The sequence below is a fragment of the Miscanthus floridulus genome, chromosome 7 (assembly GCF_019320115.1).
Source record: "Miscanthus floridulus cultivar M001 chromosome 7, ASM1932011v1, whole genome shotgun sequence".
NCBI classification, from domain to species: domain Eukaryota; kingdom Viridiplantae; phylum Streptophyta; class Magnoliopsida; order Poales; family Poaceae; genus Miscanthus; species Miscanthus floridulus.
Window position 1 is genome coordinate 27,865,382 of NC_089586.1, and position 72,089 is coordinate 27,937,470.

General features: G+C 46.9%; 3 protein-coding genes and 2 pseudogenes across 3 annotated transcripts; 1 reads left to right on the top strand and 4 right to left on the bottom strand.

Moving 5' to 3' along the window:
- Window positions 1-30,073: 30,073 nt before the first annotated feature.
- On the top strand, window positions 30,074-33,363 carry LOC136462926 (uncharacterized; annotated as a pseudogene).
- A 1,295-nt stretch (window positions 33,364-34,658) lies between these two features.
- On the bottom strand, window positions 34,659-35,436 carry LOC136462927 (basic leucine zipper 8-like). Its single transcript, XM_066461975.1, has one exon. It carries the CDS (start codon window positions 35,326-35,328, stop codon window positions 34,819-34,821), a length of 510 nt encoding a protein of 169 aa, XP_066318072.1. The 5' UTR covers window positions 35,329-35,436; the 3' UTR covers window positions 34,659-34,818.
- A 3,375-nt stretch (window positions 35,437-38,811) lies between these two features.
- LOC136462928 (serine/threonine protein phosphatase 2A regulatory subunit B''beta-like) lies at window positions 38,812-45,718 on the bottom strand. The gene is made up of 12 exons (XM_066461976.1): window positions 45,575-45,718; window positions 44,481-45,121; window positions 44,244-44,349; window positions 43,944-44,043; window positions 43,758-43,863; window positions 43,529-43,619; window positions 43,296-43,437; window positions 43,011-43,158; window positions 42,800-42,909; window positions 39,839-39,995; window positions 39,632-39,757; window positions 38,812-39,532 (listed from the first exon to the last, which is right to left on the bottom strand). Exons 2-12 carry the CDS (start codon window positions 44,880-44,882, stop codon window positions 39,392-39,394), a joined length of 1,629 nt encoding a protein of 542 aa, XP_066318073.1. The 5' UTR covers window positions 44,883-45,121; window positions 45,575-45,718; the 3' UTR covers window positions 38,812-39,391.
- Window positions 45,719-52,259: 6,541 nt separating this feature from the next.
- On the bottom strand, window positions 52,260-53,040 carry LOC136462929 (protein GLUTAMINE DUMPER 5-like). The gene has a single exon (XM_066461977.1). It carries the CDS (start codon window positions 52,968-52,970, stop codon window positions 52,497-52,499), a length of 474 nt encoding a protein of 157 aa, XP_066318074.1. The 5' UTR covers window positions 52,971-53,040; the 3' UTR covers window positions 52,260-52,496.
- Window positions 53,041-65,441: 12,401 nt separating this feature from the next.
- Window positions 65,442-72,089, bottom strand: part of LOC136465270 (uncharacterized) — an 8,148-nt pseudogene continuing 1,500 nt past the window's right edge.

Consider the following 72,089-nt stretch of genomic DNA (forward strand, 5'->3'; position numbering starts at 1 on the left):
GTATGGCTTGTTCTTCTTCTTTTCATCTTCATCACTTGAATCATCTTTCTTGCCCTTGTTCTTGAACTTGTCTTTCTTGGGCTTTGTGCATTGATGAGCTAGATGGCCAAGTTCGCCACAATTGTAGCAATCCATCTCGGAGATTGGCTTTCTTCTTGAGCTTGTGAAGAACTTCTTCTTCTTGCCATCAAACTTGATGCCACTCTTATTTAGCATTTTTAGCATCTTGGTGGTCTTCTTCACCATGAGGGCAAGACTTTCTTCATCATCTTCATCACTTGAGCTCTCATACTCAAGTTTTGCTTTGCCCTTGTCTTGGCTAGCTTTGAATGCTAAGTCCTTCTCTTTCTTCTTTGTAGAGGATGAGCCATCTTGTGGTGTGATGTGCATGTACATCTCATGAGCATTGATCTTTCCCAAGATTTGTGTCGGTGTAGCGGTGGAAAGATCACCTTGATGTAGCACGGTCACAATGTGCCCATATTTATCAATGGGGAGGACACTCAAGATTTTTCTCACAACATCGGATGGTGACATTTGAGTAAGTCCAAGCCCATTGACTTCCTCTACAAGAACATTTAATCGAGAATACATCTCATTAGCACTTTCTTTGGGAAACATCTCAAAAGAATTTAGCTTTTTAATCACAAGATGATAGCGTTCCTCACGCTCACTCTTGGTTCCCTCATGGAGCGCACAAACGTCCGACCATAGAGCATGGGCGTCTTTGTGGTTCCTTACACGATTGAACACCTCTTTGCAAAGGCCTCTAAAAATGGTGTTGCGAGCCTTTGCATTCCATTTCTCATAATTTACTTCATCGCCTTGAAGTTGTGCGGCATTCCTAGGTGTGGGGAACCCTTGAGAGGCGGCTCTAAGAATTCCAACATCTAGAGCTTCTAAGTATGCCTCCATGCGGATTTTCCAATATGGAAAATCATCTCCCTCAAAGATAGGAGGAGGTCCATCCCTGTGAGACATCTTGCTCTAAGCGATTAAGCTTAAAAACGTGAGCACGAGTCTCTGATACCAATTGAAAGGATCAAGATGCCCAAGAGGGGGGGTGAATTGGGCTAATTCGAAATTCTCTTGCAATAAACAAATCCTACGGATAGCCCAATTAACCCCTTGTGCCTAGAAAAGTGTTTCTATCAAACTAATGCACAACGAACTCACCACCTATGTTCCAACCTTACTCAAGCAAGCAATTCTATGGATGTAAAACAAGTATTGAATTGCTCAAAGTAAATACTCAAAGTAAGTGCTCAAAGTAAATAGGGAGAGAGAGGAACGCGGCGATGTTTTGCCGAGGTATCGAAGAGTCGCCACTCTCCACTAGTCCTCGTTGGAGCACCCGCGCAAGGGTGTAGCTCCCCCTTGATCCGCGCAAGGATCAAGTGCTCTTTACGGGTTGATTCTTCGACACTCCGTCGCGGCGAATCACCCAAAGCCGCTCACAACTTGAGTTGGGTCACCCACAAGCTCCGCCGGGTGAACACCAAACTCCCAATCACCACCAAGCCGTCTAGGTGATGGCGATCACCAAGAGTAACAAGCACGAACTCTCACTTGACCACGCGAAGCCTAATGAGAAGATGGATGCACACTTTGCTACTCTTGATTTGCTAGTGAGGCTACTCTCTTGGATTCTCAAATCACAAACACCTCACTAGGACCTTGCTCTTCTTGGCACTCACAAACGTGTTTCTCAGCTGTTGGAATGAGCAAAAGTTACTCCACTCACGAGTGGAGCTTCTATTTATAAGGCAGCCTGAAAAACTATCCGTTATGAGCTTCTGCGGGGTGACCGGACGCTCCGGTCGTGATGACCGGACGCTCCGGTCAGTTCAACCCGCGAACCAGTTTTCAAGTGATGACCGGATGCTGCCAGGGTCCGGTCAGTACCGACCGGACGCGTCCGGTCGCTCTTGGATGCTTACTGTAAACGACCGGACGCTGGATACACAGGGTCCGATCACACTGACCGGACACGTCCGGTCACTCTTTTCCAAGTCTGGACCCTTACTGGAGTCGACCGGACGCTAGCCCTCAGCGTCCGATCACACAACCTTCCAGCGTCCGGTCACAACAGACTTAACCACCTCAGTCAAACGAACTGACCGGACCCTGCGGCCAGCGTCCGGTCGCACCGGAGCCAGCGTCCGGTCAGTGTTTGACCCTCCATTCACTTTCAACTTTCGAACATATGTGAATGAAGTTTGCTCCAAAGGATCTTAGGCATTCATAGGAGCTACCTAGAGCTAGTTTTAACAAGTGTGCACCACACCTAACTCACTAGACTCAACTAGGTCAAGCTACTCGTTCATACCCCCCTTCATAGTACGGCCAAAGGAAAAACAAAGTCCTAAACTACTCTAAGTGTCTCTCCAACTCCAATCGACACTTAGAACTAGTTATCCTTAACCTTGTCGTCCATCCTTTGAAAACCGAAACGATTTCCATCGTAGGGGCATGACAACCTCGATTGCCCAATCGATCTCCATTACCATGACCTAACTTAATTGCCTCTGCAAAACACACGTTAGTCATAGTAATCTTGTATTGACATTAATCACCAAAATCCAACTAGGGGCCTAGATGCTTTCACACGCCAAGGAGCTACGACAACGGCGGTGGAACCAGCCACCGCCTACGCTAGTCCGCTCAGTGTAGCACATTAAGCCCCATGCGCATGGCCTGGTGAGCGGCGCACGGGGTCATGCCTGCTTGGTCTAGCATGACATCATGAACAAGGAGAACGACCCCCACAGTTTGCTCAGGCTAGCTAGAACATCGCCACTATGGCAATGCTTCTACATGGCGTTCTCAAGCCCATCGACCCCCAGCAGTGGGTGGTCTACCGAAACCTCCAGGCGCTAGTGGAAGCCACCACCGTTCAACAGGCAGAAAGCTCCGTGCTGCGACTCTAACTCGTGCCCTCTCTTCCCACTATGGGGAGTGGGGATGCACCAGATGGATCGCTCCATCTTCTCACCACTATAGCCGCCAAGCGTGGCTCAGGAGGCCGCGGCTGCGCCACGATGCTGACCTGGTGCCTGCTCCACACCAACCGCCGGTACGTGAATGGCTCGGTCCGCACCAAGATGCTCGTAGCATCATTAGCAACTAGCATCAGGCCTAGTATGATGATGATGTCCTTCAGGCGGCGGCGAGGGCAGGCGACATGGGCCCCGGTCGAACCATCGAGGGGAGCGGTGAAACACGCCCTAGGCACGGATGCTGGCTAGATGACCGGAGTCCTGGCCTAGATGGCTCGGGACCACAGGCCTTTGGCCAGTGTATCTAGAGAGCGCCATTCCCACAGTGCTTCCAATCGCCCACCAGCATCACCAAGTACACCAGGGAGATGAACCCCGGTATTTGGCTTGAAGATTTCTGGCTCACCTACCGAGCTGGAGGGGTGGATGATGACCATTTCATCATTCAATATCTCCCCATCTGTGTGGGGAACACGTTCAGGCGTGGCTTGAATTCCTCCCGCACGACAACATCTGTGACTAGGCGGACCTTAAGAGGGTCTTAGTAAAAAATTTCCAGGGGACGTATGTCCACCCTAGTAACTCCTAAGACCTCAAGAGCTGCCAGCAGGAGCCCAGTGAGTCCCTATGGGATTACATCCATAGGTTCTCCAAATGATGCAACTCTCTCCCTGATGTCGTCGATGCGGACATCATCAGCGCATTCCTTTCTAGGACGACCTGCGAGTCCCTAATCCACAAGCTTGGCTACCTAAAGCCCCATACCACACGCGACCTGCTCGGCGTCACCACTAACCATGCCTTCGGTGAGGAGGTGGTCGGAGCGGTCTTCAACGGAGGCCGGGACAAAGGCAAGGCTAAGCGCGCGGACCAAGATGAGGGTCCCTCCACACAAAGGGGCAAGAAGAATAAAAAGGATCGGCGCTGACCGGACAACACCATGTTGGTCGCCGCAGCTGATCATGTGGGCAAGCAGCCCTAGCATGGCCTGACTGACAACAAGCTCATGGATAGCCCATGCACCAACCATGCCTACCCCATCAAACACCTCTACAAATGACTACGAGCTCCTCAAACATTTCCTGCGATAGGCCGGTGGGCCAAAAGAAGGAGACGGCAAAGAGGCGGCAGCCAAGAAAGGTGGCACGATGGGCAAGGACGGAGATGGCTTCCCCGACCCCAAGGAATGCATCATGATCTTCGACAGATCTGATGCCATCTGCTCCAAGCACCAGCATAAGGTATGCTACAGGGAGGCATGCGCTGCCGAGACGGTCGTCCCCTCCTTCCTTAGCTGGTTGGAATCTCTGATCACCTTCGATCAGAGGGACCATCCCTCCCACATTGCTAGACTAGGATGCTACCCGCTCGTCGTTGATCCCATCATCTGCAAGAAGTGCCTTATCAAGGTACTGATGGACGGAGGCAGCGGCCTCAACATCCTCTACGTCGACACCCTCGATGCCATGCGCATCCCTCGATCAGAATTCTGCCCAGCGGGCTCTCCCTTCCATGGGGTGATCCCGGGAGCATAGGCATACCCGCTTGGGCAAATCGACCTACCCGTCATGTTTGGCAACCAAGCCAACTTCTGCTTGGAGATCCTCACCTTCGAAGTGGTGAACTTCCCAGGGTCCTACCACGCCATCTTGGGGTGGCCATGCTACGCCAAATTCATGGCAATCCCCGACTACACCTACCTCAAGCTGAAGATGCTAGGACCGAACGACATCTTCACATGGGCAGCGCTTCTCGCACGTCGTCACATGTGACCATGAGCATTTCGAGCTTGCCACCATGGTCATCAACTCGTCCGAGCTCCTACAGCTTGGGGAGTTGTTGACCCCAGCAGTCTTGGACTACAACAAACCAACCTCCTCGATGACCTTCCATCCACTCGAGGAAACCAAGGCGGTGGGGATTGTCCCCACTGACCCAACCAAGATGGTGTGGATCAAGACCCAGCTCCTGGCCAAATAGGAATGCGAGCTTGTTGACTTCCTACGTGCAAATCACGATGTCTTCGCATGGAAGCCATCTGACATGCCGAGCATACTGCGGGACATCGCCAAGCACGCACTGTGCCTCATCCTAGGCTTGAAGCCCGCTAAGCAATGCCTGCATCTCTTCGATGATGAGAGGCGTAGGGCCATAGGCGAAGAGATCACCAAACTCCTGGCAGTCGGATTTATCAGAGAGGTATTCCACTCTGACTGGCTTGCCAATCCCATTCTTGTTAGAAGGAAGATCGGGAAATGGAGAATGTACATTGATTATACTGGCCTCAACAAAGCGTGTCTAAGGATCACTTTCCTTTGCCATGCATATAGACCAGATAGTCGACTCCACCTCGGGTTACAAGATCCTCTCCTTTCTAGATGCCTACTCGGGCTATCACCAGATCACAATGAAAGAGTCCGATCAGCTCGCAACCTCGTTCATCACCCCATATGGTTTGTACTGCTACATAATCATGCCTTTTAGCCTGAAGAACACTGGTGCCACCTACCAAAGGTGCATGTAGTAATGCTTCACCGACCAAATTGACTCGCTCGATCAGCCTGATCAAGCCGAGTGGCCAAAACCAACAATTGCGGTCTATGTTGATGACATAGTGGTCAAAACAGCTCAAGCTTGTGACTTGATCGCAAACTTGGCCGCAACGTTCATGAACCTCCGAAGGTTCAACATCAGATTGAATCCCAAGAAATGTGTTTTTGGGGTTCCAAAGGGGAAGTTGCTAGGATACATTGTGTCCAAGCGTGGCATCGAGGCCAACCCTGAAAAGATCACGACCATCTCCAACATGGGCCCTATACTCAACGTCAAGGGCATATAAAGGCTCACCGGCTGTCTGGTTGCCCTAAGTCGATTCATCTCCCGACTCAGCGAACGGGGGATGCCACTCTACAAGCTCCTCAAAAAGATGGATGCCTTCGTCTAGACTGAGGAAGCTTAGTAGGCTCTAGAGAGCCTCAAAGCATCCCTGACGTCAGCCTCAATCCTCATTGCTCCTGAACAGGGAGAACTCCTCCTCCTCTACGTTGCGGCAAGCAACCATGTGGTGAGCGCCACCCTGGTCATCGAAAGGGAGGAGCTAGGACACCACCTTAAGGTCCAATGGCCCGTATACTTTGTCGAAGAGGTACTCACCGACCCTAAGGTCTGGTACCCCTAGGTGCAAAAACTCCTATACGCTGTGCTGATGGCAACCCAGAAGCTCCTGCACTACTTCACCGACCATAAAGTCACAGTCATCACTTCATACCCGCTTGGGGACATCATCTGCAACCGCGATGCCACGGGATGGATCTCCAAGTGGGCACTCGAACTCATGGGCCATGACATTAGGTATATCCCCCATACCGCTATTAAATCTCAGGCTCTCATGGATTTTGTCATCGAATGGACAGAGGTGCAGCTACCGACCCCGGATGTCACCTACGAGTACTGGACAATGTACTTTGATGGGTCTGTAATGGCACCCGGCTTGGGGGCTGGAGTGGTTCTGATCTCCCTAGATAGGAGTAGGCTCTGCTACGCCATCCGCCTCCATTTCTTGGCCTCAAACAATGCCACAAAATACGAGGCCCTCATCAACGGGCTACGCATCACCATCGAGCTTGGTGCTATGTGACTCTACGTCCGCGACGACTCGGAGTTGGTCGCTGAACAGGTTATGAAGGAGTCCTCCTACAAAAGCCCCCTCATGACAGCATACTACCAGGAGGTGCGCAAGCTTAAGGACCAATTCCTAGGGATTGAGTTGCATCATGTCCCCCGAAAGGACAACGATGCCGCCGATTTTCTCACAAAATTGGCCGCCAGGTGGGATCCGTCTCTGAGCGGGATCTTCATCAACGATCTCCATGAGCTGTCCGCCCGCATCTTGGAAGATTTGATCCAGACACACCCCAATGCCAAGCCGATGCTCGAGGGCTCCGACCCCGACACCAAGCCGGCACTCGGGGGCTCTGACCCCAGTGCCTCCATGATGACGTCACCCGCTGACGTCGCTGTGTTGGCACTCGATCAAACTAACTGGCGAGTGCCACTACTCGCCTACCTCCTCGAGGAGGTTCTCCCACCTAAAAGGAGTGAAGCCCGATGAATCACTCGATGCGCCAAGACCTTCGTCGTGCTCGATGATGAACTCTATAAACAGAGTCCATCGGGGGTGCTCATGAAGTGCATCCCTATCGACTAGGGAAAGCAGCTCCTCCTCGAGGTCCATGCAGAGATCAGCGAACATCATGCGGCCCCGAGGTCGCTAGTTGAAAAAGCCTTTTACCAAGGTTTTTACTAGCCCACCACACTATGAGATGCAAAGGAGGTTGTCTGCAGATGTGAGGGATGCCAATTCTATGCTTGGCAAACTCATTTGCCGACATAGGAGCTTCAAACCATCCCCATCACCTGGCCATTCGCGGTCTGGGGCCTCAACATGGTAGGACCACTCAAAAAGGGCCCGGGCGGCTTCACTCGCCTGCTCATAGCGGTCGACAAGTTCACCAAGAGGATAGAGGCCAAGCCCATCACCAACATCCGCTCGAAAGAGGCAGTCAAATTCTTCCTCAACATCATCTACCAGTTCGGCGTTCCTAACTACATCATCACTGACCATGGGACTAACTTCATTAGGAAGAAGTTCCTAGACTTCAGTGATGGATGTGGCATCAGGATCGACTGGGCCTCGGTCTAACATCCACGTACTAACGGTTAGGTCAGCATGCCAATGGCATGGTCCTCCAAGGACTTAAGCCATGCATCTTTGACCGACTCAACAAGTATGCCGAGTGATGGGTCATAGTGGTCCCATCAATCCTATGGAGCCTGAGAATGACCCCAAACCGATCCATAGGGTTCACACCTTTCTTCCTGGCCTACAGAGCTAAAGCAGTGCTGCCCTACAACCTAGACCATGGTGCCCCAAGAGTGAAGGCTTTCGACCGCGACTGAGCCATAGAGGCTCAGCAAGACACAGTCGACCTGCTCGAGGAGGCCCGTGAGACGACCATCATCTGCTCTGCTCGCTACCAGCAAACTCTCCGTAGGTACCACAAAAGGAAGATCAAGGGGAGGATCCTCAAAGTTGGTGATCTCGTACTCCAGAGGACCCAATCAATGAAGGAGAAACACAAACTCTCTCCACCATGGGAAGGACCCTATATGGTGACCGAAGTGATCTGACTGGGCTCCTACCGACTGAAGGATGATAGCGACAACGTTCTCACCAACACTTGGAATATTGAACAGCTACGTTGTTTTCCCCTAAATTCGGTCTTATCGCTTTTATTCAACACTTGCTCCTATAAAGCACCCTAGCCCAAACACTTTTAGCCCAGGTCGCTCGAGGGCTCCATGAGGGTACAATACTAAATACTACCTCTTTTTTTACTATCACATGGTAAAAACTCTTTTCCTGAATGAAAGCGCATTCCATTCCTTTGATTACCCTACATGACTTTGTTCTTACTCTCGACCGAGCGCACCCCGCCACAACATACGGTTATGAGCAGCCAAGCCTCACGGGCCATGCACAGGTTCTTAAAAGTTATAGCCTACAGAACAAATGGGCAAGTGTGAAAAAGAAAGGATAAAAACAAAGCTATGCTAGGATAAAAAAACAAGGAATGGATAGTGATTCTATCACAAAACTAAACTGATGTATTCATTGATACATAAACTGTTCACACAGGGGCTCCCCCATGAACTTAACGATTACATTTGCTGACTACTTCTACTCCAAATAGTGTTGTGGTCACTCTATGACATCATCTAATGCCAAAGGTGAGGCCACAACACATGCCACCGGACATAACCACTGCCACAAGGGCCCCACCTGGTTCCGCTCCCTCGACTTCGGCGAGCACAACGGGTACCTCAAGGACCCCGCCTGGTTCTGCTCCCTTGACTTCGATGAGCGGAACAGGTACCTCAAGGGCGTCGCACCCATAGATGCTCAGCAGAAGACTATGGAGCTCCTGACCTTCTCATGTAGTCGAGGTAGCTCCAAGGCAGGGACACTATCCACTGAGGTATGGTAGCCATGGCTAGAAGATATCTCATCAAACTTCATGAACTAGCCAACCTAAGCAGATGCAAGGGCGAAACCTCCCACCGACGTAGCCCTGAGCGTCTTCCTCTCTGACAAGGCTCGCCCGGAGAAGACTCACCAGAAGGAGTCCACGTGTGGCTCCATCCTGATGAAAGCCTCATAGATGGTGACGAAGCCAGCGATGTACGGTTCCCTCCAGTGCACCACCTCCTTCGGCGGAACCAGCCCCTTCTCGGTGAAGACGGTCAGCACCATCTTATCTACATTGGGGGACCTCCAACTCAACATCGCGCTCTAGAATCATGAATGGGTCTATGAGTTCTCCTTTCCTTCTCCCTTCCCCTATTTAAAGAAGAGGCAAAGCAGTTGAGGAAAGGCGAAAGGATTGGGGCGAGAAACCCTCTCCCTTCCTCCATTCAAGGTGGATGGGAAAAATGATGGGACACGCCTTGACCGATGGGACACACCCTGTCCGATGAAATGACGCCTGGTCAGATGGGACATGGCCTAGGTATGGCCCACCACTACCGCATGATGGGCGCGAGAACCAAAGTGCCACCACGCACAAGCGGCCCTCTGCCTTCCCAGGCGGGACTTGGAAAGGCCCAACCATGGGATCTCTGCCCAGGAGAGACCATCGGGCTTCCTAAGTCGATCGGATGGCTCAGACAAACACCGAGAGATAGGTAAGGAGCAGAGGGACGCCCCATGTGGGCCATGCCAACCCTATCATGAACGACGAGCATAGATCCCGGTCAGACATTTCCAATTAGAGCTCCTCAAACCCCATCACTCGAGTCATCAAGGTAACATTACCAACCCCCACTATTTCTTTATATAATCTTTCATACATCTATACACACATTCATTCATTTCATGCATCCAAAGCATTGCATATGCAGTCAAATGCATCACAATGCTCTATGTTGCATCATGAAGCGGCAGTTGCCTCATTCAACATGAGCAACGACTGACCAGGGTTGGAAGGCTAGCCCACGAAGGGCTCTAGGCTGCCTCGTGTCAAACCGAGCTAGGGGAGAAAACACAGATGAGCCCCGAGCAGCCCTCGCCCAGTCTGCCCCAAAGCAGACAGGGTCATCTCAACCTTCTCATTCAATCCTAAACCTCTACCAAACCCACAGAATCTCCATCGAGGGGAGGCCAGCGGGCCACCCGAGTCAGTCTCTAGAATGACCTAGGCATCTGCTTGGTTGTAGGTTAAGGAGCAGTGGAATGTCACTTGAGGGCTATGCCGACCCTGTCACGAACGATGGACCCGGATTTCAATCGATCATACCCGTTAGCGAGCTCACCAAGCATGTCACTCGAGCTCGAGCCATCGAGGCAAGCGATGTTAGCTCAGCCCCTCCGGTTGCGAGAAACCGCAGATAGGGTAACGCACAAAACTCAACCGACCCCTACCAAGCCTAATAGGGCTCAGGGGCTAAAGACACCTAAACTGCCTTGACTGCGCCCAATGCTAGGATTCATGACTTCATATCACCCGATCCCTAAAAACTGTCTTGACTATGCCCGACGCCAGGATCTATGAGCTCTGTCTCACCAGATCCCTAAACTACCATAGCTGCGCCCAACGCCAGGATCCCTAAAAACTATCTTAGCTGCGCTCGACACTAGGATCCATGAGCTCCATCTTGCCCGATCCCTAAACTACCCTGGTTGCGCCCAACGCCAGGATCCATGAGCTCCGTCTCGCCCAATCCCTAAAAACTGTCTCGGCTGCGCCTGATGCCTGGATTCGCGAGCTTCGCCTCGCCCGATCCCTAAACTGCCTCGGCTACACCTAATGCGTGCGCTCGAGGCTAGGATCCACGACTCTGTATCGCCCAATCCCTAAAAACTGTCTTAGCTACGCACGATGCCAGGATCTGTGAGCTCCATATCGCCCGATGCCTAAACTGCCTTGGTTGTACCCGATGCGTGCGCTCGACGCTAGGATCCACTAGCTCCATCTCGCCCGATCCCCAAAATGACCAACGCCAGGGTCCGTGAGCTTCATCTCGCCCGATCATTGAAAACTACCTTGATCCCTAAACTGCCCGCTGACACCCCCTAGGCGATTTGGCCTCAATCACCCGGGGGCTCGAGGGCTACACTCGTGGGTGCGCTCTTCCCCCACCGACAAACATGAAAAAACCCCCAGATGATTTTACCCGAATCACTCGGGGGCTACACCCGTGGGTGCGCTCGCGTGCACCCGTCGTCAAGACAAAAATCCCCTAGACGATTCTACCTGAATCGCCCGGGGGCTCGGGGGCTCCTGTCGGGTTCATAAACCCAGGGTCCCTCATGGACCGATTTCCCAACAAAGGCTCGACCCAGCAAATAATGTTGCGAATGATGCACAAACTCCTAGGCCAGCCCAAATACCTAATCAAAAGGCCAGAAGGGCGATCCAATCTCTGACCAAAAGGCCTCGCTAAAGAGGAACAACGCTCATTTCTGACTCTGGCCCGCCTCTCCGATCGGAAGGCCTGGCCAAAGAGGAACAACGCTCACTTCCGACTCCAGCCCGTCTCTCTGACTGGAAGGCCTGGCCAAACACCGCTTCTGACTCCGACCCGCTTCTTCGACCAGGAGTGCGCCGAACCCCTGCTTACCGCTCTTCTCCAATTGGCGTAATCAGAGCCGACTAGGACCAACTGACCGGGGACGCCCGCTCGGTATGGACTAGGAAATGGACGGAGAAAGTAGGGCAGGACACTCAAGTCAACCGCAATACCAAGGACCGTACCTTGTACACCTGCAGGACAGTACCTTGCCACCTTCCCAAGCAGTGTTCTAGGCGCCGACATTTTCCCTGTAGTGTTGTGGGCACCATCAACTCCCATACCAGACAAACACGGTAAGGCTACCCCCACATGCCTCTGGGCCTCAACAGTGTTATGGGCGCTGGCATTTACCGTACCAGGTGAACATGGTAAACCCCCCCGCATGCCTCTAGGCATCAACAGTATGGCGGGCACTGACGTCTGCCATATCAGAAGAAGACGACTCAACCTCCCACTTGCATCTAACATTAATAGTGTTATGGGCACCTACAATCATCTTATACCCGATGGTGTGGGCAACAAGACTTAGCATACGTACACTCTCTCCCTCTCGCTTGTAAGGCCATCCCCTTCGTCTATAAAAGGGGATGCGCTCTCTCCCAAACAGAGGGATCGATCAGTTCACTAGCACACAACAGTAGAACCACTAGGTTCAAACCCCGAGCATATGCTCAAAACACTTAGCACATAGCAGAGCTCCCAGCACTCTTGGCCCTTTAGACCAGAGTCCAACCGGACCTCTTGTACCCCCATCTTTCTCCCTTCCATTTGTAACCCCACAGCAAACTTTGAGCACCTAGGCTCAGGAATAAAGTCATCGACCGACTAAAACTGGACGTAGGGTATGTTGCCTAAACCAGTATAAACCCTGTGTCATTGAGTGCTAGGCCACCTTCTATCACAACGTACAATAAAACTACAAATATTTACGTGTTGGTCACTTTCTGCACCGACAGTTGGTATCTCCCCCGACAGCGCGTACAATAGTGGCATAAGCTTGTAGCCACTATGTGGGATTCATTCGCCCCTCGTAGGGCTTGACCTCGATGATTTTGAAACTATGGGGCCACTAGAGTGTTTGGAGTGCCCTCGTGAATGCTCGGGGCCCTTCAAAATCATCGCCGTCGTGATCTACAACATTATCGGCGTTGAGTGGCTGGAGGGCTGAGTCTAGATTATCAAACTCTTACTCGTATTCTTGATGGCGGTGTACTTCTTCTTCATGGTGAGAGAAATGGCACTCATTGATATGACGTCGCGTGTCTCGAAGATTGTTGATGTGCGCTCGGATGTCCTAGTCAACTTCCTGGTCGTGGTGGCGAGGGTGGTCGATGCAGTTACCCTAAGCTCCCCCCTAGAGAGGTTGTCCATCGTCATGGTGCTAGACGACGAAATGACTTTAGCTAGGGTGGCTATTAGATCTTGGCATGGTGGATCGATGAATCAAGCTCATCAAGTAGGAAGGTCTCTAATCCTGGCGGATCTCATTGACCTGGCAGTGCGCTACTTTAAGCATGGCGGCAACCTTGGTGACCTTCGATGTTTGCGGGAGCCAGGCAAGCTCGTTGGCGTCCATGACCAAGTTGGCACTTTCGGTCTTGTAGACGTCATGGCCATCAACATAGACAAATTCGTCGTCAAGGTTGCGTTGGAGTGGGCGTGGCCTTCCTTGCAAGTCGAGCTGATCATTGCGAGCAGCCTCGGCTAGCCCAAGGGTAGCCTCATTTGCTTGGTACTACACATAGTTGATGTTCCTATTGACGTGAGTGGCGCGGTCCTCCTTGGTTTCCTCATCCCATGGGGGCTGTTGACGCTGACATTGAAAATTCCACCTCCACGGAAGGGAGGGAAAGGAGGTTGTATGGCGGTGGTTTCGGCAACAGTCTCCATAGAGCCCTAGGACTCAGAGTCTAGATTTTCCTCTAGGATGGTTTGGAGGGATGCTTTGGGGCATCGGTCGACATGTAGCATGTTGACAGTCGGTGAGAGCTGGTCGGCGAGAGGATGGATATCTCCAACCTGGTCAATGAATTTGCTCATTAGGGCATCTTGATAGGTGGTGACGACGCTGGTGAGCCCAAAGGGTAGGGCCATAACCCTTGGCATTTCCTAATCAGCCTCTGATAGATCTTAGTCAGAGGGTGGTCGGTGCTGAACCAGAATGGTCAGAGCCGATTCTACGATAGAGAGGCAATCGGCGAGCTTCTAGCCAACCTGATCTATGGATGCAATCACATCGTCATTGTTAATTTTCCTCCTTGGGTAGCAGGGGAGTGGGCGGTGAATTGTCGATGAAGATGGCCTTGGAGGCGGTTCTGAGATTGGATCTACAATCGCAGGTGTTGGGGTGATCGATGCAGAATCAATCTGCACTGACTCGATGAGCTCTTTGAGTCCATCAGCGTTGATGATCTAGAAGATCGATGCGACCATGAAGATTTGGCCAGGCTATGGGAGGGACAAAGAGCCTGCAAAACATACCATCTTGTTCGACATGGAAACAACACGCACACCCCTACCTAGCGTGCCAACTGTCGACAGAATATCGTCGGCAGTCCTCTGAGGGGTATCCCATGAAGGTAGATTGATCGATAGATATGTGTGTAATCGAGAACAAGAAGGCAACAGAGAGACAAGAGTTAGACAGGTTTGAGTCATTAGCATGATGTAATACCCTACTCATGTGGTCTGTTAGATTATATTGGCTATCGTATGGTATTGCGTGTCTTTTGAGGGGGTCCCTGCCGGCCTTAGTCTGGGGGTGGGGTTACAAGTCAGTTAGATTTGGGAGATAAATGGAAAGTAATAATAGATTATAGGAATCATGGGATCATACGTATCCTAATAGATCTCATAGTATCTTTAGTATATCTTCCCAGTGCCTTGTAGGACGCATCGAGCAGCGTCGTGCTCCGCAAGGCTTTGTCTTATGGGCTGGGCCACTCCTAGGGGCGCAGCCCATATGGTCTGCCATGGGTATTCAGGGTCGTACCCCCCACAATCTGTGGTAGAGGTCGGTGACTGTTGTTGACATGCCATAAAAAAGTTTGAATGCAGCTTGATACCATAACGCTAAACTTTCTTATCTTTCATGTCATTCTGTCCACCTTATGTTAGATTTCCACCATTTGATAGGCCTGACATGTGGGCCTAACCAGTGACGATGCCTAGAATACCCTTCTTTCTCAGCCCCGTGGGGCCAAGCCATAAGTTACCTATCACCATCTTCCTCCTCATCCTGTCATCTTCCTCTACCTTCATCTTATCCAAAAACAGGCCTACGACAGCGGCTCGGCAGGCATGGCTTGTGTGAGCATTAGCACATGGCTAACCTCGAGGGCAGAGACGGATGCATGTGGTGTGGCGAGTCCACCCCAAGCCTGATGCTAGACATGCGTAGCTTGCCACCAACCATGTGTGGTTCCTCGGCTCTAGCCATGCCCCTGCGTGCCTCACTGCCGGAGCCCGCTGCCCACGCGACCACGCTCCCAAAGCCCATGTGGACTTCACCATAGACCTCACCCAGCTTCACCGTGGTTATGGCATCTCGATCGCATACCCCACCACCGGTCGTGCGCCCCGCTGCCGGCTGCACGCCCCCCACCACCACGTGCTCTGGCTAGTCCGGATGAGCGAGCAAGTGAAGCCACTATGGCCACATCGCCACCCACCGTGCAACAGGGAGAGGAGAAAGAGCAGAGTCACAAGGCATGGTAGTGCCCCCATAACCACCATGGTAGCTCTCTAGGCTTCACCATTTTCTAATCCAAGACAATGGGGAGGGAGAGGAGGGCAAGGGGGTTCCGATGGTTAGGTCGATTATAGTTCAGGGATAGAGATCGATAGAGCGCCACCGTAACCACCATGGCCGACGAGCAGAGCTTGCAGCACTGCCGTGTTCCACTGCCTACAGCCGTCCTCAGCCCCAACCAAAATCATTGCCGGCTCTGCCTTCGTCTCCTCTATGCCAAGTGCTTGCTAGCCGAAGCCGTCCTCCCTCGTTCACTGTTGAGCACATGTGCCCACCATGGCCATGCTCGAGGAGAGGTTCTAGGTGCTCAATGCCCTTACCGGTCAGTTCTTTGGCTGTGTCAACGCCACCCAGGAGCTGCTCGCCGCGCGCGGCCTCGCGGTCACTATTGTCATCCCATCTGGTAATGCCGCGCTGCTCATGCCACTGGTCCGTGCGTGCCACATGTCACCTTCTCCCCCTCCTATGCGCACCACCTTGCCATGTTGCATGCCCTCTGCGCAGCCCAGCGATGAAGTGTTCATGGTGGGCCCACTGTCGGATGCCGACGGCATGGCCACGTCATCGGGGGGTGTCTGTGGCGGAGCTGCCACATTCGTGTGGGCTTGGCTGCGTTCATGTGGGCTCAGTGGAGCTACTGCATTCGTGTGGGATCTGCTGAGCTATCGCAGGATGTGCTAGCGTGGAGCTCGATGGTGTTCATGTGGGCGGCAAGGACGGGCACCGTGGTGCCGAATGAGTTTGAGGTGGGCACGGCAGTCGCGTGGGCTAGGAATTCTATGGGTGGGCGCCGCAGGTGGAGGTGTTGCACCACTATGCCATAGGCTGGAACTTGGTGCTGGAGGTGGCCACCGCCAGGGTGGCCATGCTGGCATGGCCCATGGGCGCCGACCAGTTCATGGATGCATGGTAGCATGGAGGACATGGACCTATGCAAAGTTGCCAGCCGATCGGATATAGGAGAGGGAAAAAATAAAATAAGAGAGGAAGAAAAGAAAATGAGAAAATAAATTCCTGGGGACATTTTAGACTTTTTCCACTGTGGTTTGACACCGTTAGAGGTAAATATGGATGAAATGGTGTGGAAGGCAAGAAAGTTTAGCGCCATGGCACCAGGGTGCATTTAAACATTTTAGTGGCCTATAGGCGAGGACCATCTTTCATAATGGCACACAAGTAAAAGGCTCATATAAATGGGTGGATAATTCTATTGCTAGTGGGTTTTATCCGACCAAAGAGGGAGGAAAGGAAAACAATTGCATGCATCAGATCTCCAAATCTTATCTCATCAGCCGTCACCCCATGCATACTGACACTGGTGGCGAGGAGGAACTCTGCTAATATGATCTGAGTAAGGCCAGTTCACCATTCTGCGCCAATACAAATTAAGGAGGGACATGCTAGCATAGGGATGTCCGATTGGGATGGATTCCATCCGATGCCTGCTCACACACCTGCTGCTCTAGACGCCCGTGCCTGTCCCATTTGTAGCGCTCGCTGCACTACTATACCTGCTCACTCATCTCGACATGCTACTACGCGTCCTGTGCAGGTGGGGACCGCCTGGTGCTTGCGTCCACGAGAACCACCTTAACATTGGCCTGCTCCCTACGCCTGATAATGTCATGATATGAAGCAGTTCTACAACATACATCTGAAAATAGGTGAAACATTTGTAATATACACTTACAACATATGCATATAGCCACTGCAACATTTGTCCAGATAAACACTTGCAACATACGTCAGATGAAACATTTTGAATAGACGCTTGCAACATATTTGTATAGCCACTGAAACATATGCAACATCCAGATAAAGACACAGTTGCAACATGCGTCTAAATAGATGAAATATTTCAAACAAATGCTAACAACATGTCTCTGAAAACACTTACAACATATGCAACATCCCCGATCTATTTTTCTAATCATCCATGAAACAATTGCAACATACATGTGAAATGTCTGAAACACATGAAACATACATTTGCAACATAGGGGGGGAGAGAGAGGCCTAGGACGATTGATTCTGGACCGACAGGGTGAGAGCCGATGGTGAGTGGGTGCACGCGAGCATCACTAGCACCTAGCACCAGCCAGCGCTGCGTGAGCACCAACGCCACCAACACCAGGCTTGGCTCGACTGGCGATGCTTGGCTTCGGCGGCGACAGTGGGGGATAGGGGGGATCACCATGGTTAGTCGGGGTGGGTGGCTTGATCGCTGGGGGTGAGAGAGGGCATCATCAGGGGGTAGGGAGGGCACCACGCTGGGGTTTGGGAGAGCCATCGACTCTCCTACAACATCATTGTGCCACCTCCACGGAGCTCGCCAGGGTGGGGGAGAGGGCCACCGGATATGTGGGCGTTGGGGGCTCCTAGTGGGTGAGGACACTAAGGTAGGAGGAGGGTGCTACTAGGGTAGGGGAAGGAGGCACCAGGGTGGGGGACAAGGATGCCGGGGTGGAGGAGGTCACACGCTGGGTGGGTGAGGGCGCCGTCGTCGGCCAGGGAGGCAGTCATGGCCATGCGTTAGGAGGGATAAGGATGGGGGAGACGGAAGCGAGGGATAAGATTTTTTAATATAAACAAGCAGGTAGGGCTAAAAAAGTGTCCAACGATTGTGTGATATGTCGGAACGTCTCACACATAGTGTTTTTGAATTAACCCATAAGGAACTGGAAGGTTAGGAATCATTTTGATCAGTCTTCTACCTGACATGCTACATGAGCCACAAATGAGAAATTCTATTGATAATGCTGTGGGTAGGGCATTTGTTTCGTCCATACGCGTGTTGGGGGGCCTCGATGCCCAAACAGCCCAACAAGCAACACTGCCATCTACACGGAAATCAAAATAAAAAATTGCCGCTCTCATCTTCTTCTTGAATTGCCGCTTTTTCCCCATCCATTCTTGAACCAACTCTTCGCGCCCGCATCACTGTGTCTTGCTCCACCGTGACAACGATGTTGCACCTACAATGCAGCGGCGTGCTGCACCATGCCTGAGCGCCGCCGCCTACCTTCTTATCTCCCCACTGCCACTCACCACTTGCCACCGAGTTCTTTGAGGTGACACGGCATGGTCCACGGTCGACTACTCTAGCACGGCATTCTTCACCATGCCCAACCGCTTGCCTACTGCCATCCTTCCTCTCCACTACACTCAAGTGTTGCTAAAGCCCTAGTTTGGTTTTGGATAATTGATAAAACCTATGCACTAACCTTTATCATGAGCTATGATATGAGCTAGGTTGGTGCAATCCAATTGTGAAGCATAGGTGGCACTCAAGTGATGGTAATGATCACATAAAATGATGATATGTCCACATGTGATGATGATCAAGTGCTCAACTTGGAAAAGAAGAAAGAGAAAAACAAAACCCTATGGAGATCAAGGCAAATGTATAAATAGGGGTTTTATTTCGGTGATCAATACACTATAGAGAGTGTGATCACATTTAAGATAAATGGTCATACTATTAAGAGGGGTTCTTAACTAGACAATTTCGGTCATCTAGTACCACTAGGTGTTGGACTTCATGCATTGCATTTAGGCCTAGTGCACTTCGGAGAGCAGGCAAAAAAATTTATCGAAAATGTTTTGAGAAATGCTAACTTGGCTCTAACATGTTTTGAGAAAACACTTTGAGAGTGAAGCCCTAGTTTAGTTTTGGTTAATTGATGAAACCTAAGTACTAACCTTTGTCACATGAGTGTCATGTGAGCAAGGTTGGTTCATACCAAGTGATGTAGCATGGTGATGAAGTCCATGGAGATGGAGATGGACATGTGTTGAAGATGATCAAGCTTCAACTTGAAAAGAAGAAAGAGAAAAACAAAAACAAGGTTGATCAAGGCAAAGGTATCAAATAGGTTTTTTTTTGTTTTGGCACTCAAGACACCATAAAAGGGTGTGAGTGTATTTAGGATCGATAGCCATACTATAAAGAGGCAAATCTTTGGCTAAATGGTTTATCGAGTGCCACTAGGTGATATGATTCGTGCATATGCATTTAGGAACCTAGTGTGCTAACCTTGACCCTTGTAAAATGCTTTGAAAAAATGCTAACACACGTGCACACAAGTTCTACACTTTGTGGTTAGCACATTGGAAGCAAGGTGAAGCGGTTGTGGACTTAGAAAAAAAGAGGAGAAGGTCCACGATCTGACGCTAGCCGCTGGGGTGACTAGGACTCACCCCGAGCGTGTCCGGTCATTTATAGGCACAACGTGTTGTCTGGTCGAGAGTGAGCAAAAGTGATCGGACGCTAGGGCCAGGTGCACCGGCGCATATGGTCAACCTTTAGCGGACACGCACAGAGAAGAAGAGAGAGGATCGGACGTCAGGGCACATTAGGTCACCTCTGACCTGACGCGCCCGGTCATTAAAAACTACCTCTGGACCCTTACTAGAAATGACCGAACATCGCATGTATGTGTGTCAGCTCGCATCAATGGTGCGTTCGGTCATCTTTTGACTACGTGAGCGATCGTGAGATGATCGTTGAGATCGAGCGGCTCTGGTTCCAACGAGGACACGTGGACGGCCATAGGCGACCAGACGCTAGCTGACCGGACGCTGGGGTGCGTCCGGTCAGCTCGAGAGTGCCCAACGACTCTTTGAGTCTTGAGGCTCTATAAATAGAAAGGTACCAGCTTGGGGCTCTCCCTCTTGGTACTTTGACATACTTGACATCCTTGTGAGCCTAAGAAAACACATCCCACTCATCTCTATCATTGATTCATCATAGTGAGATTGGGAATGATTCCTAGGTGCATTTGCTTGAGTGATTGCATCTAGTGGCACTTGAGGATCATTGTGGCTATGGATTTCTTGTTTCTCTTGGTGGTTGCCACCACCCAGATGTCTTGGAGTAGCGGAGGAGCTTCAGCACATGTTGGTGATTGTTCGTGGCCAACTCAATGAATACGAGGGGTCTTGCACCTTTCCCGGCAATGAGCCACAAGGTAGCTCTAGTAAATTGCTCATGTCATTGAGTTATCTCACTTATGGGTAGGTTCTTGCGGTGTCCTCTTGTGGTGGGCTAGGTGTGTGATACCTATTAGCCACCAAACCGCCAAGTGTTAGTCGATACAACGGGAACTAGTGTGACGGCAAGCACGTGAACCTTGGGAGAAAAATTGGTTATCCCTTGCCCTTTGGTATTCTCCTGGTGATTGAATTGGTGTTCATCTTATGATTGGTTCACTCCTCTATGCGGCGGTATAATCACCCTACTTACTCATTTACATTCCTGCAAACTAGTTGTCAAGCTCTTTAGTGTAGTTAGTCTTTGAGAGCTTGTTAGTTTGGTTAGTGTGGCTCTTTAGTTAGTCTTTGAGAGCACACTAGCTTAGTGAGTAGTGATATAGCTTGTTATGTGTGATAGTGATCATAGTAACTAGAATTGTTGGGATAGGTGGCTTGCAACCCTTATAGAGCTAGAGCAAAATTGTATTGTGCCATTTGTGTTACTAACCAATTTGCTTTAGTGCTTTGTAGAAGTTTTAAATAGGCTATTCACCCCCTCTAGCCATATTAAGACCTTTCAAGTGGTATCGGAGCCATGGTCACCATTTGATTGAAGGCTTAACAACCTCGATGTCAAAAGATGGTTTAAATTGTGTTCAACCATGTGGGAGGCAAACCACTATTCTTTGATGGTACATGCTATGACTATTGGAAGAGAAAGAGAAAGATGTACCTTGGTTCAATCAATGACCAAGTGTGGGATGTGACCAAGAGTGACTTTGTGATTCTTGATCTGGACAATCTCACCAACAATGACAAGGCCAACAAGCAATGCAATATAATGGCTCTAAACACTATCTACAATGCCATTGATTCCAAAGTGTTTGAATAAATCAAAGATTATGAGAGAGCTAGTTAGGTGTGGAAGAGATTGGAGGAGACCTATAAGGGCACACCAGTAGTGAAGAGTGCCAAGCTATACATCCTCAAGGACAAGTTGATAAGCTTCAAGATGAAGGATGATGAGAGCATTTCAAAGATGTTCCATAGATTAGGCTTTGGGAGAAAAGATTAATGATGATGATGTCTCTCATTGGTTCTTGATGTGCTTACCGCCTAGATTTGAGACATTGAGATTGATCATCATTAGAGGAGGATTGAAGCAACTCAGCCCTAACCAAGTACTAGGTGATGTCATGACACAAGAGACATACCATGTGGAAAGGGAAGAGGTTGACAAGGATGACAAGATGAAAGATGAAGACAAGAAGAAGAAAAGTGTAGCATTCAAGGCTAGCTCTTCATCCAAGAACAAGGGCAAGTCCAAGAAAGAAGAATCAAGTGATGATGAAGATGCTAGTGACATTGATGATGAAGCTATGGCTCTCTTTGTGCGCAAGTTTGGAAGATTCATGAAGAAGAAGGGCTATGGTGCAAGAAAGAGAAGAGACAACAAGAGCAAAGAGTATGTGAGGAGATACTACAAGTGCAAGAGCCTAGATCATGTTGTAGCAGATTGTTCCTACAATAGTGACAATGATGAGGATGAGAAGAAGAAGCACAAGAAGGACAAGAAGGAAAAGAAGGAGAAGAAGATGACCTTCTAAAAGAAGAAGAAGGGTGGAGGCTATGTGATGACATGGGATAGTGATGGCTCTTTGGATAGTGATGACTCTAGTGATGATGGCAAGAAATCTATCAAGAAAGCACTAGCAAGCATCATCATCAACAACAAGCCTTCCATCTTCGACACTCCATCGACATGCCTCATGGCAAAGCCTACCAAGATAAAATATAATGTGAGTGATGATGATTGTAAAAGTGATGATTATAGGAGTGATGATGAGGAGTACACTAAAAAGGAGCTCATGGACATGTGTGAGCAAGTGCACACTTGCTTTGATATGAAGAGAAAAGAGTACAAAAATTGCGCAAGAAGATCAAATCTCTTGAGCAATCCTTTGGTGAGCTAAATGCCTCTCATGAGAGTCTAAGGAAAGACCATGAGATGCTTGGCAAAGCTCACTCTAAGCTTGAAAAGGCTCAGTCCTCTCTCATTGAGCAAGTCAAAAAGGAGAAAGCCAAGAAGGAGCAAGTGATTGTGTCATATGATGTGGTACTAACATGTGATATTATTGATGAATCTTTTTATAATCCCATTGTTGTTGCTCCCACTAACCCTTCTTATAGAACTACCACTTCTACTTTACCTTTGAGTGATGGTTTCACTTGTGATGCCTCACTAATGGTGGAAAATGAGACCCTCAAGAAGGAGGTGAATGAGCTCACTTGTGCCTTAGGCAATGCCTATGGTGGAGATGCCTGCTTGCTAAAGTGTTTGGGTAGCCAAAGGTTTTCTCTCAACAAAGAGGGATTAGGCTATACCCCAAAAAGGCAAGGCGGCCTTTGTCACTCCCAAAGCTAGCTTTATGAAGGGCAATGGTCAGTTTTGCAATAGATACAAGCAAATTAGGCATATAGAGCAATATTACAAGATTAACAAGAACAAGCAACATAATGTATCCTCAATTAGACTTGATTCTTGTTATATGCTTGTCTAGGGTGCTAATGGTATGAAGGCTAAGTTCATTGGTACACCAATTGTGGTCCCAAAGAAGAAGGCCATTTGGGTACGAAAGACCTTGATAACTAACCTTCAAGAACCCAAGCAAGTTTGGGTACCTAAAAGGAATTGATCTTTTTTTGTAGGTCAATTATAAAATTAGAGGAAGGCATTGGATGCTTGATAGTGGGTGCACACAATACGTGACCAGTGATTCAAGAATATTCAATTCAATCAATGAAAATGATAGCAATGGGATTGATAGCATAACATTTTGTGATAATGGCAAAGGCAAAGTCAAAGGGCTTGGTAAGATTGCAATATCCAATGACTTGAGCATTTTCAAAGTGCTACTAGTAGAGAGCTTGAACTTCAACCTATTCTCAGTAGCTCAATTGTGTGATCTTGGTTTCAAGTTCATATTTGGAGTTGATGATGTAGAGATCATAAGTGTAGATGGCTCTAACTTGATATTCAAAGGTTTTACATATGAGAATCTATACCTGGTTGATATCAATGCTAGAGAAGCTCAATTGTCAACATGTTTGCTCACTAAGTCTAGCATGGGTTGGTTATGGCATAGAAGGCTTAGTCATATTGGAATAAAATAATTGAACAAGTTGATTAAGCATGATCTAGTTAGAGGCTTGAAAGATGTCACATTTGAGAAAGACAAGCTTTGTAGTGCATGTCAAGCCGGAAAACAAGTTGACAACACACATCCTAAGAAGAGCATGATGAGTACATCTAAGGCATTTGAGTTGTTGCACATAGATTTGTTTGGACCAACCACTTACACTAGCATTAGTGAAAACAAATATATATTTGTGATAGTGGATGATTTCACTAGATATACATTAGTGTTGTTTCTTGTTGACAAGGGTGATGCGTTTGCAACCTTCAAAACTTTCATCAAGAGAATTCACAATGAGTTTGGAATAATCATCAAGAAAGTAAGAAGTGACAATGGAAGTGAGTTCAAAAATACAAGAATTGATGAGCTTTGTCATGAGTTTGGAAGTAGACATCAATTCTCGGCCACTTACACTCAATCAAATGGCCTAGTTGAGAGGAAGAATAGAACCTTGATTGATATGGCAAGATCAATGTTGAGTGAGTACAATGTGAGTCATTTATTTTGGGCTGAGGCAATCAACACGACTTGCTACTATAGCAACCAACTCTATTGTTACCCCATGATGGAGAAGACACCTTATGATCTCTTGAATGGAAGAAAGCCCAATATTGCATACTTTTGGGTTTTTGGTTGCAAATGCTATATATTAAAGAAAGGTAAAGATTGAGCAAGTTTGAGAAGAAATGTGATGAATGTTTCTTACTTGGTTACTCCACTACTAGCAAGGTTTATAGAGTTTGGAATTTGGCTAGTGGTACTCTTAAGGAGGTTCATGATGTGGAATTTGATGAAACCAATGGTTCCCAAGAGAAGATGAGAATCTAGATAATGTGAGCGGCACTTAATTGGTCAATGCAATGAAGAACATGAACATTAGTGACATAAGGCCTAGAGAGGTGATCAATGTTGAACATGACAAAGATCAAGTGCTCTCTAACTCAAATACGCAAGCTAGTGGTTCTCATGATCAAGTTCAAGCAAGTGCTAGTGATGACAAAGTGCAAGATCAACAACAAGTGGCTAGTTCATCATCTAAACCAAATGATCAATCAAATACAAGCAATCAAATGCAAGTGCTCCAACCAACCAATGTTGTAAGAGACCATCAGTGGACTCTATAATTGGTGATATCTCTAGAGGTGTGCAAACAAGATCACGATTGGCATGATTTTGTGAACACTTCTCATTTGTCTCGTCCATTGAACCTAAGAAGATAGATGAATCTTTGAAGGATGTTGATTGGATAAATGCTATGCATAAAGAGCTAAACAACTTCACAAGAAATCAAGTATGAGAGTTAATTGAGAGGCCCAAGGATCATAATGTGATTGGAACAAAATAGGTTTTTTTAAACAAGCAAGATCAAGATGGGATAGTTGTAAGGAATAAAGCAAGATTAGTAGTTCAAGGTTACACTCAAGTCGAAGGTCTTGACTTTGGAGAAACTTATGCCCCAATTATAAGATTGGAAGTAATTAGAATCTTGTTAGCCTATGCTTATGCCCATAACATCAAGTTGTATTAAATGGATGTAAAGAGTGTGTTTCTCAATGGGTACATCAATGAGCCTATGTATATTGAGCAACCTCCTAGTTTTGAAGATGAGAAGAAGCTCAACCATGTCTATAAGTTGAGAAAGGCTTTGTATAGTTTGAAGCAAGCACCAAGAGCATGGTATGAGAGATTGAGGGATTTCCTACTCTCTAAGGGATTCAAGATAGGCAAGGTTAACACCACTCTCTTTACCAAGAAGCTAGGTAATGACTTATTTGTGTTGCAAATTTATGTTGATGATATCATATTTGGATCAACCAATCAAGATTTTTGTGAGGAGTTTAGAAAGATGATGGCAAGTAAGTTTGAGATGTCCATGATTGGAGAGCTTAGTTACTTCCTTGGTCTTCAAATCAAGCAATTGAAGAATGGCACATTTATGAGTCAATGCAAGTATATCAAAGACATGCTCAAGAAGTTTAGAATGGATGATGCTAAAGATATTAGTACACCAATGGGGACAAATGAAAGCTTGGATAGTGATGCTAGTGGCAACATGGTGGATCAAAAGTTGTATAGGTCTATGATTGGAAGCCTAATCTATGCGACCATATCAAGGCCGGATGTGATGTTTAGTGTATGCATGTGTATAAGATTTCAAGCCTCACCAAGAGAAAGTCATTTGAAGGCAACTAAGAGAATATTGATGTACTTGAAGCATACACAAAATATTATATTATGGTATCCTAAAGGAGCAAGATTTAAGTTAATTGGATATTTGGACTCTGATTATGCGGGATGCAAAGTTGAGAGAAAGAGCACATCGGGCATATGTCAACTATTGGTAAGATCACTTGTGTCTTGGTTATCAAAGAAGCAAAATAGTGTAGCACTTTCAACCGTCGAAGCGGAGTACATTTCAGCCGGTAGTTGTTGTGCACAATTACTTTGGATGAAGGCTACTTTGAGTGACTTTGGAATAAAGTTCAAACAAGTGCCATTCCTATGTGACAATGAGAGTGTCATGAAGCTCACCAACAATCTGGTCCAACATTCAAGAACAAAGCACATTGATGTCTGCCATCATTTCATAAGAGATCATCAACAAAAAGGGGACATTTGCATTGAGAGTGTCGGCACCGATGATCAACTTGCTGATATCTTCACCAAGCCACTTGATGAGAAGAGGTTTTGCAAGCTAAAGAATGAATTGAACATACTTGACTTCTCAAATATATGTTGATGCACCCTCATTATATAACATGCCTCTCCTTCGAGCAAAGCAAGGTAAAGTTAATTGACATGTCATTCAGCAATTGCTAAGGACTTGTTTAGTGCATCTAGTCACTCTTCATGATTAAATAGGCTCATTCATGAAAATCAAATAAATTTGATGATTACATGGTACCACTATTGCTTGTATACTTGAAATGATCTAGTGGTAGCATATGACATGTTTGTGGGCTTATGAACCTAATGTTTGATCTAGAAAATGAGCTATAAGTGTTTAACTCAACATGGTGTATGATAACCCTTATTTGGAGGTATGAAGAAGCTTGCCCTTAGATCAAATGGAGTTAAATATCTTTTGCAAATGATCTAGATTGAACCAAATTGGCAAAATAGCCCTCACTTATCATGGTTTCACACAACCTATCTAAAATTTAAGCTCACATTTTATGGTCATTGATGACAAAGGGAGAGAAGTTATTCCCAAAGATAAGCAAAAGGGGAGAGAAACCAAAGATAGTAAAGGAAGGGGATCAATTAAAATTTTGAAGCACACAAGTAGGAGGAGCAAGCTCATAAACTTATATGTTGCATTTGAATATGCATTACGTATGTTTGCTTGCATAGCACAAGTTTTAAAATTCCCTATCCATGCTTGTGTGGTGTATGCTAGATTGAAGAAAATGATTGATGAAATTAAAACTAGCATGCATAGGATAGCTAGATATACCTTGATCTTTTATAAGTGGTACTAGAGCCTTGCTTCTAATGTTGATCTCACGATGTATCTAGTTTGTCCTTGCTTTTCAAGTGATATCTAGCAAATCTTGGTGCTAAGGATGGTGTTCAAATGGCAACTCCGATTGGTATCACGCTTCAAAGGTCCATTCTTTACACCTTAGCATCATTTGGTAGTCATTACTTCCCCACACTACCTAACTATGCATATGTGCAAGCTTTCAAATCCAAACTCTTAGCACATATGCAGGGGGAGGTAATGCTACCAATTCGGGTTTATGAAACTTGTTTATATCCTTTACATAAGGTAAAATGCTTGGACAAGCAACATGAATCCAAAAAGCTTTTATTGAATATCTTTGTGAAAAGGCTGTCATCAATTACCAAAAAGGGGAGATTGAAAGCCCTAATTTGGTTTTGGCTAATTGATGAAACCTAAGTACTAACCTTTGTCATGAGTGTCATGTGAGCAAGGTTGGTACATACCAAGTGATGGAGCATGGTGATGAAGTCCATGGAGATGGAGATGGACATGTGTTGAAGATGATCAAGCTCCAACTTGAAAAGAAGAAAGAGAAAAACAAAAACAAGGTTGATCAAGGCAAAGGTATCAAATAGGTTTTTGTTTTGGCACTCAAGACATCATAGAGGGTGTGAGTGTATTTAGGATCGATAGTCGTACTATAAAGAGGAGAAATCTTTGGCTAAAAGGTTTATCGAGTGCCACTAGGTGACATAATTCGTGCATATGCATTTAGAAACAATTAGATGAGCATGGTGTGGCGGGGGAGGAGTGTGGAGTGGTAGAGAAGGAGCGTGGCAGGCTTGATGCCGGGGGCGCAACTGGGATGGGGATCGAATCGCGGGCAGCTGGACGCTGGCGCGGGATCTAATGCGAACATGTGGGCATCTCATGCGAAATGGTTGCAGGCGTCGAAGCTGCGTTTGATATAGGTCAAAGGTCGAACGTCCGAACGTTGCCCTGCCAAAATTCTATTCGTGGACGTATTTTTCCTTTAACGGCCTCCGTAGTGTTAACAATAAAGAGTAGTACTAGTTTTACGAGGTTGACCTAAAGCAAACGATCGATTTTGGCGTATCTCTGCAGGTTGACTCGCTCGCTTCTTTTGCGTCACCGAGGCCAAGCCCGTTACCTATTATCTACAATCCATATCAAATGGGCTCGAGTCGGCCCACTAACCCTGGCCAGGCGCAATCCAACATTTTCGATGTCTGAAAAGCAACTGTTCCTCACACTTTTCGTCAAGAAGAAGAAAAAAGTATCATTTTTTATATAAACTAGGTAGCGGACCCGTGCGTTGCTACGGGATAAATAAATCTTTTGTACTAAAAACACACGGATCGCACGATAAGATAACAATACTGTTAAATTAAATACCGACGTTAAAGTGATATTTAATTCAAAAAGCAAAGTTCTTGAAATTAACACAATCACGGAGAGCGCAGCGTCGCAGGCTCACAAACTCTACTATATAGACTTTTTCGTGATATGGCTAAGATAATATTTTATATCGGTAGAAAAAATTCTCCGATATCCATTTCTTTCATGCGCCAATAAATCCATGAATAAGTTACGCTGTATCTCCATATAATCCTGTACACACAAGTTCAAGTATATATGTAAATATTAGTGCCTGTCACATGGATAATACTGTGTGTCTTAAAAAATCTCTCATAAAATTTTAAAACAAAGTATGTTATACTCACCGTATAAATATGTGTGGCTTTAGGACCATTTCACACAGACATATATTGTAGAATAAGGTATTCACTTGAGTGTTTGTTCCAAGATGTTGAATTAGGTGTTATAATTCTTAATTTCGACATATTTCTCAGGTCAAAGCAACCAATGATGACACTTTTTTTAATGGTGTATAATTTTATGGTGCACCTCTTGACTATCTGAGTAAGGACAAGTTAGCACTATAAAGACTCAGAAAAGCTGCTGAGAAGGCTAATGTTGAGTTTTCTTCCACCATGCATACTAAAATCTATGTCCTCGTTTATCATTGTCGATGCTTTTGATGCAAAGTAATTCAACATTATCATGATCAGATATAAGTTTGAGTCTCTTACGAGCAATCTCATAGAGGAACTCTCATCCTTTATGTGATCTGCCTCAAAGATATTGGCAGGACGATGGACCTATGTTGAAATGTCGTATCAAAAAGTGTCCATGTTTTGTTCACGATTTATTTTCTATGAATACATGCGGGTACTATGATAACACTAACTACATCAAATAAAAGATTAGAGAGAATTTGCATTGCCTCTAGAAGAATTTATTTATTAAGTTCTTTGGACTCTACAGGTAGTTTTGAAATATCTGTCTGCATGTCTTACCTCATATCCTAATTCAAAATTTTGTAGTTTAATTAGAATATGGGGAAATGATTCAAAATCAACAGACCCAAGGACAATTTCAGTAAGAAACAGCAAGCGAGGATGATGGAATACGTGAGCGTGAAACCAAATGAAAGGATAAAAAAACTGTCCTTTTTGCAAATACAATGAGGATAAGTAATTAAATGTAGGCAGATTTGGTAAGGTTCTCAAAAATGCAAAGAGATTCCTTTTATCTTAATTCTCTTTTCTTCTGTGTTAATTCTCTTTTCTTTTGCTCGTTGCTATATATGCTGGTATATGCAAACATGCAATGTGTATATGAATAGCATAATAATTTTCTACTTCCTATTTTGTCGTGATTACTCTATCACATGACAAGCAATATTCGATTAAGGAAAATCGCACCAAAGGACGCAGCATACGATGCACCAAAGGGCGCAGCATACGAAAGATATCGTGGGATCACAGACGGAAGCATACAGATAAACCAAAACAAATATCGCACAAAAAATATCCATTCTTTTCTAGTTGTAGGAGAATAAAGAAAAAAGAAACAAAAGGCCTGTTCGCTAGAACTTATCAATCGGCTTATCAGCTAGAATCTACAGTATTTTTCTCTCACAATAAATCAGTTTCAGTCGACTTATCAGTCGGCTTTAATACCAGCCGAACAGGAAAAGAAAAAAAAAAGTCCTCTTCCGCCATCGCCTCCTTCCCAATGGCGGGTTTCGCCGGCGACTACCCCTTCGGCTTGGACTACGACTTCGGGGACGACGGCGACAACGACCCGTTCTGCTACGACCCATTCGAAGACTACGGTGGCGACGGGGACGAAGGCGAGGGGCTAATCGGCGGCCCCTTTGCGCTCGACTACGGAGACGGCGGGGAGTACTGCATCTCAGGTTTCGCCTTCCGCGACGGCGATGACGACGGAGGCGGCGTCCTCGTGGGAGATGGCCACGCGCCCCTGTCCTCCCACGACGAACCCATTCTCGAAACCCTAGGCCGCTCATTCGATTCCTACGGAGGCCTCCAATTCTACCCCCACCTCGTTTCTGCATTGGAACTCGTCGAGGATACCTCCGGGGAGGAGGAGGCGATGATTTCCCGAAATGCCCGGGGCGGCGGAGGGCCCGAATTCGAGCAGGGGGCGGTCGTTGAGGAGGCTACCGACGACGACGTCGACGGGATCGGGCTGATGCTGGGCGGGTTGACCCTCGATCCGCGGCCGGTCGTTGGGGGGTTCCAGGGCCTCCACCAGCGACGACGATATGGGCGAGGTGGGTCACGTGGGTGGGCTCATGCTCAGCGGGTTCGACCTCGTCGGGCCACGGGTCATCACGCGGCCCTTCCGGATGGTGGTGGGCGGCGAGGACACCGACTCTGACTACGCTGACTGGAACCTCGTCGATGCGCTCGCGGGGCGCGTTCGGGAGGCTGCACGGCGGCTGCCGGCGTCCCGTGCGGTGGTGGACGGCTTACCGGAGGTCGCGCTCAGCGATGAGGAGGCCTCGCACGGCTCCGCTGTGTGCAAGGATGGCATTGCGGCGGGGCAGAGTGTCCTCAGGCTCCCCTGCAAGCACTACTTCCATGGGGAGTGCATCCGCCCGTGGCTTGCCATCAGGAACACTTGCCCCGTGTGCCGATTTGAGCTCCCAACGGGTGACGCTGATCATGATTGGCGACGGAGCAGGACTGGTGCGGTGTCTGTGGAGCAACAGAGCGCACCAGAGCAGGTATGTTACTGGCCTTTGTTTTGGTGCGAAAATATTGGTTTCAACCCAGCAATTTAGTTTGTAATGCAATGCGATGATTTTCACTCTGCAGTTCCTAAGTCATGCACGTCTTAGTATGATCTACTGACTCACTTATTGGCTTGCTTGTTCCAAATGAATGCTTCTAGTTCAGGAAGTAACTATGCACTAGGGGGGGGGGGGGGGTTGACAATGTGGATTCTGAGTATTTCTGTGCCCAAAATTAAAATGTACAAGCTATGCACTTTTCATAGCAGTGCAATGCATATACGGCCACCAAAAGCTCTTATAGGAGCTGGATAAAGCACAAAAAAGAAGTTTTTAAGGAACCAAGGATTCAGAAAGCTTATGCATGAGCAGCAAACCACAATTGTTATCAAACCACCTAACAAAAGGTGGCTATGAGTTCCTGTGGTGGTTCTGGATGCTTGCAGGCAGACTTTTCTACAGTGTGCCTTTTTTTTGGGGGGGGGGGGGGGGGGGGGGGGGCAGGGTGTTGTGATAAACTTGTTTACCCTTTTGAAGGAACTGGTGACAATCTGTATGCCTATGTAGTTGGAAACTCATGGTCGCTGCATCTGCTAGAGAAACAATCATTACTGTTTTTTCAAGCTCCATCTGCTTTAGAGCATCCTAAAGTCTTAACTTAAATCACCTAGCTTTTAGGTTGAAAATTATCACATCACCAAACAGTCACTTTTGATTTATCTATTCAGCTTCACCAGCTTTTTTGAGGTCCTCAATGCCATCAGTAATATCTTTGTTGGGATATGATGAGCTTTTTAGTGCCCTTTGTACTGTTCTCTGCTTTCCCAGTGGGCCAAATTTAAATAATTAGATCATGTACCATGTTAAGGATCGCGATCAATAGTTTCTTGTCCCTTGATTTCAAGGGGTATCACCCAAGAAGCAGAGAACTGAGCATCACTTATTTGCATGGCGGCCATCTATGTACTGTCACAGTGCTATTTCAATAGATGTGGATCGTGATTGCATCATGTCAGCCGATCCCATTTGGCTTGTTCTGCATCAGGATTCTGCGTTGGCCCTCAGCAGCAAAATATCAGTATTGTGCATTTGCTAATTTCGCACATATCCAATTGTTTTAATCCATATTTATCTTATTTGGATTCCATCTTGCAAATTTTGAAATTGCTAGAGTTGAATATATGCAGACATTCAAACATGATGTGGCGTGTCGTGTTACAGGGAAATTTTTGTTAAGCCTTTTTTTTTTTTTTTTTTTTTTTTTTTTTTTTTTGCTGAATCTTACCAAGGTGAGTATTTGCTGCTCCCTCGCAGCACTGGGGTATATTTCAAAATCTTCTCTGCAGTAGGGTGCTTATGCTGTTTCCACGTTGCATCTCAAAATGAAAGGGCTATCCCTTGATTTCACCATTTGAAGTCAGTTCTGTCTTTCACATGAAGGCTCATTTGATCGGGTCTTGTTTAAATCTAGGGTGTAAAGTTTTGGGATGTCATATCGGATGTTGCATGGGGTGTTTGGATACACAAATTACAGAATCCGTCAGTAATCCGCGAGACGAATTTATTAAGCATAATTAATCTGTTATTAGCACATGTGTTACTGTAGCATAACATTGTCAAATCATGGCCTAATTAGTTTTAAAAGATTCGTCTCACAAATTAGTCGTAAACTATATAATTAGTTATTTTTAGTCTATATTTAATACTCTATGCATATGTCTAAATATTCGATGGAATAGGAAATAAACTTTAGGAGGAAGAACTAAACAAAGCCTTAATTGATTTTTACTCTGGTGCTGTGTATTATTATATTGATAGAGTGGAGGCACAGGCGCTGGCAGTGGAGCAACAGTAGGTGCAGGAGATGACGCAACTGAATGCCCGGGAGAAAATAGACCTGAGCAAAGGCACGTCTTGATGAGGCGGCAGACTGACTGATGCCGGCAAACAGGATTGCAAACTAACCAACTGAAGGCGATTTCCTGTCAGCGGCGCTAATAAGAAGATAATGACCCTGTTCGCTTGAGGAATTTTGGAGAAATTTGGAGGAATCTGGATGAATCTGGAGAAATTTGTGAGAAAAAAACACTGTTCCGGATGAAAAAAGAAACGAATCAAGCCCGCGTTTAACATCTGGTCACTGATCATTAACTATGTTTCTATGGCTTCTTTCAAAAAAAGACTACGTTTCTATGGCAGTTGTTCAACCTCTGCAGCTTGATCTCAGTTTCTAGTCTAAACTCCATAGCCTTTTCACCTTCAGCTTGTTCGTTTGGCTGTAGCTCGTCGTAAACGATCGTAAATTTCCAGCCGGAACAGTATTTTTCTCTCACACAAATCAGCCAGCAGTATTTTTTCACGAACCAGCAACGATATGAACCAGCAACGAAACGAACCAGCCAACAAAACATGCTGCTTGTTCCTTGTTAGTTTGGCACGACATAGTAAACTGCTCCAAATTCTCTTAAGTTTTGTTTGGAATGCTGTGCTCTCCAATGGGATGGGATCCCGGTGTTGCCAGTGCCCAGTGCGTTCCGCAGAACTGAGAGGCCCCTATAAAGGAGTAGGAGCCTCTTCATGGTTCATGCCCTTCGTTAAGCATCCAGTGAACTGATAAATCTCTGGAGTTTCAATTATAAACTCTAAGCTCATTCAAGTTTTTTTGCATGAATTTTTTTCTAGATCTTTTTTTCGTGTTTAAGTGCATCCTTTCACCCACTGGACAATAGCTTGGAAACAAGAAGCATGCTATGCTGGGGAATGGTCGAATGGGAATAAAGAAAAAGCGCCGGACCAGGATGACCAGGCGCTTTCCTCGTACTGAGTCTAAGGCGTAAGGCCCACACAGCTTTATCTGGCCAGTGACCACGGTCAAAAGCGTCAAAGGCCCCAAATGGCGGGCACATCCTAACCACAGGTAAACAGCGCCTTCCCGGGGCGGCGCCGCAGCCAGTGCTCGCCGGCGGCGGCATCTCCCAGCCGATTTCCCCGCGGGAGAGGCAACCGCACGGTGAACTTTGGAGCTTTCCCTTCAGTCAGTGAGTTGGGGACTAGAGCGATGACAAAATTTCTTGGTTTTCCATACGATTTTTAGTCATATACTATTTGCCATTTTGGACAAGACTGTTAATCCTGAGTGGTTGAGCAGAACCTTGCTTTCTATTGTGGGCTATCCGTTATTGTAACTGTACTATGCACACCAACACAGACAAAGATTGAAGGGGCAGAAATTCTGGTAAACAAACAGGTCGGCCTGTCGACAAAGCTACCCAATAATGCCCAGGGAAAGTGCTGTTAGGAACTGCCTTGAAATGCCCTGAATCAACTCATCAGATCAGCCTGTTCGTTTGGCTGTGGCTCGTCGTAAACGATCGTAAATTTCCAGCCGGAACAGTATTTTTCTCTCACTCAAACCAGCCAGCAGTACTTCTTCACGAACTCCAGCCAACCGAACAGGCTAATACCAAAGGACAAAAAAATAAAAATGCTTTGCCATGTTGCAGCTAGAGCTCCATTTTAGATTTTACCAACTCACATTAGTCAAAGAAAAGGTTCCATGAAAGAATATAGATACAGCAAGTGATCTCCTATGTACTCATATGCTCGTGAGCACCGAAATTAGTAGTATTTATCTATATCTGCGTACTCAACAGTACTACACTACAAGGCTACTAAGCACGGTATTTCTCAAACTAAGCCACCTTAGGTGTCCCTGCTGCAGCTTCAGCATCTCCTACTTCCACTTCCATCTCGCTGAGCCTTCTCTGCAGGCCAGCAGCTTCTTCTCTGAGCTTGTAGTTCTCACGAGCTACGGCAGCATGCTTGGCGATCACGTGGTTGAGCTCAACAAGAAGCCTCTGGTTGGTGCCCAGGAGCTCGGCCACCTGCAATGAGAGTTCGTCCAGGCGCCTCTGCTTCCTCACGCGGGACCTCCTCGCGGACTCACGGTTCGACGCCAACCTCCTCTTCTTCCTCTCGTCGTTTCCACGCCTCTCCTGGTGGTTGTCCGCCGCCGCGGCAGACACTGAGCTCACGGTGGTGGTAGTAACGCTGCCATTGCAGCTGTATGGGTATGGATCGAGATCGAACATGTCGAACGAGCTGAGATCATACATGGGATCATTCTGAATCTGTGGTAGGAAAAGGCTGGCCAAGTCGAAGCCAGGGAGGCACGCTAAATTGGCTGCACAGTTTTGCTGCATGTCTGAAACTCTGAAGGAGAGTAGGCTTGGATGCTTGTTGCTTGGTGGTTTGCAATGTGAAGGAAAGAAGCAGTGGTGTTTTACTGCAATTGCGAAGGAGTGTGTTGGATGAATGGAGGGGGAAGGATGAGCAGGGAAGTGTTCCTTTTAAATCGCAAGAAACCAAGCCAGCCCCTAAAGTAGAAGACACTGACCCACCTGTGCTGTTGTAAGCAAAATTTGCTTTTCTAACTTTGTGGCTGTTTGAGATTATCATCTTGATTTATCAGATACACAGCCATTTGGCATTTTGTTGTAAATGTGTCAGCGTCATGAGGAAAGGCTAGGACTTTCTCAAAAACGCCTTTCGGATGCGGAAATTCTGTCGAAAGTTACAACTATTTTGCTCTGTTCTGGTTCTAGGTACAATATACAAAGCACCAACAGTTAAATCTTCCTGTGGGATCATGTCATACCGTCAAATATTGCCTGCAAAAAAAGCAAACGGCTAGGTTAGAAGTATTACATGAACACATCCTTTGTTCATGCATTTGCAAATCTAAACACAGGGAGCTTAATTCTGAATCGAAAAGAACAGCGCCAACCATTTAGGACTTCTATTCCCTTTCATGAATATATACATCCTTTGTTCATGCATTTACAGTGGACAATAATGCATTGCAATCATACAGCCATGTATTGCGTGCTTTGGCCAATCTGTTTCTTGTGACTAAGTAAAGCTGTTGCCTTGTATGCCCTTTCAAGTCAAGATTGTGACAACAATATCTTTGGCAAGGCAGCTAATAAGTGAAATAAGGGGCAATTGTTTCCTCCACTACAGCGCATGTTGCGTATGACTTGAGAACTGTTTGGTAAAAGTCTTTTGGCTACTTCTTACTACTATCCTTTTCTAGATTCACAGCGAGCTGTTGCGTAAAACTGTAAGTGAGACGTGCTGTCATTTCTGAATGCCATAATTGATACCGCGCTTTTACTAAGCAGTTGTGATTCTTTGGTAAGCTCTAGAATGGAGTTACAAAGCAGTTTTAGTTTTGTTGGACACAACCACATATGGACAATTCCCTCAAAAACAAACACACACACATGGACCCATTCTTATTCTATACATGCATGGTAGGGTATGGATATACTAGGTAGCCTTGGAATATTATTGAAAGCTTTTTCATACTAAACCACTTAAAAGTGGCAATGATTGTTTCATCAGAACATTTCAAATTCTTATGAAAACTTGCGTGTGTGTCTAATTGTCGATAGCAGAACTAGTTGTTATTCAGACCGAGGACTAACAGTCATATACTCCTATATTATTTTGCTGTCAACCAAAAGGCAATGATTAGTGACTTTTGTTGACCATCTTCTTTTGGTGCACCATCCTTTTCTTTTCATATAGCTATCAGGAACGACACGGAAGATTAGCTGCATTTCTCTTCATGTTCCACACACCACTGATAAAACTCTCTACTTTCAGATGCTCTTCATATAAACAAGCGGTACTTAATTTTGTGTTCATGCAGAAAACAACAGCAGTGAATTATGTTCGTTAACTTTGATCCTGAATGTCTGTTTTGCATATGCATATATACCTTGTCACTGTCTACTCTGTTACTTTTGTTTTGGTTGTGGTGACATCTTTAGGTTGTTCTCCTTGAAATGAAAGTAATACTTTCACCGCACTGGAATTTATTGGCCAGAACAGGGACTTGGATTGGTCAGGTCCTAGTCGGCTAGTGCACATCTCCTACAAGGCTAAGCATCTTGCGTGAGGAAACTAGAGACCATTAGCATACGCAAGGCCTGTCCTTACTTTGCAATTTTGGAGCACCTCAGCGCCCAAAAGGAGGTGACTAAAAGCGCTTTTACGATGACGCCACTAGGTCCTTTAAGCTATTTGCACAATCATTTAATTATACAATGATATTGGAGGATAGGGATGTGATTTGTGGGCTACGTACCTTTGCCACCACAGTAGTTAGTGCCTTGAACTTTAGATGCACCTGTCTCTTTGCTACAATTGCAAATTAGTATATATGTAACTCGAATGTGCAGCATTTTGTATTGTTGTATACCACCATTACACCATACAATGGTTTTGATTTGTGGATTCTAGAAAAGGAACGGAATGCATATATAATCGCTGATAGGATCGCAATGCTGAATCCTGTCATTGTCCTTATGATTAATTTAACTAAATTATCACTTTATTAGTAAAAAAAATGTTGGTGGGTACTTGAAGGCAGTGAGCCTTGGATGTAGTCCAAAGCAGTATATTTTCCCACAAGCTTCTTATTTTCTGGTAGCCAGTAATGGCTCATGAGCCCCAAATAAAAGGATCAGTAGGTTGACTCCATTCTTTCTTTTAAAAAAAATCTATGTGCATGTGAGAGAGGGACCCTTTATTCTTTAACTTAAAAAGAGAATTCTTTAATTGGGATCTGTGTCAACTCCACATGATGCTTAATTTGGATTCATACAATCTGTCAGAGGACAAATACGCCGCATGTGGTTGTTGCTGATCAACTTTGGATATCCAGGATAAAACCCATGAGTGACATTCAGTTCAGTGTGCAATAAGATGTTACACACATTTTCGTTTGCCTCCTAGCTTAGTAACATTGTTTTTGATACGGTTCTTAGCGCCATGGCCCATGGGAGAAGTGCTAGACTGTTCACATCAGTCAAAGCATATTGTGTATCTTGATGCTCATCAGCGACTCAGCGTGTTGCTCCGTCTCAGTAGGTAGTGTTTTGCTGTCCATGGCCCTTATCTTCCTAGCTAGAGCCATAGAGGGTGCCTAGTTGTATAATCCTAGATGACTCAATGATCCGTCCTTTTTTGCCCTTTATTTTGCTTAGAAAGAAGGCCAGGAGGACAGAGTATGCTCTTCCTTTCTATGCTTTCCTCTCCTGCCCCGGGTGTACATTCCAGCGTATGGAGCAACCAAAGCAAAGGCATGATCTTTGCAGGTAGCCCAGCCTATCAGACCGCCCGGCGTCCTTTTCGACACCAGTCCTTCTCCCTGAAAATACAATGAACCACTGATGTAAAGATGCAAAATGTATACAAATTAATAACTCATCTAGCAAAAGCTTTGCTTAGGCTAAGGCTGATAATGTGTCTACTAAAGGAGGCGGTAGTTAAGAAAAGCTTTTGATTCTGCCCAAAAGCTGGTCAAGATGTACCGGTTGATTTGCCTACTGGTCAAAATGTACCAGTTGATTTGCCTACTGCAGTGCTGCTGGATGTAGAATTGCTTTAGCCTAGACTATCACAGACAGTTTTGCACTTTTGATTGGAAGTTCCATCTTTCTTCCTACACGAATCCACATCCTTTCAGCTGAAAAAAAAAGGTCTGGAGTTGCGTTGATCTCATATGTTGCTCTTCGGTATTAATATCATAGTACTAACATTTGCACAAGATTGGTCTATTTGAATCCTCAAACACTTGTGTATTACATCTAAATACAGCAGTGTGTGAGAAAAAATGACAATAAACCTGTGATATAATTTCAGCTCATTGTTCATGTGACTACAAACTAAATAAAGTACAGAATACACAAGTAAATGACCAGCCTTCTTGATGACCTTATTCAACAAAGAAAGAATACTTTGACAGATAGCTAATCGAGCCACTATGGGAATAAAAATTGTGATGCCAACTATTCACTATCCACCATATGAAGATTGCATCCGCTGCAAGGACCCCTGCTCATCTTCTTATTTGTCTGCCTTCGGAATAATCACAAGGTGCTGTTCTCTTGTTGCTGCCATGAATCAATCAGCTGAAGTTTAGCAGCAAAACTAGACCATATCATGGATGCAATGTCAAAACCTCTCACTGTCACCAAGAACAAAATGGACTCTGCAGCAAACTAGGTGGAAGTATCTGTCTTTGCTTCCATGTCAAAATTTGGATGCTGCCAGCAAGCATGCAGCTGCCTCAACTATAGTTTCTGTAAAGATAAGATATCAAATAACTGTTCATGTTTTGCCGCGATCATGATTTTGACTTGATTATTAGGGCTGCATGTGAATGTCTGATGTCTTCACAGTGTGTTTTTCAATCTAGAAAGGAGATTCAAGTGACTCATCCCAAACATCTCCACTTGCATTTGAAGCATCTTCGCCATCTTCTTCCATCGCCAATCTTACATACTCTCTACGTGCAAAACGATCCCAGTCTGTTAATGATGGCTCTTCACGCATCTGCATTCGGATTGGAGGAAAGCAGAGGTGTTACAAGTGACAAACAGTTCATGTGAGATTATCAATGGATATTATAACATGAATAGGAACTCGACTTACTTGGCGGATAAGGAATGGATCCCTAGCTTCAAATGCCATAAATTTGTTCAGATTAAAGAGAATGTTGAAGAAATGCCCAGACAGTTTGCACCTTCGGAAGTCTTTCAATGTCAAATAGCTATCATTCTAGAACAAAATTAATGCAACTAATTCAGCATAAAATGTTTATTAGTTGGCAATGCGCAAATTAAAAGTAATAAAGGCAACCTCAGGTCCAATCATATCAATGAGCTGACACAAGATGTCCTCAAATAGAACAGGTTCCTGGGCCATGCACTCCATGCGATGAAGTTGCTCCTCAAAGAAGAACTGAAGTTCAATGTGTGTAAGTATGCCATTGCCATCCAAATCTATACATTTGAACCTGAAGAGATGATGTCACCAAGCAAAAATATGAGAACTTTTGGATGTTATAGGCCTGGTTGGAAGATAAGGAATTTTTAGGATTTAGTTGAAGCTTGTACTGAATCCTAGAACCACCTTTCCAAAATGGCAAGCAAATCAAATTCACATGACATGTTAGACTGATGTGTTTTAGGTTGAGCATCAAAGGCTACCCTAACAGATATAGATAAATCTTCTTTAGAATTGATCTCCTAGTCAGGAATGAATTTTCGTACTTTAGAGGATCAAGTTGACTACGGCTCTACCAAAATTCGATGAATGTCTCCAAAACCACACATTCATTTCTTAATTCAATTTGTAGAAAAAGGAAACCTTTGCTTGAAGGACCTTTAATGAAGAATTCTACCTGGATGGGATGACAATGAGACTGTTGGAGTACGTCAGGGGCCTATTAGGCCTGGGTTGGCTGTATAGCCCATTAGTGTTAGGGTTAATTAGAGATAAGGGTCGTTTACTTAAGGGTCAAGTAAGCCTGTCTTGGGAGTTAAGTAAACCTCTCTATATAAGGAGAGGAGATGTATCAATCTAATCAAGCAAGAGATTAGAAGGAAATCGTTGGAGTACGTCAGGGGCCTATTGGGCCTGGGTTGGCTGTATAGCCCATTAGTGTTATGGTTAATTAGAGATAAGGGTCGTTTACTTAAGGGTCAAGTAAGCCTGGCTTGGGAGTCAAGTAAACCTCTCTATATAAGGAGACGAGATGTATCAATCTAATCAAGCAAGAGATTAGAAGGAAATCCCTTCTCTCTTGCCGGCCGTGGGCGAAGCCCCGCGGCCGGCCTCCCCCAGCACCCTTGCAGCCCTAGCCACCGCCGCTGTGAACAGTACCCGCGGGTACTGTAGCCTCCCGTCGCCGCCTCTCCCTCAACTGTCTCCCTCTCAATCCTAGCAACCACATAACATCTGGTATCAGAGATCTCTGGTTCGATCATGTGGTTCGATCATATCTACCCCCTGCCATCAACGCCAGCGCCATCGGCCGCGTCGGGGTTGTCGTCCGCATACTCGGGAGCGCCCCTGACGTTGGAATCTTTGGCCGCCGACGTGGCTGCGATCGCCCGCGGCATGACGGCCATGCAGGCGGCCATGGCGGCCATGCAGGCGACCCTGGCCGCCCTCATCCCACCACCTCTCCCTCCACAACAGCCGGCACCACCACCACCTCCACAGCCGTGGCAGCCGCAGGCGATCTTCCCCTACGGCATGCCCCAGACCAGCGGGACGGGGGTGCCCCTCCACTTGCTGCGGTCCCAGGGCGTTCCCATCCAGCAGATCAAGTTCCCGCCGTCGTCGTCACCGCTTCCGGCTTGGATCGCCGGTTCGTCGAAACCCATCAACACGGCGCCCAGTACCCAGCCGCACCTACCGCCGCTCCCGACCACTGGGGTTGTCATGGCGCCTGGCGGCGCCCTGGCTCCGGGTGTCCTCGACGGCGGGGTGGACGGCCCCTTGTTCCATGGCGGCAGCCTGATGCCGACGCTCTCCGCCGCGTCGCCCTCGCTGGACAGCACGGGCGCGGCGCCCTCGGCCGCCGCACAGGACCTACCGCCCAAGTTTTACAAGTTGGAGTTCGCCACATACGGTTGGGGAGGCACATCCCTCCACCTCGTTCTCCATCGAAAGTCCTCCGCTCTTCTCTGTGCGGTGCAAACCAGCAGCCGTCTGGCGGGGAGAAGGTGCCACTGGCCGCGAGGGCGCCTCCGCTGGTCGCTGTTGCGACCACTTCCAGGTGGCCATACACATGCACCCCTTGCATCTACATGGTGTCTATGGGATCCAGGAGGCTGTATACATGCAGGTTTGGCGAGCGGATGGTGTTCACCTTATGTTCAGGAGTCAAAAATAAAGAGTCCCAGTCTATTTTAGGTTGAGAATAATAAAATAAGCCAAGATGTAAAAGACTTGTTTTTTAGGTGTTAGGAGTCGAGTCAGCGTTATAAGTTCGTTAGGTTGCAGCTCGAGGACGAGCTGCATGTCCAGGTGGGGTGTAGTGTTGGAGTACGTCAGGGGCCTATTGGGCCTAGGTTGGCTGTATAGCCCATTAGTGTTAGGGTTAATTAGAGATAAATGTCGTTTACTTAAAGATCAAGTAAGGCTGGCTTAGGAGTCAAGTAAACCTCTCTATATAAGGAGAGGAGATGTATCAATCTAATCAAACAAGAGATTAGAAGGAAATCCCTTCTCTCTTGCCGGCCGTGGGCGAAGCCCCACGGCCGGCCTCCCCCAGCGCCCTTGCAGCCCTAGCCGCCGCCGCTGTGAACAGTACCCACGGGTACTGTAGCCTCCCGTCGCCGCCTTTCCCTCAGCTGTCTCCCTCTCAATCCTAGCAACCACATAACAGAGACCAACAGCCAGTATAGCTGTGAAATTTATTTTAATCGAATTTGCTCTGTTCAAAGTAAGAGACTTTTCATGCCACTGCTATTTTTCTTTGTGTTGACTAGTTTGATGTCTTATAATGAGCTCATCACTTAACATTTTTCTTTCGCAAATACCCCTTGAACAAAGATAGATAGTTCTAATAAATAAAGCACCATCCACCCTATGTTTTTCTCTATCCCTTAGAAAGGATGTTTTAGAAATGTTATACAGAGATTGTTCCAATGGTTGAATGATACAAATATACATTGAAATCGTAACATTGTAAGTGATGCATAAGCGCTCATGATAGGAAGTGCAATAAAGGGTGAACACTATAGTACACTGAAGATGGAGCATCGATCAATATTAAAAAAGGTATTAAACCAAACATCAGCAACATACCAATATTCTTGGCTTGGCGCTGATGATTTGTCCTCTTCAGACAATATAAAATGGACGAAATCTTCATAGCCCATTTTCCCTTCAACCTTACTGGTAAATTTCCTAGGAACCTACCATATATCCATTAAAAACTATCAACATACACTCAATAAAATGAACCTGAAGATAACTCGAAGAAAATGAAGTTGGTAGGACAAAAAGAAAAACTAACCTCTGAAAAAATTCTATCTACAATCCTATATGTCAGTGCATGGTTTCCGTACTTAATAAGATTTTCTTTGTCAATAAAGAAGTCGTGGTCTGTGTCCAGTTCCCAGAACTTGCAATATATCACATAGAAATGCTCATATGAGAAGTACCTACAGGGGAAAACAAACAAGAAGTTCAATGTCTTGCATAATGGAAGCTTAGGGTTCCCCTAAAGAAAAACTGCACTGGAGAAAATTCTGTAAATACAAAGGAGGAGAATTGTTAGAACTTGATTTGAAGGTGCCACCTTAAAACTTTATTGATATCCTCTTCATCATCAGCATGCCTGAGCGCACTGAGTAGATTTCCACGTTTCAGCTCTCTAAGTGTCAGATGTCCACTCCCAATTCGATTCAAGGAATAGAATATTCTATATACGACAGTCTCAGCTGACAAATAATGTTGTATATAAGCCAAAGAAGATAGAAGATGGGATTTGATATAATCCACAAATATCATAGCATGGCAAAGATAGTTTACCATATCTTTCTTGAAATTCAGGTGTACTCTTCAAGAACTCCAGACCAGGATGGTTGTCCAAAAGGTCTTTCAGAATTGGTTTAAAATCCTCCTAAATGAATCCAATCAATCATTATGAAGCATTGATTAGAGAAGAGCAACAGTCATCAACCACAAACATGCTTTGCTGAAATAATCCTTTGCTAGAGTCTTTCATTGTATGATGTTTAGGGAAACAAGAGATGGATACCTTTGTGAGGTAGTTGCGACTCTGCTGCTTCAGAATTGTGAACACTTGGGTTGCACTATCCATACTCATCAAATTGCTATTTACCCAGAAATCAATGAAGGCATCCCTGAAACAGTTGAAGTAATGCCATGTCTATCATACATTAATTTTGTCTAATGCGGACAATCAAATTTTGCCAACAACTACCTTGTCACGAATCCCGTGCTCTCCTTGTCTATCTTGTCGAAAAGAACAGTGGTAAAGAATGTCGGTAGTTTGCAGAGTTCCCTGGTAACCATCCTAAATTCTATTGTGCAACCAAAGGAGGCACGGAAAGGAAACTATTAGAGGAATGCCTCACCACAAACTAGTGTGATCAAGACAATTGCCAGTTTCAATTGATTTGAGAGGGGATGCATGAAACTGTCTTATCATCAGCATCACCACTAGTCAACAGATGATTTCACGAATTAAACTGAACAAAAATGCAGATCGAATTTGGCGCACCTGGAGCCCGAAGACCATTTGAGTGGCCGGCGAAGAGCTGATCAACTGTCGATATGCATTGCTTCTTCACCTCGTACGGCGGTGGCCGTCCATCTTGAAAATAAAACTGGCAAACAAAACAAAAGAAATTCGATTGCTAACACACCCATGGCAATCATCAAAGACGATTTTCCATGCAGATTGGGCAAAAATGAGAAGCAAAGTCTGATCCGATCGACGGACGACGTGGAGCAGTACCTGCGGAATGACCTCCATGGCGGGGCGCGCGGCTGGCGGGCGGAGCGGCGACGCGGAGCGGTTGGGCGGGCCGGCGCCGAGGCTGCTGGGCCTCCGCGAGAGGCGCGGGGACCTCGGGGAGAGCGGCGGCACGGCGGCTCCCCCCTGCAGCATCATGGAGGGCAGCATCGCCGCCGCGGTGCCGCCGCCGCTGGCCTTGGCCTTGTGCACGAGGCTGGCGAGCAGCGCGGCGGTGTCCGGGAGCGAGAGCCAGTGCGCGAAGAGGCGGTCGAGGACGCCGCGCAGCGCGGGCGCCCCCGGCGCGGGCACCTCCGGCGGCAGCTGCAGGAGATCCACCTGCAGCGGCAGCGCGCTCACCTGCGCCGCCGCGCTCAGATCCGCCGGCGCCGGCGCCTCCGCCATCCCGTACCGTACGTCCACGGACTCGGAGCGCTCTACCTTCTCCTGCGCCGCCGATCCGGCTCCGGCGCGCGATCCCGTGCGGAGGCGCGGGGCGAGCTGCTGGCGTCGCCTGGTTGAAACGGAAGGCGAGGCCGAGCGCGTGGGCGTGGCGCGACGCGGTGGCGGGGGGTGGCTGGCTAGTTACCCGCTGGCTCCACGGATCTCGACGCTGTCTGCGCCGTCCGATCCATCGTCATCGCCTGCGTGGCAAGCAGGACGTGTTGCCCGGGTCAACGGCGTAGCGCAAGCGCAGTGGATGCAGACTTCGACAACCCACACATGATAGCATGATGCCATGCATTACGTTGTTGTTTTATAAACTTGTTAGATACTTAGATCTGCCACCTTTGAATATTCTACCAAAATTCTACATTTGTATTCGCTCCGAAAAAAATATGGATGTATGATTTTGTATATAAAATGTTGCTAAGTAGCCTGATATTGTAAATGGGCGCAGTGGAAAAATGAGTTTTTAATGTGTTTTATTTAGTTAGCGTTGTAGCAAGTGGAATAGTCATAATCCATTGTGTGTTTTCATGAACAAAGATCATGATACATTCAAAAATGAAAAGGAAAAAAAGAGAGAGAACATTGCATGTAAGATTTGATCTTAAGTGCAAAAGTTTAATGAAATGATAAGATAGGATACATACCATAATATGAATATCGGGATGAACTAGATGTAGGAAGAAGGCAATTGAGGAAAGAACCTTAAGGATCACTTAGTGTCAAAAAATAAGGGGCAAAGAAAGAAGTAGCAACGGAGGCGAAAACCAACCATAAATAGAGTTAGTGTGTTTGGGTTGAGAAACAGAATAGGTGGATGTCAAGGAAAGGAGGAGAGAGGAAGTAGGGCTCGAGGAGCACTGGGAAGCTCGGACCACAGGTCCCCCCTTGCCCCAATCCATCAATGTAAAAACGAACTACACATTCTTCGCTTGAACTTTTGTAGGGCAAATTATTAGATTACTACCCTCCGCTTATAAATACTTTGACACTATTTCTTTTTGTTTGGTAAAACTTGTCACCAAACGTGTTTTTGGTTTTGCCCTTTTTGTGTAGCCCATGTAGAAATCAAACTTGTACCTATTCATCACAAATTTCTAGAGCTTCCACTTTCGCTCTCTATATGTGCATTTAGAATGTGCTTATGTGTACCAACAATAGAACAAAAATGTATTATGATAATTGTGAATAAGACAAATTCATCCATTGGTTTGTGTGTTCAGGTCATGGGGAATTTGTGTGACTAGATTCACCTCACATTCACCTATGTTCCTGTTTATTTTCCGTAGAAGATAAGAATTTGATTAACGTGAATATTGTACTAATCTATTTAAGTATGTATTTCTTCTTTTTGTTTTGAACAGACTAAGGAGTGTTTGGATTCAAACTGGATTAATAGTAATCGGATAAAATATTCTAAAGGTAATCCAAACACCCTATCTTATGGGTTGGAACCACCAGATTATAATAATCGTATAATGGTCTTGTTTGGATCGAATCGCTTGTCTGATAATCGATTTTAGTCTTATCAACATTTTTTTGGTAAGATACAGTACGAATAACCTATAGTTTAGAGAGTCAGAGTGTGTACTGTGTTGGCAATCCTGATTATTACCCACAAATTCTCTATCTTGATTGCAAAATGACCTATATGCCATGTGTCTTTGGATGGTTCATTTGTTGACTCTATGAGCTGAAAACAATTGCGGTAATATTATTATTTTTTTTAGTTTGTTTACTAGAAAGTTTGTTACAACAGTAAAAAAATGCGTAGAGAATTATGGAATGAACAAAAAGACATCATTTTTTGCTCTGTAAAGTCAAAAAAAAATGAGATGGATACAACAATTAATCACCCAACCATAACTACGGCTACAGCGTCGCGCAAAAGCACCCATATCCATGCCATCCCCTAAAGCACTCCCTTCGGTCCTTCACCCATGCTAGATTCACTTCCACAAGTACCATCTTCTTGGATAGCGTCCCAGGTGGTGGCGTGATGCATGATGAACCTGGTAAAATATATGTATGGTTATCTTCCTTACGAGAGGTTTGCTGCAATATTGGTATGGCAATAATAATACTTTGTCCGGTCAAAAACAGTTGTCTTAGGGCCGTCCGGTAAAAAAGGACCTCTTTCTCACTCGCTCTACTTGGGCTGTGGAACTTTGTGGGTGATGTCTGCTCGTCGTTGACTTGGCCCAGTGCTGCTCTTGTGGTGGCCACTGGCCCGGCCCCAAATAGTCCTAAGGGATGGCCGGATGGGCTTTGTGGAACGTTGCGGCTGGTCAAGACCCGACGACCGGATCGGCGATCGGCGATCCGGCTCCGGCAGAAAGGGGCGCGCGCGTGCGCGCTTGTGGCCCGCCGGCCGTGGTCGTCGCCGCCACGTATAGCTCGGTACGCGGCGGCGGCGCGGACAACCGAAGCCGCACGCACCCGCCACCCGCACGGCGCACGTACAGGGGTGAGGGGGTCTCTGGATTTGACGTCTGCCCATGCACAGCTTGCTTGTCGTCAGCGGTCCGCGGCACACAGCGTAAGCGTACACCGGCGCCGTCGTCCCAACGGCCAGCGCGCGCGCGCGCGGCCGGACCTCGATCTACTCCCATGTTTTGCTGACGCCTTCGGCCGGCCTCCGCATGCCGCGTCCCTCGATCGATCAAGGCTCTGCTGCCGTGCAGTGCAGTGCAGCGTCAATCAAATCATGGAGGCGGGCTCTTTGCCCTCGGCAAAGACAGCTTTGCACTCGACAAAGTCTTTGCCGAGTGCAACACTCGGTAAAGAGCCTCCGTCGAATCCCCTTTCGGTAAAGGCTGCTTTATCGAGTGCTAAATTTCGGGCACTCGGCAAAGATTTGACGCCGTCGGCCAACGGCCGACGCTGTCTATTTTTTTTAAAAAACTATTTGTCGAGTGCCACAGCTCCGGCACTCAGCAAAGAAATCTGTTTTTTTAAACCTCTTTGTCGAGTGCCACAGCACCGGCACTCAGCAAAGGGTGTTTTTTATTATTTTTTTAATTTTCTTTACCGAGTGCAATGACCATTGCACTCGGAAAGTGTGTTTTTTATTTTTTTTAATTTTCTTTGTCGAGTGCAATGGTCATTGCACTCGGCAAAACCACCTCTAAATTTCTTTTTTTTTTGTTTTTTGCTTTTTCATTTAAACAACAATGCATATATATATAATAGAAATCACAATTCAACAACAATAAATTACAAACCACATTTATATATTACAAACGACCAAATTTGTCCGAAATCCATAATTTATTATAAACCACAAGTTCATAGTCCACAAGTTCACAAGTTCGATACATAGAAACTACTCCGCAAGCGGCTCACGGCGACTGCGCCCCAGCGCACGATCCCGGCGACGGTCCAGGTGCGGATGGCCCGACTTGCGATGCCGGCGACCCTCCGACCTGGTTCGACGCCGCCCCCGATGTCCGCTGCACAAAAAAGAAGATATTGCACGTGAGTGACAAGATAAAAATGTAAGGAGTTTAAAGAAAAGTTGAAAATTTCGGCAGCACCTCCCCTGCACGGGGACGTTTCCAAAACCTGCAAGAAAAACGTCGGCACGAAGGCCGACACATCAACTAACCCGGCACGAAGACCCACACATCAACAAATCCGGCACGAAGGCCATCTCTAGGTTTGACACTAAGCATGAGCACAGAAAGTAAAACATACTCACCGGAGTAGACTGTGGTGGTGGCTGTGGTGCAAGCAGGTGTAGTGGGATCTGCCAACCTTGTTGCTTTCCAAGTTGTTGCACGAACCTGAGCAAACCTTCTTGCTGGGCCTCAACAGCTTGTAGCCTCTGACGCTCGGCCCGCTCAATTATACCTAGGGTGGCGGTGGAGACAGGCTAGCGGCGCAGTGGCGAGTCGGTGCAGTGGCGAGTCGGCGCTGTGCAGGCAGGACCGCAACGCCGACGAAGACGATCAGGATCGCCGAGGTGCTCCGAGTCCCCTCCGACAGGTCCTGCTCTGCAAAAGAAGAAAAACATCACTAAAAGTTGAAAATTTCGGCAGAACCTCCCCTGCACGGGGAGGTTTCCAAAACCTGCAAGAAAAACCGTAAGCACGAAGGCCGTCAACGACATAAACGGCGCGATGGCCGACAACCCTGCGGCTTTACCTTCCCCTCCGGCGAGGGCGGGGATGGCGGCGTGGACGACGTGGACGAACGATGTGGACGAACGTGGACGAACGTTCGTCCCCTCCACCTCGGCTTCCTCCCCCCTCTCCCCTTCTCCCCCTCCTTCTTCTTCCTCCTCCTTTTTCTTCCTTCTTCTTCCTTCTTCTCCTTCCTCCTTTTTCTTCCTTCTTCTTCCTTCTTCTCCTTCCTCCTTTTTCTTCCTTCTTCTTCCTCCTTCCTCTTCCTGCTACCTTCTTCCTCTGCGGGGCGCCGCCGGGCACGCCGCTGTGGGGCGCCGAGCAGCCGGGGCGGCCCAGAACCGGTGGCCGGAGGCCGACCGGGGTGGGGCGGGGCGGCGTCGGAGCGGCGCGCGGCCGGGGCGGGGCAAGGGCGGGCAGGGGGCGCCGGCGCCGGGCGCTGCCGGGGCGCCCTGGATCCGGTGGCCGGCGGCCGGTCGGGGTGGGGAGGGGCGGCGCCGCGGCGGGGCGCGGCCGGGCCGGCGGCGCGCCGGCGCGGGGTTCGCGGGGCGGGTCGAGGACGGGCGGCGCGGGGCGGTCGGGGCCGGGGTGGAGCGGGGCGGGTGGGGCGGGCATGGGGCGAGCGCGGCGGCGGCGGCCGGCGGCGGGCGCGGGGCTCGCTGGCGGCGGCGAACGGCGGCGGGCGCGAGGGTGTGCGTGCGTGAGTGTGTTGTGTGGAGTGAGTGAGTGTGTGGGCCGGCCCACACATTTAGTTAGGGTTTCCCCCTTTGCCGAGTGCTGGGCCGGGCCGGCACTCGGCAAAGGCTTTTGTTTTTTTTTAAATTCTTTGCCGAGTGCCAGGGCCGGCACTCGGCAATTTTTTTTTGTTTTTTTTGCCCCATTATTTTTTTGCAGCCTTAATATATTATTTAAAACTCCATGTTCAAATTTGGCACAATTTTGACTTTTTTTGCTATATTTCGTTAGTTTTTTTTGTTTCGTTGAATTTTATGGAATATTTCAAATTTGAACTGCAGGTGCATGAAATAATCGAATTTGGTCGTTCAAAAAATGATATTCATGATATTTGGTGTATGTTGAGGCCGTATCCAGGAACTCACATGAAATTTCGAGCATCTTGTTGACGTAACATGACGAGGTACCTGCGGAAAAAGTGTATTTAAATTATATAAAATCCGAACGAAGTCCGAAAATAACGAAACTTGTCGGGGCATCGTGTTATCACATGTAGAGTCTATGGTAAAAAATTGAGAGGGTTTTGAGCAAGTTGCGACGTCGGATGCCTAAAACCCAGACATCTCCACGTGTGATCTGATCAGCCGTCAAGTTTCGAACAAGTTGCGACGTCGGATGCTTAAAACCCAGGGCCGGCACTCGGCAAAGAATTTTTTTTTAAATTTGACGGCGTGGGCGGGCTCGGTCGTCAAGTGTCAATTTTTTTGCCGAGTGTTGCACTCGGCAAAGAGGGCTTTTGCCGAGTGCCGCCCTTTGCCGAGTGCCGAGCACTCTGTGGCACTCGGCAAAGCCACTCTTTACCGAGTGCCACCCGGTCCGGCACTCGGCAAAGAGTGGCTTCGCCGAGTGCCCGATTTTTGGCACTCGGCAAAGCTGACGGCACTCGGCAAATCTGCGTTCTCCCGTAGTGAATGCACACCTACCCTAGCTGTGGCTTGTCGTAAACGATCATAAATTTTTAGCCGGAACAGTATTTTTCTCTCACACAAACCATCCAGTAGTACTTCTTCACGAACCAGCAACGATACGAACCAGCCAACCGAACAGCTGTTAAGTTTTTGTTTTAAACTACTACAGGCCGGCGAGCCTTGTTTCTGAATTTCTTTGCTATATTATTATTCTCGCTATATATACGATTCCGTTTGCGACTGGTGCGTGGCCACATATATCTTGGAGTAGAGTGTAGTGGCCTCTGACTTCAGCAGCACCAATATAATCAAACTGATCATTCACCTGGCTCTACTTATAATTAGTAAGCTAAATAGCTAGTAGCACTGATCGATGAGCTCCATGTATTCTGAGCACTAGAGAATTATTATTCAGCCCGATCCATTGGATTTGTATCTCCATGCAAGATTTCAGTAGCCTTTGGGGTGCCACGTACTTCAAATGGAGGCATTACTTCAAATTGACCAATTGGACCCCGATCAACAGCAATTCTTATTAGGCCTCCTTTGGCAGGGATTCAGTTTCTCGAAGAAATGGTCTTTGGTGTATATGGCTATGCGAAACCGAGAATCCTGTTTTTCTGGTTCCCGGTCTCAAGTATAAAACTGAAGAAAGGCTTGTAGCTAGCTCTGGTCTTTCGATCGAGATACACCTTCCATTGGAAAAGGGTTCTTTGTTTCTCTGCAGAGACCGTGACCTTTTGGTTGGGTTCGTTCCCTGACACTACGCACTACTACATCGTAGGCAACTAGGCATATATAGCCAATTGATCGACAACAAAAAAGTGAGGAAAAAAAACGGAAATACGTGTATTTCTATGCTCGATCGTATTATGAGGCAAACAAAACATAGTGCGCTTAGCTAAGCAAGCCTCTGGCAGCAGTTTCAACTCATCACTAGTCAGTCAGTGTATAGCTGCTGCCTAGCTAGCTAGTGCATGATGATGGCCATCATCATCGTCGTGGCTGGGTTTGTTTTCTCTTTTTGGATTCGGAGTTCCGGATAAGGACGGATGCTGCCCCGTAGTGCTCCCTGACTCGGTACTCGTTAGGCAGAGGCAGATAGATGCAGAGAAGCTAATTTTACCTTCATTTCCTTCCTGCTTCTCTTCTTTATTTGATTTGAAAAGCAAAGGCCCCGGATTAAAGCTGAAAGTGACTGGTATATATGGTGTGATCTACTTATTTGTTACCATACTACTGAATTATTGATTGTCACTTAATTATCTGATCGATGAAGACGATAATCCACACTCAATTACAAGAAGAACTGTTAAGATATTATATGTAGAATATATAGTAGAGGGAATCAACGTTCTTTTCTCTTTCATAATATTCCAAGGTTCATGTTTAAGTAAAAATTTGTAAGGTTTTTGGATAAAACCCAGCCAAGGCCACTTATCCCAGTGACATCATATATTCGTGCCGTTTCGCAACCTCGAAAAAACCTCCTTTTTTATATATGATGATGAGATCAAAAACAGAAAATGATGCAACCACCATCAGGTGATTAATTAGGTTGCAAATTTTCTAGCCTCAAGCTCTGCACAACACATCTTCTCATTTTACGTGCAGAAGCGATGCATGGACAGCGTTGCACGTCACAGAAACAGAACTACACTAATACGAAAGAAAAAAAGAAGCCAGAACAAAATCGCTTCTTCTCCGATGATCATCCAGCTTAATTAGTCTTTTTGCGCGGGCGCGCTCGTTCGATCGATCAAACGGCCGGTCGATCGGTGGGCGCCGAGCGGCAGGGAAGCCTACACGGCGGCGGTGGCCGCGTCCTTGCCGTCCTTGCCGCCGCAGCTTCCGTGCTGCGGCGGCTTGGCCACCCCGTCGGCGGCGTCAGTAGTGAAGCTGGTGGCAAACGGGGCGGCGCTGGCGAGGAACGACGGCGCGCTGTGGCCGGCCATGACGACGAGCACCTTGGGCATGGCGTCCTCCCTGTCCAGCGGCGCCAGCACGCGCACGACAGACATGACGCCAGGCTCCGCGCCGCGGCGGCCTTCCTCTTCCTCCTTGCGGCGGGAGCAGAGGAGCACGGCCAGCGCCACGGCGATGAGCGCCATCACCACCGCGAAGCCGATGAAGAGGTACGGCGTCGGCGTGGACCAGAACGGCGGCGGCTCCACGCGCCCGTACGCCATGGCGGCCGCTGCCGCCGGCTGCACCGACGACGACGACGCGCCGCCACAGTCCTCGCCCATGGCCATCGCGATTCTTGCGAGCCTCATGTCCTCTCGATCGCGTCTGTGTGGTGTGTGCTTGCTTTTCTACTGATTGATGATGAAACTATGTGGGGGGTTGGGTAGACGAAGATGAGGTGCAAGGAGGTGGGCTTTTATAGGCGGGAGATTGGATTGGAAATGCATGGAGGTGGGGCCCGCGCGCTGCTGCCAACCTGTGTGCCCCCAGGGGTTCCAGTGGTTAACCTGACCCTGATGGCGGGATCAACTGGGCTCGTGGGTTCGGTATGGTATTTTGGTATCTTTGTCATTTCAAGGAATGGGGATCCAATTTGTTTATTTCATATTCATAATATTCGCAGGTAAAGACTAGTAGGCTAGTAGCTAGAGTTGGTGGTTTGGTGCGCGATCCTTTGTAAGGTATTCCAGCACTTGTGTGAAGTTGCATTATTTCTCAGCTTATTAACATAGAGTCCGATTCTCTCTTGTTCGCAATAAACGCGTAAATGATAAAAGGATATTTTTCTGACTGACCGCCTAACTGAAAGACTTAACTATCCATACATTCTTCAGTATCGCATCCGAATCTGGAGATTTAGTATCCATATTGTATACATGTCGATACTTACGTTTAGGCCCCGTTTGGCAGGGCTCCCGTGGACTCCGGCTCCTGCACTGTAGTCGGGTGTCGGCCGCCCAGCAGCCGACAGGTGCCTACAGGAGCCGGAGCCGCGGAGCTAGAAAAACGAACTTCTCCGGCTCCGGTTGTGTCAGTGAGAGAGAAAAAGAGGATAGAGAAAAACGGCTCCGGTGAACAGTAACCGGGTGAGCGGCCGACAGGCGGGAGCCGGAGCCACTGGAGCACGGCCAAACGGGGCCTTAGTTGTCGACATCGATTCATATCTTATCTGGCATAGCTTTGACATTATATCTAAGGAATACTGTAGCTATCTATCTATATTTATATATGTAGATAACTGTTTGTATCTGACCCCTTGTTCGCACCCAAATTAGACTAATTCGATCAGACCGTTGGTCATATAAAATTGGCTTGGCAAATGTCACTTGGCTTGCTAACCAAGTTCATATTTTTACTTAGCTTGATCGATCCATCACTACCGGAGACGGCTTCTTTGTCGAGTGTCACAGACTTTACCGAGTGTTTTTTATTGGGCGCTCGGCAAAAAGGCTATTTGCCGAGTGCCAGAGAGAAAGCACTCGATAAATAACTGACACTCGGCAAAGAGGTGGTTTGCCGAGTGCCGAGCACTCGGCAAACAATAACACTCGGCAAAGACAAGGTTTGCCGAGTGTCGGGAACTTGGCAAACCAGAACACTCGGCAAAGGGCCGCCGCCGTTAACGACCGGCAGCCACCGTTAACCCTTTGCCGAGTGTCTTCTTCTGACACTCGGCAAAGCGGTGATTTGCCGAGTGTCATTTTTTTGACACTCGGCAAACCATAATTTTTTTTACTTTTGACCTCCAAACTTTTTCTACAGTCCTCATACAATACCTGGTACTCCATGTTCCAATGTGGCACATTTCTCAGACTTTTTCTATATTTCTTTAATTTATTTTATTTAATTGAATTTTGTTGGATAATTCAAATTATAACTGCTAGTCATTCGAATAATGAAAAAAATGAATGGAAAAATGATATTCATGTTATTTAGTATAATGTAAGACCGTATCCAGGAACAGACCACCAATTTCGAACATCTTGTTCACGAAACATGACCACGAACTTGCGGTCGAGTTATTTTTAAATTCTATAAAAAGCAAACAAAGTCCAAAAATCATGAAACTTGTCCAGATGTTATGATATTATACGTGGAGGTTGTGATAAAAATTTGAGCAGGTTTCGCGCAAGTTGTCACGTACGATGCTTGCAAACCAAAGAATCTCCGAAGAAGTTTTATGATTTCGTGAAGAGGCCGACGAGGTGGTAAGCATCGTACGTGACAAACTTGCGCGAAACCTCCTCAATTTTTTTATCATAGCCTCCGCATATGATACCATGACATCTCGACTTTCGGTCTTCGTTTGCTTTTTATAGAATTTAAAAACAACTCGACCGCAAGTTCGTGGTCATGTTTCGTGAACGAGATGTTCGAAATTGGTGGTCTGTTCCTGGATACAGCCTCACATTATACTAAATAACATGAATATCATTTTTCCATTTATTTTTTTTCATTATTCGAATGACTAGCGGTTATAATTTGAATTATCCAAGAAAATTCAATTAAATGAAATAAATTAAAGAAATATAGAAAAAGTCCGAGAAATGTGCCACACTGGAACATAGAGTACCAGGTATTGTATGAGGACTAAAAAAAGTTTGGGGGCAGGAAGAAAAAAAATAAAAACGGTTTGCCGAGTGTCTGTGTTTGGCGCTCGGCAAAGGAGCCTATTTGCCGAGTGCCAGGACGGCTGGCACTCAGCAAAGAATTTTAAAAAAATTTAAAAAACCTCTCTTTGCCGAGTGCCAGGTCAGGTGGCACTCGGCAAAGAATTTAAAAAAATTAAAAAAATACTCCCCCCCGCGCCAGCACCAGCGCCGCCCCTGCCCCTGCCCGCGCCCGTGCCACCCCCGGCGTCGCGCCGCTGGAGGAGAGGAGAAAGAAGGAGGAAGGAGGAAGAGAAGGAGGAGGAAGGAGGAAGGAGGAAGAAGAAGAAGAAGGAGGAGGAGGAGGCACCTCGGCCGTCGTTGCCACGTCCCTAGCGCTTCCCTAGCCGTCACCTTGTCCACTGGCGCCCTGGCTCCTTCACCACCACTGCCCTACGACGCCCACTAGGTATGCCCTACCATCGTCGTCGTCGTAGTATTACTAGTAGTTGTGGTAGTAGTAGTGGTAGAGTAGCAGTGGTGGTAGTCGTAGGAGTCGGAGTGGTTGTGACATTATTATATATATGTGGTTGAATATAATCTTGTGCATGTCTACCATCGTGCCATTGGTTTTCTTGCAAGTTTTAGAAACCTCACCGTGCAGGGGAGGTGCTGTCAAAATTTTGTATTGATAGTTTTATGTTTCTTTTTTGCAGAGAAGAGCCCATCGGAGCGGAGCCGGAGTACCTCGGTGACCCCGATTGCCTTTCTCGCCGCTGTGGGTCTGCCTACACCACGTCGCCTCGCCACTGCACCGACCCGCCATAGCCCTGCTTGCTTGACTCCACCACCACCCTAGGTATAACCCCTCTTTCCGTATCATGGTCATAGATCACGTAACCTAGTTAAGCGTCTCCCGTTCAAAAGAGATACAGTTGGAAATATGCAGATATTTCCATATCTAAAACCGTATTTGTTTCGAATTATCCACGTTTTTTGTATAGCCCGCGAATGCGTAGGTGGGGTTAGTTTCTATGGTCTGCTCCGATCTGAGACAGAGTTTTGGCATCATCTCCCTGTTATTTTCTGGATACACACTCTCCCTGACAGGACGTGTGTTTGGAGAACAGCGGGGAGGTGCTGCCGAAATTCTATCTCGGATAGGAGTAGAGCATGGAAACTAACCTCATCTATGGATCCTCGTATGGGATTAGGACCTATCCACGCCTATTAGATAGTTGGAACATCATGTAGATGAAATTGATGTTTATATTACTCACCGCTATATATGTTAGAGGATGGAGGACCGTGAGTGGATGTACACGGGCCATGCAAGTCAGGGTTAGGTCACCAATAAATGGATCGACAAGACCGATGCTTTCTTGGAATGGGCATTTGGCGTGGCTGCTAAAGGAGCGAGTAAAATTTGTTGTCCCTACAACAAATGTGCAAACAGGAAAAGACAAACGAAGAAGGTCATGGGGGGACATCTTTGGAAGAATGGATTTACGGCAGACTATACCCGGTGGGTCTACCATGGTGAAGCCGATCGTATGAGAGAGGAGGTGGTGAGACCATGCGTCGAGGATTATGATGCTGATGTCGAGGTAGCAGACATGTTAAATGACTATCACGAGGCACAATTCACTAAAGGACATACGGAGGAGGAGCTAGAGGCAACCGTAAAGGCATTCTACGACATGTTTGCCGCGGCACAAAAACCCCTTCATGGCCAGACAAAGGTTTCTCAACTAGATGCCATTGGACGCATAATGGTGTTAAAGTCCCAGTATAGCCTGAGTCGAGACGCCTTCGATGGTATGTTGACAGTTATTGGCAGGCTGCTTCTAGAGGGTCACCTTTTGCCAAAGAGCATGTACGAGTCACAGAAACTTCTTCGTGCACTTAAGATGCCATATAAGCAGATACATGCTTGCCCAAAGGGGTGCGTCCTATTTAGGAAAGAATACATGGAAGCAAAGTACTGTCCAAAGTGTAAATCCTCTAGGTTCCTAGAGGTAGATTCTGGTGATGGCCAGAAGAGGCAGCTTGACATTCCCGTCACAATCCTACGGCATCTTCCATTCATACCGAGGATCCAATAGCTATACATGACTAAGGAATCCATGAAATAGATGACATGGCACAAAAATGGCAAACGATACAATCCTGACAGGATGGTACATGCATCCGATGATGAAGCATGGACCCACTTTGATGGCATTCATCATGAGAAAGCTAAAGAGGCTCGTAATGTACATGTTGCGCTGGCAACAGATGGGTTCATTCCTTATAGAATGATGGCTGCCCCATACACATGTTGGCCCATGTTCGTTATCCCCCTCAATCTCCCCCAGCGTATGCTTTCAACGACAGAATATATTCTTATCATTGATAATTCCTAGACACCCAGGGAATAATATGGGTGTATTCATAGAGCCCGTGACTGATGAATTGGTCCATGCTTGGGAGGAAGGGGTATGGACATACGACTGAGCTACAAAGAAAAACTTCAAAATGCATGTTTGGTACCACTACTCCCTGCATGACTTCCTGGCGTATGGGATATTCTACACCTGGTGTGTTCATGGGAAGTTCCCATGCCTAGTATGCAAGGCAGGTCTAAGGTTCATTTGGTTGCAGAAGGGTGGCAAGTATTCATCGTTTGACAAACATCGGCAATTCCTCCCTCTTGACCATGCATTCAGACGAGACACGGGCGAATAATATAACGATGTATCCTGCTTGAGCTTACAGGGCCAGAGGGATGTGTCTATGTGTGCCGAGTTGAGATAGGTTGCCGATGGCTTTGCCTATAGGGTCAGGTCATTTTCCGGTTATGACGTGAATGGATATCGCTTTCGCACAACAAGCTATGAGCAGAGTCGGACCAATCGAAGAACCACAAGTTCCGGAGTTTTTACGCCTGGCGTTGATGAGGCCGAGTATTATGGAAGAATTGAAGAAATATACGAACTCAAGTTTCATGGTTCCAAACCTTTTAATCATGTCATATTCAAATGCCATTGGTTTGATCCTAAAGTAATGAGACAGACATATTCTAATCTTGGGCTAGTCGAAATTTGACAGAATTCCATCTTACCAGGAGACGATGTCTATATTGTGGCCCAATAGGCCATGCAAGTTTATTATCTCCCATATGCGTGTCAAACCAAAAGGCATCTTAAGGGTTGGGATATTGTGCACAGGGTATCGCCACACGGTAAAGTGCCTGTCCCAAACGATGAAGATTACAACTTAGACCCAAACACATATGACGGAGAGTTCTTTCAAGAAGAGGGACTAGAAGGGAGGTTTGAGATAGACTTAACCAAAGCAATCGAAATGGAAGTAGACAATAAAACAGTTATTGAAGAGGACGTTGGAGATGAGGTGCAAAATGTGAAGGACTTACAAATGCTTGAGCGATTACATTTAGACAATGACAATGGCAACATTGCTCATTCGGATAGTGTTGATTATTTCGACATGATTGATAGTGATGATGAGACTTAGAATCTAGCTAATCCCGATCATGAAGATTATTTCTAATACATGTAATACTATGTTATTTTGTAATTACGTTTTGTTTATTTTGCATCTCTTTCTAAATACTTCTTGTTTATCTATGCTTATTGGTTTACTCTTTTTAATTGCAGACGATTGAACAAAGATGGTGGGCGGTGGGATGAGGAAGGTAGCATCCTTGTACCAAAGGACAAGGACCGCTGCATCAGGGGAGAGTAGGAGGAGCAGCCGTAGGAGGGAGCCGTCGCCTGCCACCCCGTCGCATGAGGAGGAGGAGGAGGAGCAGGTGCCCTAGGAGGAAGCCAAGGAGGCGCAGGAGGACGTGCAGGAGGACGAGGAGGAGGAGGCGACAGCAGGGGTTCCGCTTCCTTTAGTTCGTCGAGCATCTACTTGCGAGGTCCCGCGAGCCTCCCTCAGTGACCGATACCTCGTGAGAGACGCCCGCTGATTCGACCCAAGGGAGAAAAGTAAGTAACTTTAGATGTTATCACTACTTTATATGATATGTTAAAAATCAAAATAGAAACTAATAATTTTTCTTAATCACTTGGGCAGGAACTGGACGATTGTGGTGAGTGGAGGTGCTCACACACGCCAAGTCAATGGCATCCTCGGTCTTCTATGCAAGGAGCACTTCCTTAGCCTGGTTGAGTACGCCGGAGTGACAGGGCCGACCTACTCGTTTGACCACTATGCCACCGCCCCTGATGCTGTAGATCAGGCCCGTAGGGTATTCAACAACAAGGCGGAGTGGGTGAAGCAAGAGCTGTGGGTAAGTCTTCCTCGCACTACATTGCTCAATACATCGCATTCATTGGACATTCTTGAAATAATGAATGGATACATCATGTTTGTATGTAGGATTTCTTTAGATGCCAGGACGGACATGAGGCTAGGGCGGATGCGGTGGCTACCAAATGCTGCAAAAAACTCGTCGTGGACATGCATTACGAGGCGTGCATCCAGGCCGTCGTAACTTACCACGGGACCATCCTTGGAACGAAGGCCACCAAAAGGGACGCAAGAACCATGACGCTGACCCGAGACTAGTACCTGCAGGTAAATACAGAACATTAATACTGATTTCTTTTGATATTAAGTAGGCTTAATTTCATCTTCTGATATGTCATGTACTTGATGGCATGTAGATGATTCCTTATTGGTGCGCCGCGCATCCCCAGTGCTGGGTACAGATGGTGGACAAGTGGTGCTCATGCGAGTGGGAGAAGACGCACAACTTGTGTCGGGAGTGGTGTTTGATGATGCCAGGTGTAGCACACCATCAAGGCAGCCGCAGCCTCAGCAGATACGCAGAACCATAGGTACGCGAATTCATTTATTTATTCTAACGCTCAATTCTGCATGATTTCTAATCATCTTGTTGTTTTTCTCGCAATCGGCGTCACATGGTGGCCAGCCTTACTCCATCTTCAAGGCATTTGCTATGGCCCACAAGGGCAAGGCGACGTTCGCCGTCGACTACAACCTGGAGGATGGGCCCAAGACGTACAACAATGCGTCCGTCCACAACCGCCTCAGTGAGTACACATCGATGGCAAGGGAGGTCCATGGGCTAGAGTACGATCCGAGCACCGAGGACCTTGATGGAGAAGTTGTCATGAGGGTGGGAGGAGGCAAGAAGCATGGGTGGTACTGGATTGACGACGATGCAATCGACTCGGCCGCTACTCCCAGTCTCTCCCAGATTCGAGCAAGCAGCACGAGCACGAGCCCGGCCATACAACCTCGGCAGAAAACTTCACACCACCGGGTGGAGGCACTCGAGGTTATTCCTAGTTTATTCGTCGTTCATTATTTTTTCATACCTTTCCTTTGCATTATTGTAACATTGGGGTGAATATATTGTAGGCCCAGCTGGAACAAGAGAGGAGGATACAAGAGCAGATGCAGGCGAAGATGGAGAGGGTGGAGGCCGAGCGGGAGGCTGAGCAGCGGAGGATGGCGGAGATTCTTCAGTACATGCAAAGGCTTGGTGCCGCTATGGGTGTAGTTCCGCCACCTTCACTATTCGCTCCATCTCCACCTCCTCACTATTCTACTCCTATGAGTATAAATGTTTTAGTTTGTATGTTCATGCTTACGGTCAAACCTAGTGGAGTATGAAAGTTTTATTCATGTATGGTATATATTTATCTTGTCTCACACATGCAATCTCTTCTCCTTTGTGTAGAATCAATCGGCGGCATCGAACGATCCTCATGCTTCAGCGAATCCTTCACCAAATCAGTCTCATTGGCCATCTTCGTGATGATACTTGTGGTTGTTAATGGTACTTCTATTTGCAATTGTGGTTGTAGATGATGGAGCACTTAGATTACTTGTGAACTTATTTGTGATATATTATGAGACATGTGACGTTTGTGATATATATGTGATGTTTGTGATATATATGTGTTATTGATGATATATATGTGATTTTGGTGATGTTTGTTATATATATCTTCTATTTGTTTGGATGGGATGTAAAAAACAAATGAAAAAGACTGTTTTCAGTCACTTTGCCGAGTGCAATGGCCATGACACTCGGCAAAGTGACTACCTGGGAACATGCTTTGCCGAGTGCAAAGACCATTGCACTAGGTAAACATCACAGATTTGTCGAGTGCCATGGGCCAGGCACTCGGCAAAGGTCGCCTGTTTGCCGAGTGTCTTGACAGGACACTCGGCAAATAGGCTACCTTTGCCGAGTGTCTGGCCGGTGGCACTCGGCACAGTGGCCACCTTTGCCGAGCATCTGAGTCAACTGCGCTCGACAAAGCGGCGACCTTTGCTGAGTGCTTGACCTTGACACTCGGTAAAGCCGCCGTCATGGTGGCGCTCGCCGTCACGACGACTTTTCTTTGCCGAGTGTCAGATTAGCACTCGGCAAAGGCTTTGCTGAGTGCCCGATAAAGTACACTCGGCAAAGAGGTCTTTGCCGATAAACTGTTTATCAAGCGTCCTTTGTCGAGTGTAACACTCAGCAAATGTTTTGTCGAGTTTATATCGGCCTTTGCCGAGTGCCTGAGGCACTCGGCAAAGAAGCTGAATCCGGTAATGGATATAGAGCGTTTAAATTCACTTAGCTAGATTGGCTGGCCTCATAGATGTGCACTCGGTTTGCTGGCTGAGTGCATAATTTTACTCGGTTTGGCTGGCTGCTGAGCTTAGTTGGCCAAGTGCATGAGTTCGATCGTTCGGCTTAGATGGCCGGCTGGTGCATATGTGCTAATGGCAAGGGTGTCAACCTATAAACATAAAGGGTCATATCGCCGATGGAGTTAAATCGCACAAAAAAAGATTAATCTACTATCCTTTTACCCTCGTTCTCTTATATTTTCCAAACCCAGGTTGCGCTATCCATCCTTCGCAAGCGCGATAGGGATCCTTTGATTTGCTGGTTTATTTGCTCGTAAACCTAGACATCCCTCGCCCGAAGTGTGGCAGGCTTCCTTATCGTGGTGTATTTAACAATTATTAAGTAAGTAGAATCTGACAACCAGCCAGACCAATTTTCACAGTAAGTGTGGCGAGAAGCACCACTACGGGTTGCATGTGGCGTGCTCAGGTGTTTGGCGCCTTTCAACTACAGCGGCGGAGATTCGGAAGAGCAGGCCCTGCTTCTGGATGATGGAACTACATACAAAAATGTTGGGCGTGAATAGACTGAAGATGTATAGGCTCTCATAGATGCCCAAAGTAGTGGAATACTGGAATTAACACACACACACACACACACACACACACACACACACACACACACACATATATATATATAACTACTGCCATGTAGCTGGCTATAAAATAACTTATTCTGTAGCCACTTTGAGTTACGATAATTACTATGTTAATTTTTACGATATTATAGTAACTCCTTACTAAGTGATTTACTATAACGTTATGGTAAATATCCCCATGTGTTATAGTAACTCAACTATCATAAATATGTATTGATATTATCGTAAATTAGTATATAAAATTATCGTAAATGGAGGGAGAGTATATTCAGTAGCCAGCTACAAAATAAGTTATTCTGTAGCCACCTATATTTACGATAATTTTATATACTAATTTACGATAATGTCAATACATATTTACGATAGTTGGGTTACTATAACACATGTGGATATTTACCGTAACGTTATAGTAAACCACTTAGTAAGGAGTTACTATAATCTCGTAAATTAATATAGTAATTATCGTAACTCAAAGTGGCTACAAAATAAGTTATTTTGTAGCTAGCTAAGGGTAGTAGTTCTCTCTCTCTCTGTATATATCCTCTTCCTCGTCAGCCCACAAATGAGAGGGTGTAACGTACGCATCGTACGACGTCTATAGCACGTAACGGATTCTCCGAAAAATTAAGCTAGATTGCAGCCAATGCAGTTCACATCTAGCTCCATCGATGGCGAGATGCACAACGCCAAGTGCTGCAATATTTTTAACGCAAGTCAAGTCGCTGGAAACAATTATTTCCACACGTAAGCCTCAAGACTCAAGACTAACTAGAAGCAAGCACTGTGCAATTTAATGGTCTCCGCGTCAGCCCCCAACAGGCCAACACACGTCAATGCCATACATGAAGGCACGCACTAGCTATAAATAAGCCGTGTTGGCGGTGCCATAAGGCTGGCCAACAAGCCCCAAAAAAGAGTACTGTGACGAAACGGGTCGGATAAGAACGCATGGTTAATAAAGCAAGGATTAACATGATGCATGCGATTCTTGACCAGTAGCGACGATCGTCAAGGAATATTAGGCCTAAGCAACGCTAAAAAAATATAGCTTAGTGCCTTCGTTTCGGCTCTTCAGAACTAGCTTTTGCCTCGGTAGTCTTATAGAAGCAACAATATGTGCTCTCAAGACCACCAAGTCCTTAGTTCTGGACACACCATGGCTATGTCATGTCTGTGGGCTATCCACGGAACTATGAATTTGTTTGGTACAACTTATAAGCTAGCTGTGACAAAAAAATAAGGTCTTTTCTGGTCATGCTTCTCCCCACAACACAATCATTTGCTACCACAAAACAGAATATCCTCGAGAACCGAAAACCCTCAAAGAAAGCACCAAAACCACCAAGGAGATTATTCTTGAGTACCAACCCTCAAGGAGCAAGAGAAATTCAAATTGCCTTGAGGGCTGACTGCCACATCAGATTTTGAACAGAGTCAAGGAAATATAACAATCCTCAAGGACGTATGTTTTCTCGAGTGCAAAGAGAGCACCAAAACCACAGAAATTTATTCTTGAGTATCAACCCTCAAGGATGGCCGCCAAAGAGTACAAAGCAAGGAAAATTCAAACTACTTTGAGGGCTGATTCTTGAGTACCAACCCTCAAGGATGGCCTCCAAGAGTATAGAGAAAGAGAAATTCAAATTACCTTGAGAGCTGACCGCCACGTCAGATTTTGAACAGCGTCAAGAAATTGTAACACCCCTCAAGGATATATGTTTTCTCGAGGGCTGATGATGACACCCAAGGAAATATAATGCCCTAAGGATGTATATTTTCTTGAGTGCCAATGACACCCAAGGTATATATATACCTTGAGGGCCGATAACCCTCAAAGATATGTATAGGAAATAGAGAAATAATCACACATTTGTCGTAGCTGGAAATCGAACTCGCAACCTAAGATTTCGCATGAAACTCACTTCCCACTACACCACGAAGTCTTTTGTGACTAAGTGAATTTTTCTTTCTTTTTTGTATTCACTTTAGTGGATCTTGTAATGAAGATTAGAGACCCTAAACAATTTCAAATGAAAAAACTTTGAACTAATTTTTTTTATATCTCATCGAATACTACAACTTCGGTTTAGGTTGTATCTCCATCTGAGGTCATTTGAAAGATTCAAAAAATTTAAAGTTCAAAACTCTTAGAACTTAAAACATAGTTTGTGGACTTTAAATAATTTCAATGAAAAAGCCATCGAGTACTAGATTGTATATCTTTTCAGGCTCTGCAACTTTGATATAAACTTTGCCTCCATACGATATTAGTATGCATGCTAGCATTAAAACTAATTAGGCATCTCAAGCTAAGTGCCCATATGCATTCTCCCATGCATAACAACACAAAATTGTACCTTTTGTTGGATTAATGTACCAAGAAAAAATATATTTCATTTCACAAACATGTCAATAGAGCAGTTGTGTCTATAAAATGCAATGTCTAACTAACAAGCAGGGGCAAATCTAGGATAAATCGTCGCTGGGGTCGGACTATACTTAGAGCCATAACTATAGTTGACAATAATCTAACACCATACATAAAAAGAATAATATACTACAAATAGTAAGCATTCATACAGGGATAATGTGACAATAACATAATCCGACAAAAAAACTATTTACAAAAGTGGTTACCTCTTATAGTTTCACCCTGCGAGTACGAGCATCCATATTCTGAAAACAAACTATGATATCATCATTTGGAATTGCATCAAGAAATTCTTGCTCAATGAAGCAAATGACACAATCATTCATAAATCCATCGTCGATTCGGTTTCGTAGGTCCATCTTCACAATTTTCACTACTGAGAAACACCTTTCCACCGACGCCATCGCAATAGGAAGAACTAGCACAAGTTTGAGGAGCCGATATACCAAAGGAAAAGAAAGTTTTTTGTTTGTATCCACCAACAGTTTACCAACCTCAGAAATAGTGGCCACTTGGGCAAACATTGTCGATGTAAATATTAAGCTCAATAATAAGATCATCTAGGTCCCTTGGATCAAAATCATCAGGATATGCCTTAGCCAATTCCATCAAACTCTCAATTTTGAATGCATCAAAAGAATTCTCTGGACTAAAAGCAGCAATGTTGGTAAGCAATTCAGAATTTACCTCATTGAAACGGTCATTAAATTTTGCAAGCTGTAAATCAATAACTGGGTTCAAGCAATCATATTTGTAGTGTTGATAGTTGGTGCGGTTGGTCTTCTTCCTTGGTTTGTACTCTTGTTCCATGTCTAACTTTGGGATGCCATGTTCTTCACAAAAAGATAGCACAAAACTTAGTATGGAATCCCAACCATCATCTCTAATTTGCTGAAATGTCTATTTTGTTAATTGTAGCTCTGACATAACCTCTAAGATGTCTTTATCCTTCCTTTGTAAGGACAGTGACAAACAATTTGCATGTCCCAATATAAGCAACATTAACTGCAAGTGGAACACAAAGTCAAAATTCTTGAGATAGTCCATGAGACCACGGGCTTGACGTCTCTTGGCATCAGTGGGACCTTCTTTTTCAACATATTGGAGCACTTCAATAACATCAGGGAACAAACTGTTTATCCTTTGAAGAGTTTTATAATGAGAGGACCAACGAGTGTCACCGGCTCTTTGAAGTGATTGTTCTTGATTTAATCCCGTTCCAGTACTAAGTTGTCCACTGCCTATTGCTTTAGCAACTCTCTCTTGTTGACTTTCTCGAATCATATCCTTCCTTTTGCAAGAGGCTTTAGCAACATTAATCAATAGAGATACCATGTCAAAGAAATCAATAATATCATCATTCTTTTTAGCCACTACAACAATGACTAACTGTAATTGATGAGCAAAACAGTGAATATAATATGCAAAGCTATTTTCTCTCATGATTAAAGCTCCCAAACCTTTAAATTTGCCTCTCATGTTACTTGCTCCATCGTAGCCTTGGCCTAAACTTGCTTTATGCTCAATCCATACTTACCAAATAGACTATCAATGCTAGATTTGAGACATGAAGCCGAGGTCTCGCTCACGTGAACTATACAAATAAGTCTCTCTTTTATTAACCTACTCTTGTCCACATACCTCAAAACCACTGCCATTTGCTCCTTGCCAGAAACATCAGCCGACTCATCTACCAATAAACAAAACTCTCATTTTGCTTTGCCAAAAGCCGCACCAACTCTCAGAAATTTCCCTTATTTTTGGACGTTTCTGATTCATCGTGACCACGAAAAGCTAAACCTTGATGCAACAAGAATCGAACAGCATCAATAGAAGTATTCAATCTAATAAGATACTCCTTTTTATTGACATCTCTCTGGTTCTCGAGGGCATTGGCAATGGATCGATCAGGCTTCATCAAATTTGTACATCTTTTGACTGTTGTGTTATGAAAACTATTAGGTCGGGTACCTACATGATCTTGCAGCCTATCCAATTTGTTAAAGCCATCCCAACCATCTTTTGCAAATGCATCATTCCCACCTTGGCCCTCATTGCTACCCCTGAATAAATAGCAGTATAAACAAAAGCATTTATCCACCTTCTCACTATACTTAAACCAATCATATTTTGTGTACCATTCAGCTCTAAACCGACATGATGGCCTGCTATGATTTTCTGTGGATAATTAAAACCAGGTGGTGGTCTAAAAGGACCTCTAATCAAATACACCCTTCTTATCTCATTTTGTAGCTTTTCACCGATGTAATCTGAAAAATCTCCTTCTATCTGCTTGTTGGGGACCAATACTAGGGTACCCGAAGAGGAGGAGCTAATAACCATCAACGTTGATTCATTCGAGCGGTCAAGAGCGCGACTACACCTCTTGCTGGGCTCCGCCTCATCCGACCACCGAGGCCATGGGCTCCGCCTCATCCGACCTCGAGGGTTGGCTCCACCTCAGAGGACACTGAGGCCGTGGGCTCCACCTCACCCGACCCCTGAGGGTTGGCTCTGCCTCGGCTGACTCTCGAGGATGAGGTTTCCACCTTGTCTAACCCCGGGCGTGGGTTCTGACTCTGAGGATGAGGTTTCTGCCTCATCCGACCCTAAGGCGTGGGCTCCGACTCCTTTGACCCCAAGGCACGGGCTCTGACTCGTCTAGTCCCACGGGGAGGGCTCCGCCTCGTCCGACCCCTAAGGGTAGGATTCGGTCTCGCCTAGCCCCCAGGGCGAGATTTCCACCTCGCCCATTCCCTAGGGTTGGATTTGCTACCAGACAAAAGCAGTGGCCCTAGGGTGGTACCCAAACCGCTTCAAGCACTACAGCATGGAGGCGCACGCCCGGGAGCACATCTCAGGCGTGTCCTAATACGACTGGCGGTCGCATCAGGCCATGCTGGGAGACTCACGTCGCCCATCGCATCAATAGGCTAGCACTGTGCTGCCAACTCCTTACCTGACCACCGTCCAATGCTAGTCGACTAGTGTCAGTTGACTGGCACTGTACCGCTAACCCCCCATATAGCCTCTGTCAAAGGACTCTTTGACCATTCTATCCGCTCGGATAGGATGGAAGACAAGAATGGCGCACGATGCCTGCACATATGCTACAGCATCCAATAGGACCCTGGTGCAATGCCACTGCCACTACGATCTATAGGGTCAGTGGGACCAATGCGAAGAGGAGGACGGCACACCCCCGAGAGCCTTATTTCTCTTTCCTTTTTCCCTCTTCCCTTCTCTCGGTCTCTAGTATCCTGTTCTCACCCCTTGGTCTATAAAAGGGAAGGCAGGGCACCATTCAGAGAGGGAGATCGATCGACCAATAGATCGAGCAGTAGAAGCATCGAGCAATCGAACCATAGAGACTTGGAAGCTCCTTCCTCTCTCGCCAGTTTGTACCCCCCTACTACAAACTCAGTGCTGGTAACACGAGCAGCCCGAAACTAGATGTAGGGACATTCGGCCCGAACCAGTATAATCCTTGTGTCCTCTTAGCACACCATCCAGGTCAGACGCACAATATACAAATTTAGTAGTCGGCTGTTCAAAACACTGACTGTTGCTGCGTAAGGTAGGGGCCCTTTGCGGGTCACGTTGACACCACTAGGCCATGGATGGCTAGCCACGGTGCGAGCTAGGCCGTAGGCATGCATATGCATTTTGGGAGCCTAGACTTCATCGTCTCCACGAAGGGAGAACTAACACGGGATAACGGCCCCGCCACATCACCTTAGGCCATCAGTCTCGATGCGGTCATCAAGACCCTCGGGGAGCTACGGCTGCACACCCCAGGAACCCACGCTCCCGAGAGTGACATACGTCCGTCCGCCACGAACAACGAGTTGATGGGAATGATGGATTACGTTTCAGAGTCCTTCTACGACCTGATCGAGGAAGGCTCTGAGACCGTCTCCGATTCCAACTCCGGCGGGGGGAGCCACCACCCCTCGCACGAGTGCTTCGTGGCGGAAATCCACAATGTGCATGATGAAGGTGTCCACGGTGGGGAAGCCACTCCCCCGAATGGCTAGGACAACAAGGCTGAGGGGGACGCAAGGGCCCCACATGTGGAGCAGCTATGGGCATGGTAGAAGGAGCTCGAGGACATGCGGCTCTAGCTGGAGCAGGAGCAAGCGAAGCTCGAGCGCGAGATCACTCACCGCGTGGATGGTGGGCACGCACGTGCCATGGCTCGCGACGTACATAGAAGGATCATCAAGGACGACGATGGCCTCCCACACTTCACCCGTGCTAGTCAGAACATAGCCACTGCGACGGCTATGATCTGAGGCATGCCAGAGCCCACGATGCCCGATGAGCGCCGAGCTCATCAGGAGATACGCACATTGCCCGAGCGAGCAGCGTTGCAGCAGGCAGACAGCTCGATGTCTCGGCGACATGAGCTCGATGCTAGCCAGCACGCGTCCTTAGGACGTCACGCCAGGGACGTATCCATCCACCAAGCACCATCACCATAGGGTGGCAGAGGGTCTACCATGGCCCTGATCCAAGGGTGTCTTGGCCATGACCATGACGCTCGGCTCACCCTAAACTCCCGAAGGTGTGCATAGGGTGACAGAGAGGAGGTAGCTGACCGTGGCTACCACCCTCACCGTGGTGGGCGCTACGACCACGAGGAGGACTAGAGTCATAGCCCCAAACCAATGGGGCCCTAGGCTTTCCGTTGGCATATCCTCAAGGCGACACTCCTACCCTGATACCGCCTGCCAACTAACATCCTAAAATACTCTAGGGAAATAAACCCTAGCTTGTGGCTCAAGTACTACCGGCTCACCTACCAGGCCAGCAGTGCGGTAAGTGATGACTTTGTCATCCGTAATCTCCCCCTGTTCCTGGCTGACTCGGCGCTAACATGGCTAGAGCACCTTCCACCCAACTATGTTTAGAGTTGGGCGGACCTGAAAAAAATCTTCATGGGGAACTTCCAGGGCACTTACGTGCTCCCTGGGAACCTCTGGGACTTGAAGAACTATCGACAGAAGTCAGGAGAGACTCTCCATGAGTACATCCAACGCTTCTCCTGATAGTACAATGAGCTCCCCAATGTCGCCAATGCCAACATCATCAGAGCCTTCCTATCAAGGACCACCTGCTAGTCCCTGGTCCATGAGTTGGGACATAAGGGCCCACAGACTACCAAGGAACTCCTCGACATCGTGACTAGCCATGCTTCCAGCGAGGAGGCGCTTGGAGCAATTTTTGATCATTCCAGAGGCTAGGCGAAGTGAGATGAGGATGCCGATGAAGGCCCCTCTGACCGTTTGAATAAGAAGAAGAACTGAAAAGGGCGTGGGGGCTCGCTCATGGCTGCCACTGAGCGAAAAGCCGATCGAGCGCCGGCCAATGTTTTCCTAAATGCTAAACGGTAAACAGTCGGTCACCTACTGTTTAGCCATTATTCGGGCAAAACGTCCCATTAAACGGGCTAAACGGCCAATTAAACGGGGTAAATGGGTGATTAAACGGAAATAGCGCACCACTGTGTAGCGTTTACACGGTGTGTAAACGGGCTAAACGACCGTTTAGGCAAACAGTGGTACTGGCCAAGGGCACCCCCGATCACTTTGATAAGCTACTCAAGGGGCCATGCCCAAACCACGCCTTCCCCGTCAAACACATGTACAAGGACTGCTCCCTCATGAAGTGTTTCTTCACCGGCGGCTCTAAGAAATGGGAGTAGAAGAAGAAGCCCAAGGCAGAAGCCGACGATGCTGGAGAGAAGGATGGCGGCTTTCCATCATTGAATGGCTACCTCATGATCTTCAGTGGGCCGGAGGCATATGGCTCCAAGCGCCGACAGAAGCTCACGCGTCGAGAGGTATATGAAGCCGAGCCCACCATGGCCACTTTCCTCAAATGGTCAGGGTCTCCCATAACATTTGATCGATCTGACCACCCAGATAGCATCACACAACCAGGCAGGCACCCGCTCATGGTTGGCCCTATCATCGGCATAAAGTGGCTCACCAAGGTATTGATGGATAGGGGCAGTGACCTCAACATCATGTATGCAGAAACGCTTGATGCCATGGGCGTCGACCGATCGCATATCCGGCCGACCAGGGCACCCTTCCACAGCATCATGCCGAGAAAGCAGGCCATACCGATTAGGCAGATCGACCTACCCATCACCTTCAGGAATCCATCCAACTATAGGACAGAGACCCTCACCTTCGAGGTAGTCGGGTTCCTTCCGGTCTACCATGCCATTTTGGGGTGACCGTGTTACACGAAGTTCATGGCCGTCCCCAACTAAACCTACCTCAAACTCAAGATGCCAGGCCCGCGTGGGGTCATCACCATCAGCACATCTTTCTAGAGGGCCTATGAGTGTGAGGTCAAGAGCTGCGAGCTCACTTCGGCAACCCTCGCTTCAGAGGAGCTTGCAGCCATCAAGAACGACATCGCTGAAGGAGCGCCCAACATGAAGTGGGTAGTCGGATCCTTTGAGCCTATGGAGAACATCAAGGAGTTCCTCGATGACCCTAACAACTCCACCGACAAGACGGTGCACATCAGCACTGCCCTCTCCCCCAAGTAGGAAGGCGTGCTCATCGACTTCCTCTGCGCCAATTGAGACATCTTTGCGTGGAAACCGTCAGATATGCCAGGAATTCTGAGGGAAGTCACCGAGCATGCCTTGAAGATCAGGCCAGGTTCTAGGCCAGTCAAACAACGCCTGTGCCACTTCAACGAGGAGAAGTGGAGGCTCATCGGCGAGGAAATTGCTAAGCTCTTTGCGGCCAATTTCATCAAGTATAGCACCCAGAGTGGTTGTCCAATCATATTATTGTAAAAAAGAAAAGTGGGAAATGGAGAATGTGTGTTGACTACACGAGCCTCAATAAGGCATGCTCGAAGGATTTGTTTCCTTTGCCACACATAGATCAGGTAGTTGACTTGACATTGGGGTGCGAAACCCTATGCTTCCTTGATGCATACTCTAGGTATCATCAGATCATGATGAAAGAGTCTGACCAGCTCACGACCTCTTTCATCACCCCGTTCAGATTGTTCTGCTATGTTACGATGCCATTCGGACTCAAGAACACCGGGGTGACATACCAGCGTTGCATGACCAAATGCTTTGGAGACCTCATCGGGCGGACCATTGAG

Excerpts from the sequence above, each read along its gene's own strand:
- LOC136462929 (XM_066461977.1), bottom strand. The coding sequence starts at position 52,970 with ATGAGGCTCGCAAGAATCGCGATGGCCATGGGCGAGGACTGTGGCGGC.
- LOC136462928 (XM_066461976.1), bottom strand. The coding sequence starts at position 44,882 with ATGGCGGAGGCGCCGGCGCCGGCGGATCTGAGCGCGGCGGCGCAGGTG. Across the intron at positions 44,350-44,480 it reads CCATGGAGGTCATTCCGCAG|TTTTATTTTCAAGATGGACG; the intron begins GTACTGCTCCAC and ends TTTGTTTGCCAG. Across the intron at positions 39,758-39,838 it reads TTGATATGATTGGACCTGAG|AATGATAGCTATTTGACATT; the intron begins GTTGCCTTTATT and ends ATTTTGTTCTAG.
- LOC136462927 (XM_066461975.1), bottom strand. The coding sequence starts at position 35,328 with ATGCAGCAAAACTGTGCAGCCAATTTAGCGTGCCTCCCTGGCTTCGAC.